The 72,089-nt window shown below is 33.9% G+C and overlaps 1 protein-coding gene across 1 annotated transcript; it reads left to right on the top strand.

Annotated features, from left to right (window-relative positions):
- The first annotated feature begins 15,854 nt into the window (after nucleotides 1–15,854).
- On the top strand, nucleotides 15,855–49,077 carry LOC131041501 (protein neprosin-like). Its single transcript, XM_059208239.1, has 9 exons — nucleotides 15,855–15,935; nucleotides 42,037–42,246; nucleotides 47,237–47,353; nucleotides 47,453–47,524; nucleotides 47,621–47,785; nucleotides 47,973–48,152; nucleotides 48,242–48,307; nucleotides 48,410–48,547; nucleotides 48,670–49,077. Exons 1-9 carry the CDS (start codon nucleotides 15,855–15,857, stop codon nucleotides 49,075–49,077), a joined length of 1,437 nt encoding a protein of 478 aa, XP_059064222.1.
- The last annotated feature ends 23,012 nt before the right edge of the window (nucleotides 49,078–72,089 follow it).

The raw sequence follows: 72,089 nt of genomic DNA, 5'->3' as shown, positions 1-72,089 counted from the left end.
GATTCAGAGACAACTCATCCATCAAAATAAAGGGAAAAGGTACTCTAAACATTGATGGAAAACTGAAAGCACATGATGTGTACTATATGGAATGCCTAAAGTATAACTTGCTAAGTGTGTGTCAGATGTGTGACAAAGGCTATAAATTTACCTTTGATTCTACCAGCTTTCAGATAAAGAAAGAGAGTATTGGTCAGACTATAGCTGAAGGAAAGAGGACAGATGGTAATTTATATATCCTAAGAGAATGTTTTGAATCCCAATGTATGTTGGGACAAGTGGATGAAAGTTGGTTCTAGCACAAAAGATTAGGCCACATAAACTTTGATAAATTAGTTGCAGTAAGAAAAAAGGGGTGTGTAAAAAATATTCCACCCATCATTAAACCGATAAGCACATTTTGTGATGAATTTGTGGAAGGGAAGCACACTAAAGTGAGCTTCAGAACAAAAGAATACAATACCTCGAGACCACTTGAAATTGTACATATAGATCTGTGTGGCCCCATTAGGACAAGAGATCTTGGTGATGAAAGATATTTTATGCTCTTTATTGATGATTGTTCAAGAATGACATGGGTCACTTTCCTGCAAGATAAATCACAAAAAATTGACAGATTCAAGATCTTTAGGAAGATGGTGGAGAAGGAAAGTGGGTGCAAGCTGAAATGTCTAAGATCAGAAAAGGGTGGAGAGTTCACATCAAATGAATTTCAAGATTATCATGAAAGACATGGAATTAGAAGGAAAAACTCATCCCCTAGGAATCCACAACAAAATTGTGTGGTAGAAAGGAAGAAAGGGACAATCAAGGAGATGGCTAGAACCATGCTAAATGAGGCCAGTCTTCTAGACACATATTGGAAGGAATCAGTTCATACTGTTGCATAAACCTTGAACCTGGTTCAACTAAGACAAACAATAGAATGAGACCTTATGAGTTGTGGTATGACTAGAAACCATCAGTCAAATACTTCAAGGTATTTGGAAGTAAGTGTTTTATCAAGAGAGATATGGATGGTCTAGGTAGTTTTGATTCCAGGAGTGATGAAGGAATCTTCCTTGGTTACTCATCTAATAGAAAGGCCTATTAATGTTACAACAAAAGACTAAGAAGAGTCATTGAGAGTGTGCATGTAAGTGTTTTTGAGGATATGCACAAAGGAAGTCAATCATAGGGAAACTGATATGATGATTCTGGTGATGAAGGTGAGGAATCTCAGTCAAGCAATCAATTGGAAGAAGCATCCAAGAAGGCTCCTAACTGGTATGTGTAGATGAACCACTTGGAAGAGAATATTCTAGGCAACAAGAGTGATGGTGTGGAAGCTAGGAGAAGACTTCCCTGAAATGATGAACAAGTCAACTTTTTCCTCATAACTAAAGTAGAACCTAAAACATTCAATGAGGCAAGCAAAAGCCAAGAATGGATGGATGCCACAAAACTTGGGAATTAGTCCCTATATCGGAAGACAAGAACATCATTGGCACTAAATGGGTCTACCAGAATAAGATGAATCAAGAATGTAAAATTGTTAGGCATAAAGCTAGATTTGTGTGAAAAGGCTAATCTCAAGTAGAGGGCATTGACTTTGAAGAAACATTTGCACTAGTAGCTAGATTAGAAGCAATTAGAAAGTTTCTAACCTTTTCTACCTACAAGGGTTATAAAGTATATCAAATCGATATAAAATATGCCCTCCTAAATGGAAATTTGGAAGAAGTGTACATGGACCAACCAGAAGGGTTTCAACTACATGATGATGAAACCTGTGTGTGTTTGTTGAAGAAAGCCCTATATGGTTTAAAGAAAGCTCCTAGAGCATGGTATTCAAGGCTAGATCATTACCTAAAGGAGCAAGGATTCAAAAAGGGGATTGGTGACAGTAATTTATACATAAAGAAATTATTGACAAATGCACACTCCAATGAGACATTGTAGGTGATTGAAGGTTTTGTCATTGATGGCAACCTTACAATCCTATGACACTAGCAAGGCAATCCACCGGCACTAGCAAGGTCAGACTTTACACTGGCACATAGACCACCAGCATCGAAAGTGAAAGGAAGCATACTGACACAGAAACCGACATGAATTTTGTTTGTAATATATTTTGTTAATTATTGTAAAATCATTGTAAGCCGACTTGGCAAGTTGTAAAATGACTCATATATATAAGAGATCATTGTAGAACACTTTTGTAATGATGGAGGAATGTAATTAGGCAAAATAAGGTAGACCTATTATGTGAATTATAGGTTAAGGGTCTATGTATGAAGCAGAGCTATAAACCGGTACTAGATCTGGCATAGTAGATGTTATTTTGAAGTAGTACAAGACATTGGATTTATATAATCCATTTTGTAATTGAGTAGTGATATCTAGGCACTTGGCCTTCCTGCATGTGCAGGCCCCTATTGTAGCAGTAATATTCTCTTATTGGCTAGTAAGTGAATATTGTGGGTCACAAATCCCACCGTCGTTTTTCCTACACTAGGTTTTCTTGTTAAACTATTGTGTTATGGTGTGTTTTTCATGTGGTTGTTGTTATCTCTATTTATTGCATTACTTTCTATTTACCGGTACAAAGTATTGATATACTTTACATGTTTTAAGTTAAGAAAATAATTTCACTAGTCAGATATTGATTAACTTGCCCCCCCTCTCAGTATCTGTGGGAATCCTAACAATTGGTATCAGAGCTTGGTCCTCTATTTTTAGAAGCCTAACATCTTGAGGAAGATCTTGACACTAGTAGAGATGGAAAACTTGATGAAGCAATTAGAAGCAGCTCTTTCAGACTATGATGCAGAAAAGTTGAAAAATATCAAACTTGAAGATGATCTAGAGGTTACATGGGATATTATTCAAGCACTTCAAGAAAATCTTACCATTGCAAGAAATAAGAGAAGAGAACTTTGTGAAAAGATGCAAAATGAGAATGATGAAAAGGAAACTCTTAGTGATCTGATAAACAAGTTGAAACAAGAAAACATGACAATGAGGAATGAGATGCAAGATATGACTATGAGATTTTGTAAGGAAATTGAAGATAGAAAGAAGAATGAAGAAGATTTGACTAGAAGGCTAAGTGATGCTGCAATTGAGAACACAAGACTTAGCTATGAAAATGATTTGTTGAAGATAGATCTATTGCATACACAGAATGACTCCAATGAACTTATGAGACAAAAAGAAATCTTAGAAAGAGAACTGGTTACTGCAAATAAGCACAAAGAAAAATTCAAGAAAAGCTTAGAAGAACTTGGTGACTTGTTGAAGAATCAGAAACCTAATGGTGACACTTGTGGACTTGGCTTTGAAGCTAGTGAAAGCTCCAATACTGCAAACACACAGGATCATAGCAAACTGGTAAGACAACCTACTGCTTATAAATTCAATGGAAAATGCTTTAACTATAATAAGTATGGTCATAGAGAAAATCAATGTAGATCTAGAAATAATCAAAATACCAATACACCCACCAGTCAATGTTCAAAATGCAACAAAGTTGGTCATAATTTTGAAAATTGCAGAATGAATGTAAGATGTTATGTTTGTGGAACATTTGGAAACTTATCTAATCAATGAAAAACAAAAATCGACATAGGATATGGGAAAGCTATTCAGAAAAATAATGTGACTTGTTATTGTTTGTATTTTGGTATGGTTTTGTCATTGATGTCAACACCTACTAAAACTCTAGCACTTTGGAGATCCAGCAACATTCACCGGTATATGGTACACCGGCACTTGGAATAGCATGGAAAACACTTGGAAATGTCAAAGACATTATTTGGACATCTTATCTTGGAGAATTGTTTATTGGCATATTCGTATTTGCATATTTGTTGTTACCGGTAAATAGGTCCAATTTATGCACCAACATGTTTATCTTTTCTAGATCAGCACGACACGCTATAGAGATAATTAATTATTGTTGTAAATGCATTAAGATGACATGTTGAATCACTTATTGCATCCGATATTGTATTGTTTGTAAAATGATTTTATTGTAATATCTTGTAGAGCCAACCTACTAAAATTGGTCTTAGGTTATGGTATAAATGTAAGATATTATTTGTAAAGATCAAGTGTCAATGCAAAATAGACTTGAGTGAAGGTATATATAAGATTAACTAGAGCTATACATGCAGACATCATTTGAAGGTGAAGCTAGGTTTTTATGAAAGCATATCAAAACTACACTGATACTGAATCCAACATATGAAGATGCTATTTTATGCAGTACATTCTTATTGGATTTAACCATCCAATTGTAGTTAGTGTGACTCCCATTTGTGATTGAGCAGTGAGCTCTAGGCACTTGGCCTTTCTGCATGTGCAGACCCCATTTATGTACACTTACTATCTGTAGTAGTATCATCTGATTGTGGGTAAGGTTTCCCACCATGGTTTTTCCCCTTACAGGGTTTCCACGTATAAATATTGGTTTTGTGTTGTGGATAACTTTGTCTTTTTTCATGCATTAATCTTTACCGGTATTGCAACCATTTGTTAAAACTGTCCACCGTTATAACAAATTGGTTCACCAGTATTAAGTGATAATTTGGTTAAGTTGTTTTTGTTTAAGTTATATTGGACAACCGATTCACACCCCCTCCCCCCAACCCTTCTTTGTTGCCTCAAGGACCTAACAATTGGTATCAAAGCTTAGTCCTCTTTTATAGAAGTTTAATAGCTTGAGGAGATCCAATGTCTACTAACTATTTCAAGAAGGACAGTCCTAAACTTGATGGAACCAACTATGGCATATGGAAGATCAAAATGGAGACACATCTGAATTGTATTGGAAAGGACATCTAGGAAGTTACAAAGAATGGTTATACTGTTGCTACTTCCAGTCAGCCTAATCCAACTAACTTGACTAAAGATGATGAAAATGATTGCAAAGCAAGGGAAGCACTTTTGAGCACATTAACAGATCAGAAAATCATGTGATTATCAGACAGATCAACTGCTAAAGCTATTTGGGATCATTTGGAAACACTGAATGAAGGAGATTCCATAGTCACAATTACAAAACTTGATAGCTTCTGGGTCAGGTATGAAAATCTAAAAATGGAAGAAGATGAAAGGATTTCTGCTTTTATGGAAAGAGTCAATGAAATTGTTTTGGGTATTAAATGTTGTGGAGGAACCTTAAGTGAAGATGAAATTGTCTCAAAAGTTTTAAGAGGATTGCCATCAGCATATAAAATGAAGGTTACAGCTATAAATGAGCTAAGAATAATGCCTAATACATCAGTAACTAGGGATACATTGATTGGAAAACTTTTAGCCTTTGAAATTGATGAATTTGGTCTTGTTGCTATTATAAAGATAGATTTAGCCTTTAAAGCATCAACATCATTTGCATCAACATTTGACAAATCTAATTGGAAAGCCTTTTATGCAAAAGAACATGAGGAAAGTAGGAAAGAAAATGAAGAACTTGAAGAGCTTGAAACACTATTTGCAAGAAAAATGCCTAAAGGTCTAGTTGGAAGTAAGTATGAAGGTAAAGCACCCTTTAAATGTTTTAAATGCAATAAGATTGGTCATATGGTGTCAAGATGCCCTGATAGACATGCTAGACTAAGAGAAGAAGCTAGAAGGACATACAAGCCTAACCCTGAATATCAGAGATACAGATTTAAGAAAAACAAAGACAAATCTTGCTATGTAGTTGATGAAGGAGTGACTGATGATTCTGATGATGATCTGACATACAATGGATGGGTTTTTGTTGCTATAATAGAAGATCAACCGACACCTGCAGTCCAACCGATAGAGCAAGCCTTGGTAGCTAAAATTGAAATAAAAGATGAATGGATCATTGATTTTGGATGCTCACATCATATGACAGGAGATAAAGGTAAATTCTTGAAATTTCAAGAATATAATGGAGGCTTAGTAATATTTGGAGATGACAAAGCTTGTCAAATCAGAGGTAAGGGTTCAATATCTCTTAATGGTAAGCATAACACTAATAATGTCTACTATGTTGAAGGTTTAAAGCATAATCTTTTGAGTATTGGTCAATTAGTTGAGAAAGGATTTCAGCTACAATTTAAAAATGGAAAATGCAAAATCATGAATAGAACTGGTTTAGAAATTGCAACCGGTAATCAGACTAGAGGTGATATCTTTCATTTGAATAACAATGAAAAGACATGCTTGATTGCACACATTGATGAAAGTTGGCTATGGCATAAGAGACTCTGTCATGTAAACTTTGATTGCATGGTAAAAATCAGTACTACTAAGGTAGTTAGAGATTTACCTAAAATTGTCAAACCTCACAATACAATATGTAAGGAATTTCAATTTGGAAAACAAGCTAGAGCTAGTTTCAAAAGTATTCCACAAAAATCCAATAATGCTCTTGATTTAATTCATACTAATTTATGTGGTCTTGCTAGAACTAAAAGCTTACAAGGTGATAGATATTTCATGCTAATCATTGATGACTATTCTAGAATGTGTTGGGTTACTTTTCTCAGAGAGAAATTAGAAGTACTTGGGAAATTTAAGTTGTTCAAAGCAATGGTTGAAAATGAAACTGGTAAGAAAATCAAATGTTTAAGATCAGATCAAGGAGGAGAATTTACATCTATGGAATTTAATGCATTATGTGAAGTGAATGGAATCAGAAGACAGCTATCAGCACCTCAGACACCACAGTAGAATGGGGTTGTTGAAAGGAAAAACATAACTATCCTTGATGTGGCCAAAAGTATGTTATCAGAAGCAAACTTGGCACATGTATATTGGAAAGAAGTAGTAAGTACAATGGTCTATACATTCAACAAAGTTCACATCGAAGGTGAAACCAGTAAGACCCCTCATGAACTATGGTTTGGTATTACTCCTACTCTTAAATATTTCAGAATATTTGGAAGTAAATGTTACATTAGAAGAGATGAGTACATTGGGAAATTTGATCCTAGAAGTGATGAAGGAATATTTTTAGGTTATTCATCTAAGAGTAAATCATATAGATGTTTTAACAAAAGATTGCAGAAAATTGTTGAGAGTACAAATGTAAAGATTGATGAACAATTCAAAAGAACTTCAAGGTACATAGATTCTAAACTAGCAACGAAAATTATAAATGAACCTACACTAAATACACCAGTACAGAGTGAAGATCCAGTTACACCGGTATCATCTAAAAATTCCACTGTGACTGAAGAGCTACATCAGACAAAGACACCCCAGTATGTAAGACTGAATCATTTTGAAAATTAGATAATTGGAAACAAGCATAAAGGAGTTATGACAAGAGGAAGATTTGCAAATGAAGAGTTATGTCTTATTTCTCAAATTGAACCATCGTCAGTTAATGAGGCATGTTAAGATAAATATTGGACTAAAGCTATGGAAGAAGAATTAGAACAAATTGAGAGAAATAACATTTGGACATTAGTTCCCTGACCCAAAGATAAAAATGTAATTGGAACCAAATAGGTATCTAGAAACAAACTGAATGAAGATGGTAAGGTTATCAGAAATAAAGCAATACTAGTGTGTAAGGGATATTCTTAGAAAGAAGGAGTTGACTATAATGAAACCTTTGCACCGGTAGCTAGAATTGACGCAGTTAGATTGTTTTTGGCTTTTGCAGCACATAAGAACTACAAAGTATATCAGATGGATATTAAATGTGCATTTCTAAATGGAGATCTTGAAGAGGAAGTCTATATTGAACAAGTTGATGGATTTTCTTTGACAGATAACAAAGATATGGTTTGCAGGTTAAGGAAAAGTTTGTATGGATTGAAGCAAGCTCCGAGAGCTTGGTATGCAAGATTGGATAAGTATATTTTGAAGATTGGTTTTTCTAAAGGTAATGTTGATAGTAACGTATACTATAAAGTGACTAATGATGGCATCTTGGCTATAGAATTTTTTGTTGATGATATAGTCTTTGGAGGAGAAGATGGATTGTGTAAAGACTTTTCTATCAAAATGCAGCAAGAATTTGAAATGTCTATGATTGGTGAAATAAGATTATTTTTAGGATTGTAGATATCTCAAATTGATAAAGGTATATTCTTAAGTCAATAAAAATACTTAAAAGAGTTACTAAAGAAATTTGGGATGGAGAACTCTAAACCGGTAAGCACGCCTAAGACTACAAATGACAAACTATCCTTAAGGGATGAATCTATACCTATTAATCCAACAAAGAGGTTTATTGTATTTGGCACAAACCAGACCTGATATCATGAATGTAGTATATATTGTTTCAAGATTCAGAGTAATCCTAGAGAAAATCATGAATCAACAGTAAAAAGGATTTTCTGATACTTACAAGGCACTACAAATCTTGGATTATGGTATCCTAGAGATGAAAACTTTGACCTATGTGCATACACAGATGCGAATTGGGTAGGAGATATTGATGATAGCAAAAGCACCAACGGTAGAGCATTTTTTCTTGGAAGCAGACTAGTTTCTTAGTTGAGTAAGAAATAGAGTTGTACATCTTTATCAACAACAGAATCAGAATATGTTGCAGCATCAACTAACTGTACACGAGTAATATGGCTTAAAAAAATGTTGAAAGATTTAAAGGTAAAATTCAAGGAACCTATAACTATCTATTGTGACAACACAACAGCAATTGATATATCTAAGAATCTGGTATTATATTCTAAAACAAAACATGTTTCAATCAAATTAAATTTTCTAAGGGAGAATGTTGAAGCAAAAAAAAAAAAACTAGTTTATGTGAATACTAAAGAGCAACTTGCAAATATTTTCACTAAACCTTTGCCTAAGGAGACCTTTGAATATCTTATAGAACATATTGGGGTCATACCCCCACCAGTAGATACTTAGAGAATTGATACTTGTCATCAACCGATAGAATTCACAGAGAAATATTTTTACTCTAGCTTTGATGAGGAAGCTACTTCTTAAGCGGAGTAGTTGGTATATTGGTACTGATTGGTATTTTGCATATGAACTTGGTTTTGTTGTAACTTTGGCATTTGATATCAAAGGGGGAGTTATATCTATGGAAAAACACATTATCTTTTGGGAAGAGATTGGAAAAACATAAGGAAACACATGTTACTCTTAGGGAGAGAGATTGTTACTTTAGGAAGATTGTTGGTTTTTGTATTTGGCATTTCTATTTTGGCACTTTGATGGTTTCTCCATCTTGTGTTGCCATCAATGCCAAAGGGAAAGATTGTTGGTATTTTCGTATGGTTTTGTCATTGATGTCAACACCTACTAAAACTCTAGCACTTTGGAGATCCAACAACATTCACCGAAAAGCAAGTGACTTTTGCATAGTCACCGATATATGGTACACCAGTAGGAAATAATGATCATTGGTACTTGGAATAGCATGGAAAATACTTGGAAATGTCGAAGACATTGTTTGGATATCTTATCTTGGAGAATTGTTTATTGGCATATTCATATTTGCATATTTGTTGTTATTGGCAAATAGGTCCAGGTTATGCACCGACAGGTTTATCTTTTCCAGATCAGCACGACATGCTATGGAGATGATTAATTGTTGTTGTAAATGAATTAAGACAACAAGTTGAATCAGTTATTGCATCGGATATTGTATTTTTTGTAAAATGATTTTATTGTAATATCTTGTAGAGCTGACCTACTAAAATTGGTCTTAGGTTATGGTATAAATGTAAGATCTTATTTGTAAAGATCAAGTGTGAATGCAAAATGAACTTGAGTGAAGGTATATGCAAGATTAAGTAGAGCTATACACGTAGACACCATTTGAAGGTGAAGCTAGGTTTTTATGAAAGCATATCAGAACTTCACCGATATTGAATCCAGCATATGAAGATGTTATTTTGTGTAGTACATTCTTATTGGATTTAACCATCCAATTGTAGTCAGTGTGACTCCCATTTGTGATTGAGAAATGAGCTCTAGGCACTTGGCCTTTCTACATTTGCAAACCCCATTTATGTACACTTACTATCTGTAGTAGTATCATCTGATTGTGGGTAAGGTTTCCCACCGTGGTTTTTCCCCTTATAGGGTTTCCATGTACAAATATTGGTGTTATGTGTTGTGGATAACTTTGTCTTTTTTCATGCATTAATATTTACCGGTATTGCAATTATCTGTTAAAACTGTCCATCGGTATAACAAACTAGTTCACCGGTCTTAAGTGATAATTTGGTTAAGTTATTTTTGTTTAAGTTATATTGGATAACTGATTCACCCCCCCTCTCTCAGTTACCTCAGGGACCTAACAGTTATGCATGTAACAAGATTGGACATATTGCAAAATTTTGTAGAAGTAAGTGCTCATCGATAAATAAAAAAGGTCCTAGTTTGAAAGGTAAAGAAAAAGTTGAATAAGTTAAGCAGGAATTCTCAAAACAATGGATTAGGAGATCAGAAGTAAATGTTGATAGGAATACTCCTCCACTGGTAGAAAAAAGTAGCACTCCACTGGCAAGAGACTCTTCATCTAACTGAAGAAATTTTCTTTGAGGGTTTGGCAATCAAATGAGTAACATGCTATTATCCCTTGGTTGATGGTGAGAAGTTGAAACTACTTCTATACTAGCTGATAAGTTAAGTTATTACTTAACTGGCAAGCATTAAATATGGTGGTTGGAAAATTAACATTATAAATCAGTGCTTTTGACTCCAATTTCATTTCACCAAGCATTCAGACATTCGAAGAGAGCAAAAATTCCTGAGCAAAGGCATTTCGAGCAAAGAAGCAAAGCAATTCAGTAATCAATCATTCCTAAGGCAGATAAAGGTATTTATAATCATGGATTTTTCATCTATTCCTGAATTCATAGAAAAACCCTACTGTAGTCGAAGTAATCAAACGCCCTAGACCTGTATTTTAGTTAGTTCCTGAAATAGCTAAGAAGGATGATAATGTTGGTGTATTTTCTCAAATTCCTAAAGGAGTAGTTTTTTTTGAAGAACCTATAATGTACATTCATTGTCACATAGAAGAATTAGGCGATGAGGAAATGAAGAGCATGTATAAGACTATAATTTGTGATGATTCCATTAATGTGAAACCTGAACACAAAATAGTTGAAACCCTAGCATTCACTGAAATTCTCAGGATTCTGGATTTTCCTAAGGAAGTTATAAGGATAGTTCCAAGTAGGGTACATGGTGCAATCTTCTGGTTAGACTTAGTTCACAAAATCACTAAAGAGGCAGTAAAAGTTGTGACAGGGTTACCCTCCACTAGTAATAGACCTGATAAGACAAAGAAGGTCTCAAATGACCTAGTGAAGAACCTAACTGGTACAATATCTGATAAGAGATCTTTAAGAGTAAATGATGTAACCGACATCAATGTTAGATTCATTAGCATGATTTTAGGCTACAAAACCACACATGCAAATAGGTTAAATTCAGTTTGTAGCTTATGCATAAAGATTGCCTATGATATGATCAAGGATAATACAAAAATAGATGTGTGTGAATGGTTTAAAGATGAACTTATTGACAATCTTGGAAAGATTAAGAAAGACAAAAAGGGGACATTTAGATTTGGAAACCTACTTGTCTGTTTAATGCTGCACATAACAAAATAGGTGCCCGGTATTGGTAACAAGAATCTTGGTTTTGATATACTGGTAGGAAAACAATTGTCTGATTTACTAAACAACATGGGTGAAAACAAAGAAAAGAATATAAATGAGTACTTTCAAGCATTAAAGACTCAGATGAATACTGGAGTCAGATTATCACAAGCAATTGTAACTAAGTATAAGGATGAAATATGTTTTGTTATTAAGAAGGATGAGATTTGGATGGAGGAAATTATCCCAAGAACCATTTGGGTTACTGAAATGGGTTATGAAACTGATGACCACATAATTGAAACATACGCAAAAGCCCTCCTAGAAGCACCCAAGGAACCTGAAGAAGAGGTATTTGGCAATGCTGAAACTATTGAAAATCAAATTCAATCGAAGAAAAGAGTAAAGAAGGTAGAAGCAATAGTTAGAAGAGAATCTAGGAAAGCAAAGGATATCAAAGAAGATGTACTTAAACAAACTGGTATCACTGAAGATGAGTTAGAAGCACTACAGCCAGAAACTCACCTTTCACCAGTAGCAATTTCTTCAGAAAGTGATATGCCACCTGCATTAAAAGAGTTGTGAGGAAAAGAAAACCTTCACCGGTATCTACACCTTCTCGTAGAAGAACCAAATAGAAACAACAGGCAGTAAGACCCCTGACTAAGAAGATAACTCCAAAGAAGAAGAAGTTAACACCTAAGAAGAAGACTCAACAAAATATTGCTCCAATTGACAAACTACTAGAAGAAATAACTGAGGATGGAAAGCTTAAGAACATCAACAAATTATATGATTCATTATCAGTTGATTACAAAGAAAAATTTGAAAACAGTGTAATTCTGCACTTGGACATTTACAAGAAATTTCTAATGCAAGTTGTGGATGAATTACCGACAGAACTTTTTAAAAGACTTGAAGCTAGAAGGCAAGCTATTGTAGAGATTGATAAGAAAATAAAAGTTGAAAAGCTACTTGTTGTTTATCCAGAAAACTCACCAAAGGAGATAGATGATCTAATCTCAGAGGCTAACCGATCAGTATTCTCAATTGTACACTGACATATAGCACTTATGGTTGGTAGAATAAATGAGGTTGCAAAGGAAATTGCTAATGCATGGGACATATTCCTTGTAGAGAAGAAAAAGAGGGAAGAATATAGAAACCCTAAACCCATCAAAGTTTATCAAAAAGATAAGGATAAGGGAAAAGGCAAGGTTGGTGGACCTCCTAGCATAAAAATAACAGATAATCTACCCCCACCACCTCTGGATACTCCACCGGTAGTTACCACTGATAATCAACCAGCTAATGAGAGTATGGACATACCACAAGAGGATACAAATCCCAATTCTGAGGTATTATACACAGTGGACATTAACATTCAGAAAGTTAATATTGTGGTAGATAAGGACACAACTAGAAAGACAAATATGGCTAGTGAGGCACCAGTAATAGATAACACAGAAGGTAAACCGATAGATGATAACACAAAGCAACAGGCAGAGCAACAAGCTCATATAGAGTCAGTGCCACCGGTAACAGCTAAGCAAGACAAACCTTTTCTTAAAGAAATTGAAACACAAAATGACCTACCAGAGGTCACCACAAGCAAGGATACTACTCCCATCGGTGGAATACAGAGTGTTGGCCCTTCAAATGCATAATTCAAACCAACTAATGTAACAAAAGTTCTTTTGAATTCCATAAAGAAAATAACAGATTTTAGCTCACAAAGCATACAAAGAAATAGATGATACCATTCCAATTTTGAAAATGATAGCACCTAAATGTAATGTAGATAATAAAGATTCTTTGAGTCAACTTGACACTTTGTCTAAGTATATTACTGACAACAATGTGACAGTTGAACAAATAAAAGAGGAAGCATTCAAGGAGAGATTAGAAAAGGAAAAACACAAACTCTTTGAGGAAGAAATAAAGAAGTGTACAAGATAGTTTGACACACTTCTACCAAAAATATGTAGTACATTAAAGGAATTCAAAACTTTGTACAGAGACACATGCAAAACTAACTTTTTGCCAATTGATATAGACAAGAATATTAGCAAGATATAGGAGGAAATAAATCAACCAGCTGACAATTTCATTAATTCATCTGATTCATTATCAGTTTTTGAGCAGAAAATAATAGGTTTTGAGGAAGAACTATTAAAGTTGGAAAGATAAAAGGAAAGAATAAAAAATAAGTCTAAATATCTTAAATGGAGACTAAGTCCAAAACTGGACTACCTTGCCTCCTTAAGGAAAGAAATATCTGATGCTTTGATTCAAGGACAGAAAAGACCGGTAGAGCAAAAGCAACAACTCATCGGTATAGTTCAGAGGACACAGGCCACAATAAATGATAGCAAAAAGTTTCTTGAGAGCCTGAATCTAGTTTTGGCAGATCTTTTTCAGATTGTAACCAACTGGTTACAAGGTTGAAATAGGAAACCACACTCTATTGATACTTTGACAACCTTTGTCATTGATGCCAAAGGGGGAGTAGTGGGATAAGAAAAATAATCAGCAAAAGACTCATCAACTTAAGGGGAGTACACATTCTTTTGGTACACAATTTTTGGTAAGACATTTCTGGCAGATTCTTTTTGGATGACAGTTTTTGGATTTTTTTCATGAGTGTTGCTATCAATGTCAAAGGGGGAGATTGTTGGCAAATGCACACTCCAATGAGACATTGTAGGTGATTGAAGGTTTTTTCATTGATGGCAACCTTACAATCCTATTACACTGGCAAGGCAATCCATCGACACTAACAAGGTCAGACTTTACACTGGCACACAGACCACCGGCATCGGTAGTGAAAGGAAGCATACCGGCACAGAAGTCGACAGGAATTTTGTTTGTAATATATTTTGTTAATTATTGTAAAATCATTGTAAGCTGACTTGGAAAGTTGTAAAATGACTCATATATATAAGAGATCATTGTAAAACACTTTTGTAATGATGGAGGAATGTAATTCGGTGAAATAAGGCAGACCTATTATGTGAATTATAGGTTAAGGGTTTACGTATGAAGCATAGCTATATACCGGTACTGGATCTGGCATAGTAGATGCTATTTTGAAGTAGGACAAGACATTGGATTTATATAATCCATTTTGTAAGTCAGTGAGACTTCCCATTTTGTAATTGAGCAGTGATCTCTAGGCACTTGACCTTCCTGCATGTGCAGGCCCCTATTGTAGCAGTAATATTCTCTTATTGGCTAGTAAGTGAATATTGTGGGTTACAAATCCCACTGAGGTTTTACCCACACTGGGTTTCCTCATTAAACTATTGTGTTATGGTGTGTTTTTCATGTGGTTGTTGTTATCTCTATTTATTGCATTACTTTCTATTTACCGGTACACAGTATTGATATGCTTTATGATGGTCGCGCCCACAAAAGGATATGAAAATCACAGTAAAACCTTTCATGGGAATTGGGCATTCCAATAGGTGACCAATATCTCTCTCTATAGACGTTCATTTACTTGTCAAACCAGGGGACATATACTTTAAATGGTGCAGCAAAATATATGCACTAGGAACTTATTTTGGTCAAATCTTAGCGGAAATACATACTGAAAAGAAATCCTACCTACGCTACAGGAAGGTAATGCAAAGCTCTTTAACTCAACTATGATTGATTACGACAGAAACCATAATAACCACAACTGAAACACAAACTATGAACTGGCCTTATGCTGTAGGAACAGACATAGTGATGGATTCCTTATGCTGCAGGAGCAATGTAAAGCTGAGTTTGTATAAAAATTTTAAAGATGAAAGCAAACTAAAGCTTAATAGGAAAGAACAAGTAACTAAATAGCTAAAGATACCTACTAAGTGGGCCCCCTTAGCAAGCATCTCCTGATTACGCAGATACTAAACTCAGAACTTCATTGAACTTTATTCATAAAAATAGAATGATATACATTGTTTTGTTGATATGGAAACTAACAACAAACTCTGCTTCTGGTTAAACAAATTCTGTCTTTCATTATCATGACATCTACTATTCTTATTCTATCCTTCTCTCTTCTTTTTTTTTTCACGCAGGAGGAGAAACTTTATTTAAAAACAGGTTAGCAACTAACTAACTAACCCTATCAAAGAAAGACGTGGAAGTAAAACATATCCTCGAATCAAGGAACAAAATTCATAAATGAATTTATGCGTTCAACCCGATCCAGAGAGAATCTAGCGCTCCACTCTTTGTCATTAAAATTCTTTCCCATGATTTCGGTCAAAGAGTCTTCACCTGAGCTTCCTCGAAGTCATGCAGGAAATGGACTTTACTGCAAGGCCGAGATTGGCTGTGCTTGACTTGATCGTTCTTCAACAACCTGCGAAACAAAAGGTAACAGGCAACAAAAAAGGTGTATGGCACATACATGATATCTATTCATTAATCACACATTTTAGATTTACTTCATCATTCAAAAACTGTATACGATATACCAGTCATTTTAGGGGGTCAACGGGGCAATAAATGCAATCAAGTCAATCACAAAGAGCTGCAGGAATATAAAAGTATCTTGCTACAGGATATCCCAAAAAGGTTTCACAAAGTCTGAGCATCCATGAAATAACAAAAGTAAAGGAATTTAAAAGTTTATCATAACATCCAAATTATGAGCATATTTTAAGCTCATCACTGCCCCCTACTTAGCCCAATGTTGGTCCTCCAGCATTAACTTTCCTGGTGGTTTCTCTGAAATCGGTGGTTGCTACATGACTCTGAAATAGATTTTTAAACTTGTAATAAAATCCTCTGAAATCTTGACATTTTTCATACCTTTGGTCTTCTAAGTCATTGTTAAGATTTGTAGCCTAGTGAGGATAAAGTGGCCACATTAGCATAGGGGGTCTGAATGTCAGCGGCAACCATAGTTCAAATCTTGTTTGAAGTCCCAACTGAATATATCTGCTGGTTTGTTTGAGAGCTGCTGTGAAATTTAAGGGACCATGCGGTTCTGACTTTCTTAACCCAACAGTTAACCTCTCCCATCTTTTCTCACTTCTGGAGAATGCCAATTTCCAAAATGAATATTGTTGTGCCTAGAATTCATCATATACTTGTTTTTTGATATCAAATATTTTCTCTCTTGCTGAAACATTATTAACAACATATGTCAGAGTAAACCAATCTTTCAACATTGCATAAGGGTTTGAACTGTGAGATCATAATAGAATAGGCTCTATTTTCTCAACTTCCTCATATATTTCCCACTGCCTGCCATAATTTGCCTCATTTGCCACCCATGACATAAATGCTCTCAAATGAATATCACCAATATATAGAAGAGAATTCCATTCTGTTTCAAATGGTATTAAAAAGCCATGCAAATAGAATTCACGGAGAGAATTCCTTAACCAGTTAGGGGCTGCCTGGTATGCTTCATAGAGTTCTTTGGCAATATGAATTATAGGGTCTTGGTTTTTGGAAATTCTCATCAATTGGAACCATAAAAACTGTTCTTTAAGGCACAGAGCATAAACTCTGGGTGGAGGTCTACATTCCATAATCTGACCAGTTACTTTCAACATTTCGTCCATTTTTGCTTTCAACTCAGCAATTTCCTGCTTCTGACTTTCAATTTTCTTTTTTAATTTCTTCTTTTCTATTTCCCATAGACTTTGCTGCATGATAGTCTGGGCTATGTATCGGAAAGTCAGGGTTTGCAATGTAACTGTTTTCCAATTAGTTTTAACATATTCCCAAAACTCCATTAAAGACATTCTCTTATACACAACAATGGCTTTACAAACTCTTTTGGGCAACAAATTGTTGCCAGGAGAGAGATGAGACATCCCTTAAAGAGCGCTCAATCAGCAATTTAATGACGCCATGATGAGTGACAGAATTATCTTTCCCCTGTTGAGTTCCGTGGGCATTGTATTCTAAAAATTTTAACAAGAAATTTGGAACATTTATAACTAACCCATGCCTCATATGGCTCAATAATTTAAAATGATGAGAATGCAGATAGGAAAAATGGCCTTCACAGGTCAAATACCTGATTATGTAAGTAGCATACTCTGAATAAGGAGGAGGCAATGATACGTTCTTGCATCCCTGCTTGGAGACTTCCAAAGATCCATCAGTAGGCATTGAAAACTCAGCCCTTGTAGCTGCAGCGTCTGAAAAAAAGTTTTCTCCAATGGCTAGAAGCCCAGTTACTTCTGCAATTCTGTTTTCGGTTGCAACAACCGTTAGACCCCATACGGTGGCTTCCCCTTCAGAAAGGGATCTCAGAAATTTTGCAGCAACCTCCTCATCAAAATCATTTAAGCTCAAAAAATAATTTAACCATCCACAGAGGCTGAATGCATGGACTGTTTGCGGATTTTGCAATAATGTTTCATAAGCTATAGGCTCATGTCGCACCAACTGACCACCCATGTTTGCATTTTTCCTTTAGCTGAACTCGATTCCTTGCTGAAGATTCAAATTCTCTGCTTCCCTTTCTGTTCTAGTTTTTTTCTCTTTCGTGCCGTCACATTACTTTCTTTCTTTTCCAAAAATGAACTTTTTTGAACAAGCAGTCTTAATCGTGATTATGCAATAAAGAAAAACATGCGATCATAGTTGGAAAGTACCAGAAAAGTATTAAAGAAGATTATTTTGCAGTTATGGCAGCGGCAAAAAGACAGGTTTTAAAAGATGGATTACCCCGCCCCCTACTTAAAGTATGACATGTGTCCTCACATGTCGTAAAGAATAGGTAGAAGTTCAGGTAATAATGATCAGTACATTCATATCAAAAAATAAATAGAATGAAATAAATCAAATATGAGATAAGAAAAGATATGGCGTACCTTTGATAATTGCACATACATGTGAAGAAATATGACGGCATCTGCATGGATTGACAAGTGGGAAAGATATCTTAATTAAGTCTAATGCGGATGGATGATGTGGATGGGTGAAATGGGTGGATGAAATGAACAGATGAAATGAATGGACAGAAGTTAAAGAAGTGAAATGGGGGCGATAAATGATAATGGAGAAAAGGGGTTTCCTTTTGTGAAAAAGAAACCTTTATTATGGGCATACTTTTTGAAAATTACGGTAACGCTACAAGAGAAAGGCAAAAGCCTTTGGCTACAGGAAGAGTAGCGGAAGGAACCTGAACGAACTGTTGCATGAATTCTTCCTTGGAGACTGGTTTGTGGTATAACTGGAGTTGGTGGCCATTCACTAGCAATTTGAAGCAGACTGGGTCTATTGTTACCAACTGTACAGCTCCATTGTCGAACACATTTTCAACTTCATAGGGGCCAAGCCAGTGTGTTGTGAGCTTACCTTGGTTTTCTTGATATCTAGAATCATATAACAGAGCCCAATCTCCAATAGAAAATTTCCTGGTTTTGATGTGCTGATCATGCCATTTTTTCCTTTGTTGTTGGATTGCTTCTGTATGCTGCAGGGCAGCTTTTCTCATTTTGTCTAAAGCATTTAGCTGTAGGAGACAGTCCTTCTATGCTTTAGATATGTCTATATTGAGTTAAAGAGCTGTCCTCAAAGTTTTGTGTTCAAATTCTATGGGCAACATGGCTGTTTTCCCATAAAGTATCTCAAAAGGTGTAAACCCAGTTGTTGTTTTCCATGTAGTTTTGTAAGCCCAAACTGCTTCAGGAAGTCTATTGCTCCAATCTTTTCTATGTATCTGTACTATGTTTGTGAGGATCGCCTCAATTTCTTTATTTGTTACCTCTGCCTGACCATTGGCTTGAGGGTGATAAGGGCTGGACTTCCTATGTTTGATTTTATAGTCATTCATTAATGCAGTGATAAGATTAGACGTAAACTGAGCTCCTTGATCGGTTACAAGCTCTCTGGGAACCCCAAATCTTGTAAAAATTTGTTCATACAGAAACTCAACAACTTTGTTATCTCGAGCATGAGTCATAGTTGTTACCTCGACCCATTTTGTTACATAGTCCGTGCAAACTAGAATGTATGACTTTCCATTTGATGGTGGATCAATTGGCCCTACAAAATCCATCCCCCATTTATCAAAAGGGGTGACTATTATCTGTGGATATAGTGGCATTTCATCGGACTTAGTTGGTCTTCCCATACGCTGGCATTTGTCACATTTTCTTGTATAGGCCACAGCATCCTTATGTAATGTTGGCCAGTAGTACCCTATTGTAAGAATTTTCATTGATGTTCTTTTTACTACAAAATGTCCTCCACATGGTTCATCATGGCAAACATGCAATATGTCATAAGTTTCATCTTCTCTTATACATCTTCAATTACCTGATCAGGTCCAGTATAAAACAAACTATTTGCAATCCAGAAAAAGTTAAAACTTTTCTCTATTAACAATTTCTTTTCCTTTAGAGAAAAGTAGTCTGGTATTCTGTTTGCTGCTAGATAATTGGCAATGTCTGCATACCAGGGTATATGTGCAGCGATGGAAAACAAGTGTTCATCTGGGAACCTATCATCAATGATCTCATGTTCAACAGGTGCAGCTGATTGGAGTCTTGATAAAAAGTCAGCTACAACATTAGCTCTTCCTAGTTTGTCAATTATGGAAATGTCAAATTCTTGTAACAACAGGAGCCAATGTGCCAACTTACCAAAAATGGCAGGTTTGTTCATCAGATATTTGATTGCTGCATGGTCAGTATGGACAAATATTTGATAACCTGTGACATAATGTTTAAATTTATTCAAAGTATATACTACTGCAAGCAACTCCTTTTCTGTGATAGTATAGTTGAGCTCAGGACCTTGAAGGTTATTGTTGATAAAGTAAATAGCATGTTCAACTGAATTGTCTTTTTGATTCAGAACTGCTCCTATGCCAAAGTCAGAAGCATCAGCATGTATGTGAAAAGGCAAATTCCATTTTGGACCTTGAAAAACAAGGGCTTTAGTAAGCAAGTCCTTTAATTGTAGGAAGGATTTTTCATAGGCCTCTGTCCACTCAAATTGGGAATCCTTTGTTAACAAAGCATAAAGTGGACTGTCAAATTTTACTGAAGTCTTTTATAAACCTTCTATAATACCCTGCATGACCAAGAAAACTTCTGACATCTTTCTATTTTGCAGGAGTTTGTAAATTCTGAATTACTTCAATTTTAGCAGGGTCAACCTGAATTCCATTTTTTGAAACATGATGACCTAGAACAATACCTTCTTCCATCATTAGAAAACACTTTTCATTGTTTAGAGACAAATTTTGCTCTCTACATCTTTTCAATACTTTTTCTAAATTTACCAGTGCTTCTTCAAATGTGACTCCATAGGCAGTGAAATCATCCATGTAAATCTCCATACATTCATGAGATATATCAACAAAGATACTAATTACTGCTCTTTGAAATGTTGTTGGTGCATTGCATAGGCCAAAAGGCAAGACCGAATAAGCAAATGTTCCCCATGGACAGGCAAAAGTGGTCTTATCTTGATCTTCAGGGGCTATTTTTATCTGATTGTATCCACTGTAACCATCCAAAAAGGAAAAATATCTTTTGCCAGATAGTGAGTCTAGTACTTGATCTACAAAAGGTAGTGGAAAGTGATCTTTTTTAGTGGCACTATTCAATTCTCTATAATCTACACATACTCTCCATTTTCCACCTTTCTTGGGAATAATGACTAAGGGAGAAACCCATTGACTATCAGAGATTGGATAAATAAAACCAGCATCAAGCAATTTTTGAAGCTCACTTTTAACTATTTCCCTAAGTCCTGGATTTATTCTTCTTTGAGGTTGTCTAATTGGTGAACAATCTTCTTTGATATATATCCTATGAGTAAAAACTCGAGGATCTATTCCTTGCATGTCCCCATATTCCCATTCAAAAGATTTATGCTGTTCTTGTAGCATTTTTAATAGATCAGCCTGTTGAGACTGTGACAACTTGTTATTGATATTCAAACAATGACCTTGAGACAATTCTATCTGCTTCGTGAGATTACTCATAGAGTCTACAGGTAATGTTTGTATCTCTTGTGGAAGCAAATTATGAAAAATCGCTAGAATTTTAGGTAGTGAACTTTCAGAATCTGGTTGCTGCAGGAAACATTGTAAATGAGTATCATTTGGACTAGATGAACCACCTTTATCAGAGTTGTTTTGTAGAATTTGAAATAGTAAGGCATCTTCACTCTGAAGTTGTGAGAATGGGTCATTTTGAATCATCATTAATTGAGCCAAAGAATTAGTTTCTTCAATTTCCTCCCCCACATCTGGCCAAAAAGGTTGGGACAAATTTGGTTGAGGTCTAGCAGGAGCATACAGAGCCAATTTCTTTGTGGACTGCCCATCAGAAATTGTCATATCTCCAGAATGACATCTTATAAAAGCATCAGCAGTTGCTAACCATGGTCTACCAAGAATGACTGGATACCCTCCTAAAGTTGCCTTTATTGATAATATTGTGAAATCAACAGGATACTCCCAGGATTCAAGAATGACAATTACATCTTCTACTATCCCATCAGGTTTAACTGTGGAGCTGTCTGCAAGCTGCAGGACTGTGAGTGTAGACCTAATGTTTGAAATGTTCAGGGAGTCCATAGTATGCTTTGTCATGACATTAATGGCAGCACCTAAATCAATCAAAACATTTTTTACAACTTGGCCATTTACATTTATCTGCACTATAGGACTTCTAGGGTCAATATACTTTAGAATAACTACATTTCCCAACATTATATCAGCCAATTTCCCTAAGACATGAATTGTTTGAGGATCCTTTTTCTTTCGTCCAGGCTTCTTTAAACAGGCTTCTTTAATAGCTTTTCCAAAAATAGGAATATCTTTAATAGCCTGAAATAAAGGAATTTGAATCTGCACATTTTTTAGCTGATCCATAATGTCAAAAGTGGGTTGTTCCATGGGTTTATATGTAGTACTTTGCAACCTCTGAGGAAAAGGTGAGTTATCTTGATTTTGCAGAATAGGCTCTTTAGGAATGGTATCTGTTATGGGCATGTGCTCAGTAGGAACAACAGGTGTAGTAGGTTCTTCATGGGGAGGATCTGATATTTCAGTAATCCGAGGCAGTTTTGGAGCAGGTAAAGTAGTGCCAGACCTCAAATGGATGTCATTAATGTTTAAGGCATAAGCTTGATATTGGTTGGCTTTGGTAAGATACGCAGGCTGCTGAGGCTTATTATTGGGGTTGGGCATTGGCTGGACAGGCATAGGTGTTTGTTTTGGAGGTCCAAGATTTGTGGCAGTTACTACAGGAGGCGGCATAAGGGCTTGTGGTTGCGGTTGTGGAAGCTGCAGGAATCCAGAGGATTGGTTTTGCCATTGTTGAGGGCCTCTCCATTAAGAATTTTGCTGCCAATTTCCTGAAGGTGGGGTCCATTGCCCCTATGGCTACTGCCATCCCCCTTGAGGGGATTGCCATTGCTAGTTTTGATAATTAGGCCAATTTGGTTGAGGTGGGTTCCAGGATGGTGGTGGTCCATATGCATGTTGCCATTGGTTATTATATCCAGAATAAGAATTACTAAAAGTCAAAGGGTCTTGAGGCATACCTTGTCTTTGGGCCCATGGTCTCCTTTGTGCAACAAAGAACACGTGATCATCATCTCCTTCTACTGGCTTAAAGTCATTAGGTAATTGTTTAGCTTCCAAATTAGCCACCATCTTGCATCTGCAGTCACACTTCTTTTGTCTGCAGTATGGACAGAACTCGGCCAAAACTGCGTTAGCCTCCTCATGTTTCTTTCGAGCTTGCATAGTGTCCAGTTGCGTAGCCATATTATTAATGATGTCCTGGTTGAAGTTAGATAGCAAATTTGTTATCTCTATTCGGGAAACTCTGCCAGAAGAAGACTTCCCTATTGTAGCATGATGACCTCTACCTTTCTTAACTATTGCTCGAGAGTAGTTAAGACATATTTTCTTTATATCATCCCAAGGCACCTAGGTTATATCGCCTCCTCCTATCAGGTCCAGGGCATCTATACAAGCATCACTGATTCCCTTTAGAAACAGCAGTTTCTGAGAGTCATCATTGAGAGTATGGTTTGAGTTCCTCTGTACTGCAAACAAGAATCTGGAAATGTAATCTTCCAGACTTTCATCGTCCTTCTGCTGAATTCGGAATATATCATCACCCTTACTGGAGCTCTTACAATATTCCTTATACTTTTCAAGGAATTTTGTTTGCATGACCTCCCAACTATCAACTACACCTCTTCCCAGACTCATGAACCATCTGAGAGCTCCTTCCTTCAAGGTGGAAGGGAATAACTTCAATTTATGAGCGTCTGTGTTGTAGTCATAACTACGACAGAGGACATCAAATTCAAATAGAAAGGTTTCTGGGTCCTCTGTGACCAGGCCATAAAACTTTGGAAGAAAAGAACAGGGAATGTTTTTAAGATTGTCAGTATCTCCCTGGGGAACAATAGGAAACTCAAATGCAGGAGGTGGATTATTAGGTGGATTATTTGCCATGTTTGGTTGCTGAAATAACAAAGTGAATGAATTTTCTTCAGGTTAATTGTTAGCTGGGTGGAACCTTCCTAGGGCATCTCTTCTTCTTCTATGCATGCAATATAATGAATAGTGGCTTGAAGAATATGGAAAATTTTACTAACAAGCTAAACTAATGCCAAAAATGACTTCTGATAACTCCTAGCTAGACGCCATCCTCAGCAACGGTGCCAAAAATGATGGTTGCGCCCACAAAAGGATATGAAAATCACAGTAAAACCTTTCCTAGGAATTGGGCATTCCAACAGGTGACCAATATCTCTCTCTGTAAACGTTCATTTACTTGTCAAACCAGGGGACGTATACTTTAAATGGCGCAGCAAAATATATGCACTAGGAACTTATTTTGGTCAAATCTTAGCGGAAATACATACTGAAAAGAAATCCTACCTACGCTACAGGAAGGTAATGCAAATCTCTTTAACTCAACTATGATTGATTACGACAGAAACTATAATAACTACAACTGAAACACAAACTATGAACTGGCCTTATGCTGTAGGAAAAGACACAGTGATGGATTCCTTGTGCTGCAGGAGCAATGTAAAGCTGAGTTTGTATAAAAATTTTAAAGATGAAAGCAAACTGAAGCTTAACAGGAAAGAACAACTAACTAAATAGCTAAAGATACCTACTAAGTGGGCCCCCTTAGCAAGCATCTCCTGATTACGCAGATACTAAACTCAGAACTTCATTGAACTTTATTCATAAAAATAGAATGATATACATTGTTTTGTTGATATGGAAACTAACAACAAACTCTGCTTCTGGTTAAACAAATTTTGTCTTTCATTATCATGACATCTACTATTCTTATTCTATCCTTCTCTCTTCTTCTTTTTTTCGCACAAGAGGAGAAGTTTTATTTAAAAATAGGAGAGCAACTAACTAACTAACCCTATCAAAGAAAGATGTGGAAGTAAAACATATCCTTGAATCAAGGAACAAACTTCATAAATGAATTTATGCGTTCAACCCGATCCAGAGAGAATCTAGTGCTCCACTCTTTGTCATTAAAATTCTTTCCTATGATTTCGGTCAAAGAGTCTTCGCTGGAGCTTCCTCAAAGTCGTGCAGGAAATGGACTTTACTGCAAGGCCAAGATTGGTTGTGCTTGACTGGATCATTCTTCAACAACTTGCGAAGCAAAAGGTAACAGGCAACAGAAAAGGCGTATGGCACATACACGATATCTATTCATTAATCACACATTTTTGATTTATTTCATCATTCAAAAACTGTATATGATATACCAGTCATTTTAGGGGGTCAACGGGGCAATAAATGCAATCAAGTCAATCACAAAGAGCTATAGGAATATAAAAGTATCTTGCTATAGGATATCCCAAAAAGGTTTCACAAAGTCTGAACATCCATGAAATAACAAAAGTAAAGGCATTTAAAAGTTTATCATAACATCCAAATTATGAGCATATTTTAAGCTCATCACTTTACATGTTTTAAGTTAAGAAAATCATTTGACCAATCAGATACTAATTCACCCCCCCCTCTCAGTATCTGTCTGAATCCTAACAAAAATATGGAAACCATGTGATCATTGTGGTTGTATATGTAGATGACTTTTTTTTGGAGGCAATAAGGATACCCTTTGCAAAGAATTTATTGATCAGATGCAGTCAAAATTTGAGATGTCAATGCTTGGAGAATTGACATACTTCCTTAGTTTGCAAATATCATAGTAAGATAATGGATTCTTTATCTCACAAACCAAGTATGAAAAGGATATGTTGAAGAAATTTCAAATGGAGGACTGCAAACTGGTAAGTACCCCCATGGTGACCGGAAGCAAATTAAGAAAGAAAGATGAATCACCAGTGGTGGATAAGACATTTTATAGATCTATGATAGGCATTCTATTGTATCTAACTACTTCTAGACCAGATATAGTGCAGGCAATGTCCATGGTGGCTAGATTTTAAGCTGCACGTAAATAGTCACATATGAATGTCGTAAGAAGAATTTTTAGGTACCTACAAGGAACACTCAGTTATGGATTGTGGTACCATAAACAAGGGGAATTCATATTGGAAGCATACACTGATGCCGATTGGGTAGGTTGCATTGATGACCAAAAGAGCACAAGTGGTGGTCCATTCTTCCTAGGTGATCAATTGGTCTCATGGCATAGCAAGAAGAAGGATTCAATTTCCCGTTCAACTATTGAAGCATAATACATTGCTACTGCTACATGTTTCTCTAAGGTACTTTGGATGAAGCATATCAAAGCCCCATCCACATATCAAACAATCCGATAATGCATTCCAGGACAAAGCATATAGCCATCAAGTATCATTTTATCCAACTCAACTCGCCAAAATAACTTTGAAACTCTTTATACAATATGCACATCTATCATAATCATTACTGCTCATCATCATATCATAAACTAATATAACCAATTCACCAAACTTAATTAGTTAGGGTTTATCAAAACAAAGAGTTTACCAGTTCAACTCTTTAATACTTAGCAATCATGGTTCACTCCAAAAACTAACCTACTAGTTACAGTTTCCTTTTACTATCTCTTCCTACCATTTACAAAACAACATGACAACAACATCATTATTGGTTAATTGACATCAATGACAATATAACAAATTATTAATGCAAACTTCATGCAAATGCCAACAATCTCCCCCTTTGGCATTGATGGAAATACAAATATCAATACCATTGATTGCTTTGATTATGAATAGGAATCCTAGTTTCCATTTTACCATGTACTCTCCTTGTCTTCAACTTGTCTTCAGTTTGTCTTCAGTTACTAGTTGGTTGTACATCTTGCCTTTGTCAATCATATAATTCTGGTCACAATGATCACATAGTTCTTCTCCCCATTGACAACAATGCTAAAATGAAAGTAAAACATGTAATATAAAAAATTCACTATACCGCATCAACAACCTGCAACTTGGTGCTCCCCCTGTGGAATAACTCCACTTTTACACCAATCCTGCTGTAAAATTTTGCAAGTAGCTCCAGGACTAATGTAATCTACATCATGATCAATTTACCTCACGAAGATGTACAACCCCTAGCTAACTTCTAAGATACTCAAAATTAGTCTTAGACAGAGGTTTAGTAAAGATATCTGCAAGTTGCTCCTTGGTAGAAACATGCTCTAAGATCACATCTTTACTCTACACTTTTTCCCTCAAGAAATGATACTTCAATTCAATGTGCTTGGTTCGTGCATGCAAGACAAGGTTCTTTTAAATATTTGTGGCACTAGTATTGTCACATAAGATCTTTATAGGTTTTGTAAACTTCATCTTAAAACCTTCCAAAATGTGCCTCATCCAGATAGACTAGGTACAATTCATATAACTTGCAACATACTCAGCTTCAGCAGTAGACTATGAAATACAACTTTGCTTCTTGCTACTCCATGAAACAAGTCTTCCTCCCAGAAAGAATGCTCCATCGGTTATGCTTTTCTGATCATCAACATTAACTGCCCAATTTGCATCCATGTACACCTTCAAATCAAAGTTTCCTTCACATGGATACCATAATCCATAATCAACAATAACTTTCAAATATCTGAAAATCCTCTTGGTTGCTATCAAATGTGTTTCCTTTGGATTCTTCTGAAAGCATGCAAATAGACCAATTGCATGAGCTATATCCGGTCTACTGTGAACAACATAGTACAATTTTTCACTCATTGAATTGTACTCTTTCTCATCAATATATGTGGCCTCATCTTCCTTAGATAACTTACAACCTATAACCATTGGTGTCCCAATTGGTTTACAGTCACTCATACCAAATGTCTTTAATACCTCCTTCACATACTTAGACTGTGTGATGAAAATACCACTCTTCATTTGTTGTATTTGCAAACCTATGAATATTTTTAATCTCTCCCACTAGATATATTTCAAACTCTCATTTCATTTCATTTGCAAAGTCATTGCTCATTTCATTATTTCCTCCAAATATGATATCATCTACAAAAACTTGACTAATTTAATTTTATCTCCTTCAGATTTGAGATATATGGTGTTGTCTTCACTGGTTCTCTGAAATCCTATCTTCATCAAGTGTGAATGAATCCTTTCATACCATTCTCTCGGTGCTTGATTTAATTGATATAGTGCCTCATGCAACTTACATACCAATTCCTTCTTATCAGTTAAAACATAACCATCTAATTGCTCAATGTATAGTTCTTCTTACAATATTCCATTCAAAAATACATATTTCACATCCAATCTGATATACTTTGAATCCTTTATGAGCTGCAAAAGCCAGTAAAGTTCTGACACCTTCCAGTCTGGCCACTGGTGCAAAATTTTCACCATAATCTTCTCCTTCTTCTTGTGCATAACCTTTGCAAACCAATCTTATTGCGAACTACAACACCATCTTCATTCAATTTGTTCCTAAAAACCCACTTAGTTCCTATCACATTTTTATTTACCAGTCAGGGTACTAAAGTCCATGTGTTCTTCTTCTCAATTTGTTCAAAATCCTCCTCCATAGCTTTAACCGAATGATCATCACCAAATACTTCCTTAACAGTTCTAGGCTCAATAGTGGAGATTATACAAGAATTCTCTCTAATTCTTCTTCTGGTTAGCACTCCACCATCCTTATCTCCAATAATTTGCTCAGGATTGTGATTTATTCTCACATACCTCGGAATAACATGATCATTATCTTCAAGTTCATCTTCATTATCGGAATAACATGATCATTATCTTCAAGTTCATCTTCATTATCATCATCCTCTTCAAAATCTACCTATTTCGGTTGAACTAGTACATTAGTATTCTCTTTACTGGTTTCATGTTTCACAGGTTATGGTTCCAAAAACAAAATGCAAGGATCTTCATCATTTTTCTCCACACTGGTTTCCCTTAAGACTTCAGGATACTCATCCACTCAAACATCTGCACTCTCAATGATTTTCTTTGTCTAGTTGTTAAAACACTTGTGAGCCTTACTCTTGGTGGAATAACCAAGAAATATACATTCATCACTTTTAGCCTCAAATTTGCTAATATAGTCACCTCTCTTAATAAAACATTTGCTACCAAATATCTTAAAATAACCAACATTAGGTGATTTACCATATGAGTATTCATAATGAGTCTTTTCCTTACCTTTTTTTACCAAAATCTCATTCATTGTCTAGATAGTTGTGTTGATAGCTTATCTCCAAAAGTTTTTTGCTACACCTCCTTGTATCAACATCGTCGTAGAAGCTTCAACAACTGACCGGTTGTTTCTCTCTATAATACCATTTTGTTGTGGTTTTCTTGGTGTAGCAAGTTGTCATTTGATACCATTCTCTTCACAATATCTAGTGAATTCCTCAGAAGTGAATTCTCTGCTTTGATTTGTCCTCAGACGATTTATCTTCTTTCCACTCTCCTTTTCAGCTAAGTCCCTTAATGCCTTGGACTTACCAAATTTTTATGCTTTATCCTTCAAGAATGTGACCCACATCATCCTTGAGCAATCATCATTGAAGATCATGAAGTATCTATCACCTTGAATACTTTTAGTCCTTATTGGTACACATAGGTTTGTCTGACCCAAATCTAATAGATTCTCTATTGAAAAAGACTTGTTCTTTATAGTTGAGGATTTCATCTTTCCCAACTAACATTCCTTACAAAGAGCATTAACTAGTTTGTCCAATTGAGGCAAACCTCTCACTGTCTTTGACTTACTCACTTTAACAATGTTATCAAAATTCAAATGACAAAATCTCCTATGCCAAAGCCAACTTTCATCTACTTTAGCAATTAAACAGTTGTTGACTTTAGGATTTAGGTGAAATGGGTTACCTTCAGTATACTTGTCGATTGCAATTAGTTCACCTTTAGTCTCATAGATTTTGCACATGCCATATTTAAACTCCAATGGATAACCGTTGTCATTGAGTTGGGAAACATTCAATAGATTGTGCTTTAAACCTTCAACCTAGTAGACATCATCTACACTTCTCTTTCCATTAAGACAAATAGTTCCCTTATCTTTAACCATGCAGGGTGAGTCATTACCAAATCTCACAACTCCGCCATCAAATTCCTTCAAAGAAAGAAATTTTCTCCAGTCACTGGTCATGTGATGTGAACAACCACTATCAATTATCCAATCATCAAAATTATCCATTCATGAAACTAAATCTTTCTGATCAAGTGTTTCTTCTTTAATGGCTACAAACACAATGTCTTTATTAGCATCACCATTAGATTCTGCATCAGTGATACCACCATCAACTGCAATAAGACAATCTCTCTTTCCTTTTCCCTTGTACTTCTTGAACTTATCTCGCTTGTTTTCATTATCACTATTAGGATAGTTAGCAGCTATGTGTCCAATCTTGTTGCATGCAAAACATTTCAAAGGTAATTTACCTCTATATCTGCTAGTACCTCTAGGAAACTGCTTGGCCAACAATGCTTCAGGCTCAACTTAACTATCTTCATCATCAACTTCTATGCTGGATCTAGATTCATAACTATGACTGATATCTCTACTTTTTCTCATAGATGGGTTAGAAACAAAAACTCTAAATGGTGATTCAAATTTCTAAATACTACCAACATAACCATTTAATTCAAAAGCAATAAGCTTACCAATGATGGATTCAAGGGTTACCTTGGTTTTGTCCATAGATTTAAACTCCTGAATGGCTGCAACTCGAATAGCGTAGACTGGTAGTAGGGTTCTCAATACCTTACTAACTACTATGGCATCATCCATTTTACCACCAACACTCTTAATCTCACCAACTATCTCTTTTATCTTCTAACCATATTGTTGGATATTCTCACCTTCAGCCATTTGCATGTGATCAAACTTCTCTCTTAAACTCTCTTCTTTGACAATCCTCATATGTTCATCATCTCTATAAATCTTTTCAAGTTTCTTCCATACCTCATGTGCAGTCTCTAGACCATGAACATTAAGATATTCAGCATCAGATAAAGAACTGATAATAGCCTCCAGTGCTTGATTGTTTTCTTGTTTCTCTTTCTTCTAATCATCAGCCATAATCCTAGTAGGTGCAACATATTGATTATTAACATGTTCCCAATATTGATTTCCAAGACTCTTGATATAAATTTTCATTATGACACTCCATATCCTATAGTTTTCTCTATTAAAATTTGAACCTTCCTTCTTCATCATGATCTACAAGATCTTTTCCTTAATTTGTTAGGCATAGACCTTAGAGGCCTGAGAAGCTTTGGTACCAATTGATGGTATGATGAAAGATAAAGTATCTGATCAACTATTGAGAGGGGGGTGAATCAGTAGATAGAAAAACTGATAAAACTTCACCAATCTCAAAATCAATCTCTCAAAGTAAACTTAGAACTATCAATGCAATATCTCTGTCAAGATAAAAGTTGTCAAGCTAAATCGGTTGACTGTTACAACAGATAACAGTTATCAACTTGTAACTTACAAACATCCAAATACTTTTACTGATATAAGTAAAACTTCATATTGTTGCCAATTATTATGACTTATCAAAGTGGATTAAGTAGTTGAGCAAATCAACCATAATAAAACATAACCACAAAAACATTCACCACTTGACACAATATTTTTTATGTGGAAACCCAAATGGGAAAAACCACAGTGAGATGAGACTCACAAGATAACTATCTGAACTCTTTTGAAGTTCGCCCTATTAGGAGCCTAGTTGCTAAAGATTTTACAAAAATTCTTGTTAAGAATTGATCCTGTTAGGAACCACCTGGTTAAGGGATTGACTATAATGCCTTGTTAGAAGCAATACCCTTTAAGGAGTAACCTTTGTAAAGGATTTATAATCCAAGGTAATGGTTCACCTTGTTAGAGGTTTTTAATAACACCAATCTTGTTAGAGCTTACCCGGCTAGGGGATTTAACAACTATAATTGTTAGAAAACAATAGGAGTTTGTTGATCTATTTGAATAGCACTTCACTTTCTTGTTCAGATCCTTTTCATGCTCCTGTCTTCCTTTACTCAAATTAGAGATACAACATTTTGTTTGGTAACCACACACTCAATTAAAATTTGCCAAAACACTCAAAGTAAAACAACTCATCGACCTTATAAAAAAATAAACTAGGTTGGTAACACTACAAAAACCTAATTCTCATAGAGATTAAAAACAAGTCGGTTCAAGTGTGACCATTGGATTACATAAAAATGTCTACACATCATTCAATAAATCCTTGACCACTCCTTGATCACCTCTTCATCGAACTTAGTAACTCATCACACACTTTGCATTACATGTAGTATACTTTCTCATTCCCAAGACAAAAACTGTTACTTCAACGCACTAAAATCACTTTTAAACTCTCTTCATACAATATGTATACATTTCATAATCATTACCGCTCATCATCAAATCATGAACCAATATAACCAATTCACTAGACTTAAACGATTAGGGTTTATCAAAACAACAAGTAGGGTTTACCGGTTCAACTCTCCAATACTTAACAATATTGGTTCAATCCACAAACTAACCTACCGGTTACAATTTCCTTTCACTAGCTCTTCCTACCGATTACAAAACAACATTACAACAACATCATTACTAGTTAATTGACATCAATGACAATATAACAAATCATTAATGCAAACTTCATGCAAATGCCAACACATCACTGATCTTATTCTCATCTAGTGTGATAATTCAAGTCTAATCCACATATCAAAGAATCCGATCATGCATTCCAAGACAAAGAATATAGTCATCAAGTATCATTTTCCCAGAGTGAAGGTTGAAGGTTAGGAAGTAAAGATGGACTATGTCCCTACCGAGGAACAAGTAGAAGACATTTTCACCAAATCATTGCCAGTAAGCACTTTTGAGTACTTAAGACAAAATTTGGGAGTTGTGTCACTTGCCTTATGCACTTAAGTTAGTAAGGAATTATATGGCTCAGGGGGAGTTTATAGCTGCATTTATAACTCTTGAACCACATGTTGTTCATAGGGAAAGTTAAAGGCTGTATGTCTCAGTACCAGTTGTAATCATAGGTATCATCTTTAAGGGGAGATAGGTATGCATCAAAAGGGGAGTGTTTAGTACCCTTTGTCATTGTGTCAAATGGGGAGAAATCTACTAGTATCTAAAGTCTTGTAGCAAGTTGACATCAATGCAAAAGGGGGGGGTTGTTGGCATTATTGGCATTAAGTTGTCATTGATGTCAACTAGTTTGGTAAGGTCACTAGTAAGAAGGAAGTGGTGATCAGTATACGAAAAGAAAGACATAAGATGTTAATCCACATGTGAGTAAGTAGACAAAAGGAAGGCTACCAGTGCACATGAATTGAGTCATCTACCAATAAAGCAAGTTATCGGTAAGGCATGAATGGGTATGAAGGTTGTTTGTTTGTTTGTGATGAAGAGGAGGAATGTTATTTGAGTCACAACAACACCCGGTGACCAGGATAGAAAGAATCACATGAAGACATACTGGAAGGCAAGATGGTTTGTAAGGAGGAAGTGATGTCGATAAAGAGGATGTTTTTTGGTTATACTGGTAAGGTGATTTGAACTGGTAGTTAGTTTTGGTCAATGCAGAATGTAAAACTGACATAGGAAAAAAAGAAGAGGTGGATGTTGATAAACATGAGAGTTGGATGCCAGGTGGTGATATTGAATAGGTCGGTGAAGTGTGCATCAACGTAACAAGTCAGAAAGAAGTTTGTCTTTATGAAGAACCCACAAGTCATGGAGGATGCCAGAGGATTGCGGCTCAAGGAAGACAAGTTGGCAAGTGACTACAGTGACCCTACAAGAAGATTTGATCTTCGTACCAATTTTCTAAAGGAAACAACTGAGCCATTTATGGAATATGACAAAGGAAAGCATGGTGCAAACCTCCAGAATTACAAAACACACATTGAAATGCAAATCTTGGGTAGTGTTGATCGATGACATGAATATCATATCCCTAGAAAAGAACATCAATTCAAATGAGATATTGATCAAGTTCGTGAAGGAAAAACCTAACATGACATTGTTTGAAGGTCATTTTCGGTGGGAACCTATGATTATAAATATGTGAGCTTAAGAGAGAGATTGATGATTCTTGATGTGAAGAAAAAGAGTGAAGAGAGATTGAGTAGAAAAAAGGATCATCTTCCTTAGAATTTATTCGAAGAAAGTTGCAAAGTGAGTTTGCAAGCGAACCAATGAAAGGTTTTAACTGACAAAGACAGAGTACCGATAAACTGTTGCAGGTCTAATAGTTAAGCTAATTGTTGAGGTGTTATTGATCAAGAAGGCATCCAAGTGTGACATAGTGTGTTGTGAGGTGGAGAGAGGAAGAAGAGAATGCTGTTAACCAGCAGAAATTTGTTTGATCAAGTGTTGCAGAACTCATTTGCCACCAGATGCTATAACTGTATCAAAATTGTATTTCACTATACATCACCAAGTTGGAGCTTGGTGCATGGGTTGGTGCCCTAAATCTTTGTAATTTAGTGTTTCACTTGTGAGGCTGGATTAAAGCAGTAGTCTCCAGCAACATTTCTCACCGAGGTTATTCCCATATTGGGTTTTTCTCGTACATTTGATGTTGTGGGTTGCTTTTGTGTGTTTGCCTCTTTTGATATCCACATTTTTCCTACTAGTTTGATTGTTTAGAGACTAGGGTGATAACCATTATTCAAAGGTTGTTTTAAAAAAGGAAAATAATTTAGGAACCACTGATTCACCCCCCTCTCAGTGGTACATTGTGTTCAACATAGCTTCCCTTCAAAAAAATTACTGTATTTATCTTCTTAAAATACATTGCATTTTGAATCCCATTCCTAGACCAAATGAAGGAGAACCTTATAGGAAATGGTGGACTTGATATGTACAAGGGTCAAGTGGCCAAAATCAAAGCTAGACTACATTGGCTTAAGGATGGTAAAAAAGGTTAAAAGTATTCCTTTAAATACTTAAAATATAAATATAAGAAAGAAATTTTTGATGCAATGAAAGATGAGAATGAACAATTTCATACTAATCTAGAAGATATTATAGATCTTTGTATAACAATTTCTATAAGATGTTATTTAAAGAGGACCAACATTGTTAGGATGCACATTTAATTTTGAAATATATGCTTAAAGATTTCATACCAAGAAAGGTGGATACAAAATATAGCAGATTTATGTTGAAAATAAGTTGTCATTGATGTCAAAAGTTGAATAAAATATTCTCATTATTAAATCCCTCTTTTATGACTTTGGAGTTATGCTAATTATGTTGTTATGATTATTTAATAAGTGATATTATATTTATTTTCTCATGTGATGAAAACTCATAATGATTGGAAATTAAATTCAAGAAAATTATTTTGATTTCGATATTTCATGTATTCAGTTAATATGGTTAATACTTGACTAGTTGACTTTTTATTTAACCAAGTTGATGATGATTGTTGACTTGCAAAACAACAATTACCATTAAACATTACTAAGGCGGTGAAATAGGTTGTGTTATTTGTTGATCACTGCCTTGGTTAATGATTGATCAACTCATCCTTGTTTGTGCATTGTTGGTTAGCTTATTCCTTGTTGTCTCTAAGTATTGATTGTGAGGGAATTGTACCATAGTTATACACACGCACACACAAAGCTATTATGGACAGTGGTAGCATTGATAAGCTAGTGTTTATTAAAATGGTGGGTAAACTACGTGTTAAGAGAATTAAACATCCTACACCTTACAAAGTGTATTGGTTGAAAAGGGGGAATTTCTTATTGGTAGATGAACAAGCTTTCCCTAAATTTCAAATAGGAAGCTATAGTGATAGTGTTGTGTGTGATATGATGCCTATGGATATGTGTCACATGTTTCTTGGTAGACCTTGGTAGTTTAACTAGAATGTCATGAATGATGGAACCACACATACCTTGTTGCCTATAATAATCGTTGACAAATATTTTAAATCATATTAACATTCTTTAAAACCCTTTGATTTAACTATGCCAAAAACTGAAATTACACCCCAAACCATCAAGGATTTTGCTTAGAAATAAACCCCCAAATTGGGTGAAAATCATCTAGAATTTATTATAATTCTAAATAAATAATTTTGCATAGTAATATAGGTTTATATGACTATTATAGACTGTTTTTTTTAGAGAATCACTTTTATAACAAATATTATAAAACTAAAATGTAAATGTAGCTCTAGAACCTAGCAAACCAAAAGCTTCACCCAACATATAAACTATTTACCATATGATAATATATCAATCGTGTACATGAAATAACAGAGATGAAAATCTAGTATGGTGTTATCAAATACAACCAAAATATGAAATATAACCTTATTACAAAATCTAACAAATCACCAAAACCCTTAAAAAATGCATAAAAATATATCCAACTTGCAAGTGAAACACCTCAAACTCCACACAAAGGTTTATTATAATGAAATAATAGAAAATAGAAAAATAAATACCAGCAAACCTATGTTCATAATTATTCCATAAACATATGCAATAATTATAGCATTCAAACCCCAAGTTGTCGCTTCAAACCCTTATAGGTAAGCCAAACTCCAAAACTGAATATGTAATTGTTGAATCTTCAAGCACAATGGTAAATTCTTGATGAGATTACTATCAAAAACCATCTACCTCCTAAATTTAGATCACATGAAAACCTTGAACCTTCCACTCAAAGGGTCTCCTTCTCCACTAGTTTATCAACCACTAAGGAAACAAGCCAAAGCTCTATCAAAATATGTGAACAAGAATTCCTAGAATGTAAAATAGCATCCAAATATATAGAGGTGAAACCACTCATGACCTCCTATTTGAAAATAAATGAAACATCATCAATTTCATTCCAATAGAGGCTCCCATTATGGCTATTGAGTTGCAAAATATTGAGTCGTCCCAAAAAACCCTTCTATTTGCAAGTATCATTTCTTATTTGAGACTCATTGTTGCATGAATCCAAAGGACACACATCCCAATGTCTCAAGTGGCTAGATTTAATATCAATTAATATATTAAAATATTCCTTTTCCACATAATCCACATAAGGAATTTCTATAGCCATCTTAATAATTTTAGCTAAAAACAAGTTGTATTTCCCACTGTGATAATCTATTACAAAGTTTGCCTTCTGAGTAAACTCCATAATAAGAAATTTAATATTTATTTTCCAAAATGATATAAATTGCATTGCAATATTATAAATATTAAATAAATAATCTTTCCAAAAGTAGCTCATAATATTTAATTTACTATTTTTGTCCAATGGGGAGTTACTATATTTAATAAGTGTTATTTTTAGAAAAGGAGACATGACAAGTCCTCCATTCCAAAAATTGATTATCCTCAAGAAATTGAAAACTAGTGGTTGTTAGAAATATGAGTTTGTATGGTTCTCATTAATGTCAAACTTGGTTGTCCATAATAGATTCTGGTCCAGATATGTTTATGTTTGTGTTACATTTTAATTTGAGCTTAAATCTTTTGCTGTTAGTTGTGTCAATATGCAACAAACAATTTTTAATGCCTTTTATGGCTTGCAAAAGTCAATTGATAGTATTTTTGAGAGGAAGGGTGTCTATTGGACGAGTCCAAAAAGTCTTCAGTGGAATTTGGACATGTTGAAGCTATTGGCAAATGTACACTCCAATGAGAAATTTTAGGTGATTGAAATGTACACAGACTCTACACTGGCACCAAAAAGATGATTATCAGCACCATGGCCGATAGGATTTTTGTTTATTTGTATTTTGTATTTAATTGTGAAATCTTTTGTAAGTCGACATGGCAAATTGTAGTAAGACTCATATAAGTATGATATCTTGTAGATCATTTAGAAGATGTGGATATGGTTAGATTATTGCAAAACTGATGTGCAAATATTAAGGTAGACTTTGGAAAAGGGTTTATGATTATTGCAAGAGCTTAAACCGATACTGAGCCTGACATAGAAGATGTTGATCTGAAGTAGTACATGACATTGGATTTATATAATCCATTTTTATAAGTTAGTGAGACTTCCTTTGTAACTGAGTAGTGAGCTCTAGGCACTTGGCCTTTCTGCATGTGCAAGCCCCTATTGTATAAGTAATATTCACTTATTGGCCAGTAAGCGAATATTGTGGGTCACAAATCCCACCGAGGTTTTTCCCACACCAGGTTTCCTCATTAAAATATTGTGTTATGGTGTTCTTATTGTTCTTATTTACTGCATTAATTCTGGTTTATTGGTACACTATTTTGGAATGCATTTTATTTAATAAGTTCAAATAATCCATATACTGGTTAGATACTGATTCACCCCCCCTCCCCCCCCTCTCAGTATCTTTGGGAATCCTAACAATTGGTATCAGAGCCTAGTCCTCTATTTTCAAAAGCCTAATAGCTTGAGGAAGATTGTGACATTGGTAGAGATGGAAAACTTGAGAAAGCAATTGGAAATAGCTCTTTCAGACTATGATGCAGAAAAGGTTCAAAGAATATCAAACTTGAAGATGATCTAAAGGCCATACAAGAAATCATTCAAGGACTTCAAAAAAATATCACTATCACAAGGAACAAAAGAATAGAACTTTCTGAGAATATGTAGAGTAATGATGATGAAAAGGAAATTCTTAATGACCTTGTGAACAAACTAAGACAAGAAAACAATACAATGAAGCATGAGATGCAATATATGACTATGAGGCTTTGTAAAGACATTGAAGATAGGGAGAAGAATGAAGATGACTTGGTTAGAAGACTAAATAATGCTAGAAATAAAAACACAAGACTCAATCATGAAAATGATATGTTGAAGACAGACTTGATGCATACACAAAATGACAAAACTGAACTCATCAGACAGAAAGGAATCTTGGAAAATGAGTTGGCTACTGCAACTAAACACAAAGAGAAATTCAACAAAAGCTAGGAGGAAATTGATAGCATGCTGAAGAATCGGAAACCTAATGGAGATACAAATGGCCTTGGCTTTGAAGTTGGTGAAAGCTCTGGTACTGCAAACAATCATGATCATAGTAAACTGGCAAGACAACCTAATGCTTAAAAATTCAATGGGAAAGGCTATAACTGTAACAAGTATGGTCATAGAGAAAGTTAGTGCAGATATAGAAACTATTAGAATAATAATGCACCCACCAGTCAATGTTCTAAATGCAGTAAGATTGGTCATAACTCAGAAAATTGTAGAATGAAAGTAAGATATTATGTTTCTGGAAGATTTAGACATTTATCTAATCAATGCAGAACACATACAGGCATAGGATATGGAAAAGCTATTCAAGAAAAACAATGTGACTTGTTATGCTTGTAATAAGATTGGACATATTGCAAAATTTTGTAGAAGTAAAGCATCATTGACAAATAACAAAGGACTCAATTTGAAAGGTAAAGAAAAGGTTGAAGAGGTAAAACAAGAATTCTCAAATAAATGGATTAGAAGGTCAAATCAAAGTTTTAGTGAAGCTATTCCTTCACCATTAGAACAAAGTATCATGCCACCGATAGGAGGTTCTTCATCTAATTGAGAAATAATCCCTTGGGGGTATGGCAACAAATTCAAAAACATGCTAATTTACCCTCAGTTGATGGTGAGAAGTTTAATCACCTCTTTACTGACAGATGTGTTAAGTTTAACTTAACCGACAGGTATTAAATGTGGTAGTTGAAGGAAATAACACTATAAAGAAAGTATTTTGGTTCTTTTTCATTCACCGAAGAATTCAAATTCCTAATAGCATGAAAATCTCGAGCGAAGGCATTCATAGCGAAAAGTAAAGCAAATCAATCAAGCACTCATACCTCAAGGCAAATTAAGGTATTTATATCAATGGCTTCGTCCTCTGCACCTGAATTTATTGCAAACCCTACTATGATTGAAGTTATTAAGTGCCCTAGGCCCGTATTTAAACTCATTCTTGAAATTGTGAAGAAACATGATACCCTAGGAGCATTTTCAAAAATACCTAAGGGGGTAGTTTATGTTGAGGATCCTAGAATCTATATACATTGTCATATTGAAGAACTAGGAGTTGAAGAAATAATGAACATGTACATAACTGTTATATGTGATGAAAATGGAAATGTTAAACCAGAACACAAGATAGTGGAAACCCTAGGCTTTGTGGACATTCTTAGTATCCCTGATTTTCCCAAAGATGTGATAAGGATTTTTTTGAGCATAGTACAAGGTGAGTTCCTTTGGTTGGATTTCATCCATAAGATTACCAAAGAGGCAGTTAGGGTAGTGATAGACTTACCTTCCATCAGTAGCAGGCCTAACAAAACTAAAAAGGTTTCAAATGACACTGTGATGACTCTAACCGGTGCAACTTTTGATAAAAGATCTCTGAGAGTAAACAATGTAAAAGATATCAATGTTAGATTTGTTAGCATGATTCTTGGATACAAGGCTACACATGCCAATAGACTAAACTCAGTTTCTAGCTTGTGTATCAAAAGTGCATATGACATGGTGAATAACAATGAAAAGATTGATGTATGTGAGCGGCTAAAAGATGAACTGATAGACAATTTAAAAAAAATTAAAGGTGATAAGAAAGGGACTTTCAGATTTGGCAATCTGCTTGTGTGTTTAATTTTGTACATTACCAAGGAAGTTCCCGGTATTGGCAAGAAAGACTTTGGTTTTGATATATTGGTAGAAAAACAACTTCTAGACATACTAAACAATATGGAAGATGATAAAGAGAAAAACATAAATGAACATTTTCAAGCATTAAAGGCTAGGATGAAGACTAGAATAAGGCTATCTCAATCTATTATTGACAAATATCAAAAGGAGGTATGCTTTGTGATCAAGAAGGATGAAATTTGGATGGAGGCAGTTATCCCAAGGACTATTTGGGTTATTGAAATGAGATATGAGACAGATGATAATATAATTGAAACTTATGCAAAAGCCCTCTTAGAAGCCCCTAAAGAACTGATAGAAAAAGTATTTGGCAATGCTGAAACAATTGAAAGTGGCATTCAATCTCAGAAAAGGATTAAGAAAACTGAGGAGATAGTTAGGAAAGGAACAAGGTAGGCTAAAGCAATCAAAGAGGATGTACTGAAGAAAACTGGTATTAAGGAGAGTGAATTGGAAGGATTACAACCGGAAGCACATCTTTCACTAGTCGCTACCTCCTCTGATAGTGAGATAGCAATTGAATTTAAAAGGGTAGAAAGAAAGAGAAAAACCTCATCGATACCCTCACCTACACCCAGAAGGACAAGACAAAAACAATAGATAGTTAGGCCTTCGGCTAAGAAATTGACCCCAAGGAAAAAAAAAGTGAAACAGGTTATTCCTCCTTTTGACAAACTTGTGGATGAGATAACTGAAGATGGCAAATTGACAAACATCAACAAGTTGTATAATACACTATCTAATGATGAAAAAGAAAGTATAGAGAATAGTGTTATACTACACCTTGATATCTATAAGAAATTTTTTATGGAAAATGTTGATGATATACCAAATGACTTGTACAGAAGGCTAGAAGCTAGAAGGGTAGTTATTGTGGAGTTAGATAAAAAGATCAAAATAGAAAAACTTCTTGCAGTTCACCCAGTGAACTCAACTCAAGAGATTTATGAGCTGATAAGTGAGGCCAATTGGACTGTATTCTAAACTGGTCACCAGCATGTAGCATTAATGGCAGGGAGAGTTAATGAAATATCAAAAGAAACTACAGATAAGTGGGATATATTTTTTGTTGAGAAAGAAAAACAAGATGATCTTAAGAGACCAAAGACTATCAAAGTCTACCAAAAGGATAAGGATAAGGGAAAAGACAAGGCAGGTGGACCTCTGATCCTAAAGATAACTAATAACTTACCCCCACCTTCCTTTGATACTCTACCGATACAAACTAATGATACTCCATTGGCAAGAGAGAGTATGGATACACCTCATGAAGATACAAACCCTGATTCAGAAGTGTTGTACACAATGAACATTGACACACAGGAAGTCAATATTGTGGTGAATAAAGAGATAACTAACAAGAGGGATGTGGCAACAGAGCCACCGATAGGAAATATTGTAGTTGGAAACACTGAAATTGGGAACGAGCAACAAACTGAAATATCAAATGATCCCCTGGATACAAGAAAGGTAGATACCATAGGTGCACAAACTAATGTATCTACTGAGTCACCAATAGTAGACAATACAGAGGTAAACCAAGAGAACTAGTAGATAACTCAGAGTTACAATCACAAAAACTAGCAGTGGATAACATAGTAAAATCATTAGAGGCACAAACAGAGACACCATCCGGAGAGAACACGGAGAAACCAACAGAGCAACAAGTTCTTACTAAGCAAAACATTGAGAAATAAGTAGAGCAACAGGCTTCTTCACAGGTACATACTCAGACAGTGCCACCGGCTACATCTGACAAGCCCAAACCTCTGGTAGTAGAAATGCAAACTCAAACAGATCCTCCAAAGAAAGATTGCAGATTGTGAAGACAGTTGGATAGTCATCTGGAATATCGATGACTGAATTTAGGCCAACTAATGTAACAGAGGTGTTATTAGACTCAATAAAGAAAATAACAGAGTGTAATGCATGGGCATATAACGCTATAGATGACACTTTACCAATTTTGAAGATGATAGCTCCAAAGTGTAACATAGAAAATAAAGATTCTTTGAGCCAATTAGACACATTGTCTAAATATATAACCAGCAACCTAATAACACTTGATTAGATAAATGAAGACACCTTCAGAGAGAAAATGAATAAAGAGAAATAAAAATTCTTTGAGGAGATAGTCAAGAAGAATAAGGAACAATTGGAAACCTTATTACCAGTATTAGGCAAGACAATTTTGGAATTCAAGAAACTATATAGAGATACCTACAAAACAAACATTTTGATAGAGGATATAGATAAAGAAATCAGCAAAGCCCAAAAGGAAATCAATAATATTGCTGACAACTTGATAGGTTCATCGAATTCATTATCAATAGTTGAGAAGGAAATAGCAATTTTTGAAGAGAAATTTGAAAAGCTTGAAAAAGACAAGGAAAAGATAAAGTTCAAAGAAAAAGAACTGAAGTGTAGACTAAGTCCTAAACTGGATATCCTCATCTCTTTGAGAAAAGAGATTTTTGAGGCTCTTGTTCTAGGACTTAAGACACTAGAAGAGGAAATGCACTTTCTCACCGGTACAATTCAAAGAACTTAAGCAGTAGTAAAGGATAGTGAAAGATTCAGCAACAGTCTAAATTTTGCATTGGCAGACATTTATCAGATTGTAACCCACCTGTTACAAAGATCTAGGTAGGAACCACACTCAATTGACATTGAATGAGAACTTTTGTCATTGATGCCAAAGGGGGAGTAGTGGAGATGAGAAAAATAATCATCTGAAGACATCATGCTCAAAGGGAGCACACATTTTGGTAACATAGTTTTGACAGTTTTGGCAGATCTTTTTTGGATGACACTTTTTGGCATTTTCTCATGAGTGTTGCCATCAATGCCAAAGGGGGAGATTGTTGGCAAATTCACACTCCAATGATAAATTATAGGTGATTGAAGGTATTGTAATTGATGGCAACATTACAATCATATGACACGAGCAGGCACCGACACTGGCAGACTCTACATCGGTATCGAAAAGATGATTACCGACACCATGGCTGATAGGATTTTTGTTTATTTGTATTTGGTATTTAATTGTAAAAAATTTTGTAAGATGACATGGTGAATTGTAATAAGACTCATATAAGTATGAGATCTTGTAGATCAGTTAGAAGATGTTGATATGGTTAGATTATTGCAGAACTAATGTGTGAATATTAAGGAAGACTTTGGAAAAGGGTTTATGATTATTGCAAGAGCTTAGACAGTTACTGAACGTGGCATAGCAAATTCTGATACGAAGCAGTACATGACATTGAATTTATATAATCCATTTTTGTAAGTTAGTGAGACTTCCTTTGTAACTGAGTAGTGAGATCTAGGCACTTGGCCTTCCTACATGTGCAGGCCCTATTGTATAAGTAATATTAACTTATTGGCCAGTAAGAGAATATTGTGGGTCACAAATCCCACCGAGGTTTTTCCCACACCAGGTTTCCTTGTTAAAATATTATGTTATGGTGTGTTTTTCATGTTGTGCTTATTGTTCTTATTTACTGCATTAATTCCGATTTATTGGTACATCGTTTTGGAATGCATTTTATTTAATAAGTTCAAAAAATCCATATACCGGTTAGATACCGATTCACCCCCCCGCCTCCCCCCTCTCAGTATCTTTGGGAATCCTAATAGAAGCTTATGTTGTGGATTTCTAGACATGGTTGTTGTTCTTACAATATTCTCAATATTATTTTCTTGGGGTGTTTCATTCACGAGTTATGCTCATTTGAGTATGATATATTCAGTTATGTTGTGGTTTGGTGTGTCCAACTGAATTATCTTATTTGGATCATATTCCCTTGGTCCAAATATGCATTGGAGAGTGTATCAAGAATTTGTTATGGGTCTTATTATGGCACGTCGAGATGCACATGAGGTATTTCACATTGAAAGATGTGCTTTGGCTGATTGATTGCAATGTCTACACGTTACATTAGGTTTTTGATGTTCTATCTCATATTTAAGGAGTAAAAATGCATGGGTTATATATGGAATTGTGTGTAAATTAATGAGAATTGTATGTGTGATGTGCAAGAAGATTTGAGATTGCAAAAGTGTAAAAGTTAGAGCTTTGAAGGTGATATATATTTAATGAGATAGTGTGTTGTAGCAGTGATGATTATCAAAGATGTTTGTAATGATGTTGGTCGCTTTATCTACTTGTTTAAGGACAATTTCATGTTCAGAAGATCCTTCTTAGTTTCAATTATACTATTTCTCTCAGTGTTTATTGATAATGAGTCCTTTGACAACAAATTTTATCTAGCCCGGAAGTTGTGAGCCTCGGTTGTGCAAGTTCTTGTATCTTGCCCTAAGGTAGTGTGCCTTAGTCTTGCAAGTCTATCAGGTGTTGTTGCTCCTTGGTAATAAGCCTATAATTTGTAATCATTCATATTTTCTAATCTGAGTTATATTCTCACCATGGCTTTTCCTTGTTTGGGTTTTTCATGTAAATTTGTTGCTCACGTGTTGATAGGTGATGTTCATGTGTTGATGATTGATATGTTGCTTGATGTTGTTTAAGATTAATATTTTTCCAGTCCTTCGATCCTATCATGTGTTCAACAATTGATATCAAACTGTTGGTTTCTCTTTGGAAAGCTTAATCACTTCAGCTAGACCTAGGATGGCAAAGAAGCAACATGTCTTAAAGGCACCAATATTTGATGGAACATTTTTTCTTTTTGGATAAAATGAAATCTTACTTGGAAACTTTGTAGAATGGAATTGGAATGTTATCCAGACTGGTTATAAAGAAGCTCACGATTAGATATGATGATAGACTGAAGGACATTGATTAGGTCAATGCCGAATCAGGTTTGAGAAAGAAACGATTGTTAAGCATGAAATATAAAAAATGGGTATCTCTCTAATCATCTAGGGGTCTAAGTTCGTGAATATAGAAAGAATGCCTAAAGTCAGTCTCGAGGTGAAGGTAGCTGGTAGGGAACTCACTAAAATAGATTTGCATAATAGTAAAAAATCAACTCTTTGAAATGGATTTACTAAAACATGATACTATTTTTTTGTGAGAATATATTTCACCATAATGCTATACTGTCAAATTCTATTGATTTTAAAAGACTTTTTATAGAAATTATCAATTGAAAATGAATTTTGAAAGGATCTCAAAACATTAAAAACAACATACAAAATATAAAACGACCATTAATATTAAAAGGGACCGGAAGAAACCTTACAAATAGACAATAAACAACAAAGACCAGGAAACAAAAGAGAGGGACTTCGAACATGGATTTTGAGATCCTCTGATTCATATCAAAGTTGTCAAACAGATTATTCTTCCTTGTCTTCTTATTTCAAAAAATACTTCAATGTGTTGTTGCATTCAATACAACATACTGCTTTTAGGTATTATATTTTAACAGAAATTACTTTCATTACTTTAAAAAAATAATATATATCCAGTACAACAAACTACAAAGACATACCACTTCTTGGATGGTGGATGGTAGAAATATGTTCAATGAGGACAATTTTAGTTTTGTCGTAGTACAGAGTTTCAGTACCCCTCTTATATTTCCACTGTACAAGTACTTTTCTGGCGGAGAAAATTGAAGCATAATTTTTTTGTTTCATCTTTTAATAGTTTATCTGTTTCTAATTTATATTATTGCTTTTTTGGTTGTCTATGGGTCATGATTTTTTTGGCATTTCAAAATTTTATGTGTGGAGAATTTGATAATGTTGATAATGCTATTTCAATTCTATGCGGTTCAACGACATTAATAATGGGAAGGGGAGTGTTTCAGGCAGCGATACAACATTACATAAATATAAATAAACCAAAAAAAACTGATATATAGTTAAAAATTAAGAAAAATATAATTTTGATAAAATCAATTTCTAAATTAAATTATAGTGTGATGTTGCTCCTATCCATTGGTCTGTGCAGGTGTAGTGTTGTTTGATTGATTTGTAAATAAAGATATTAAATTATATAAATAAAATAATTTGTATCTTTAAATCTTTTATTTAAGATTATTCAGGTGAATAGTAAAACTTTAAATGGTTGACAAGTAACATAAAAAAAAATCATAATTAGTCAATCAATTTTTAGTTCTGCTTTAAATGAAGCCACTCAAATCTACAAACTATAAAATAGGAGCTCCTAAAGAATCTCAAAATAGTTCCTGAACATTCTCTATAAAATCACATCCTAATCTCCTAAGTAACTAAAATCTAGAACTTCAATAAATGTATTTTAATCTTCATCTAAAAATAAAACTGGATTCGATATCCATAAACTACTGGCAACTCAATCTCCTGAGAAGGAACCTTTCCTTTCCGAAATTTAGAAAAAAGTCTCCTATTAATCTTGAAAGTCACTATAAAAAATATGAAGTAAAAAATTATATATATATATATATATATAAACTATTCTACATTAGTTTTTGGAAATATATATCTGTTTCTCTCCTCTCTTTTATATTCTTCAGTTATGAATTCTGATAATGTTTTTTCAATATTTATTTCTTTGATTTTTATACAGTTGATATTGGCAGCTGATTTGAACAATGATACCATCAATGAGATGTCTAAGCTGCAAACTATGGCCATTGATGAATATATAAATTACGTCAATCCCCCAGCGGTGCATAAATTTCAGGTTTCATTTTTATTCAAACGTTATTTTTCATTTGTGTTCATAAATTCGTAAAAGTCAATTTTATTTAAACTTTTTGTGTTTGTATTGTTCTGTTTTTAGAACGCCAATGGAGAGAAAGTACTTTGTGTAAAATATGACAACCAGATATCCCTTCAATCGGGAAAGAATAGCGTATGCTTTTGCAGCCTTCACCTTTTTTCTTTTAATTCAATTTGTAAGTATGAGATAGATCTATCTCACAGTGCATAGTTTGTTTGTGGATTGAAGAAAGGTTCAAGGGATAATTTTGTGTACAAAAATTCGTCGGTAGAAGAGTGCCCAGAGGGAAGTGTGCCCATCGTGGAGATCACACGTGAGCGTGTTGAAAGAGCAGGATCTCTGAGACAATACTTAAATACAGGATTGTACGATGACACAAAAGAAAATAAGGAGGTTTGCTCCTAATCTAATTTTTATATTAAATAAATTATTTTATTAAAAAAAATATAGATGGAATAATAGTCTTATATATTTATTTTTTAAATCATGTATTTGTTTACATCAACACTTTGAGTTAAGAGTGTGATTAATAAAAAGATTTTTCGGAAAAATCTGACCTACTTTTATCTATATTTTGTAGTACGCAGTAGTACAAATTATACCAAGGGGAAGCCAGGAGATCCATGAAATCAAAGCGGCTTTCAATGTATGGCAGCCTTCCGTGGACACCAGTAATTCAGTTTATAGTGCCGCTCAAATGCGTGTTGTCCATCGGAATCTTGATGGGTCAATAAACGAAAATATGGAAGCTGGATTGATGGTCTGAATAATTAGTTTGTTTGGTTATTTCTACTAGCTCTATACTTTCAATTAGTAGAAATGATACTAAGGTGTATATATCGCCTACAGGTTTACCCCAGTCACTATGGGAGTCCACGCGTTACATTTTATATTGTCCATAAGCTTTCCCGCGAGGTAATAATTGAATATATAAAATATATATTTTTGCAATTTTTATTTTGTCATAGTTTTGTAGTTGTTTAAGTTTGTTCTAAAATTGTATCTGTGCATTTGGAGGGTGAGGAACAAATTTGCTTCGACCTATGTTGTAATGATTTTATTCAAGAAGGAACAGAATTCTATCCAGGAATGCCAGTTCATCCTATTTCTGTATATGATGGTGCACAAACGGACAGCACCATAAGCATAAGAAGAGTAAGCACAAATATAATTTGTTTTTTTTATTTTCCTTATAGGTTTTACTAGACAAACTAGTTCAATTATTTTTATTAATATTTAGATGGTGGCCAACACTAATGGTAATATATAATTTTCAGGAAACCAGGGATAACAATACAGAAAATCTAGTGTGGGCAGTATATTTACAAGACAAGTTAGTGGGTCATTGGCCTGCAGGGATTTTCAAGGACTTGACATATTATGCGAATTGGGTCCAAATTGGAGGACATGTAGTGGTAAAATCTGCTGATAGATCGACTCCGTACCCCAAGACGCAGATGGGTAGTGGACACTTCCCTAAATATGGTTATAAGAAAGCAGCTTATATTAGGAACATACAATTGTTTACTATTAATGGTGTTCTTATAACTGAAAGTGACAGGAGTTATCGGGTAACTAGGGAAAGTTGTTATGGTGTACAAGGATATATGGAAAACGATAACTATTGGGGACATCATATAAATTATGGAGGTCCTGGAGGTGAAGATCTTCTTTGTACATATTGAAATACTTTTGATTAAAAGCATGAATGATATGAAATCGAGTGTGTGAGCTGCACGATAGCAGAGATATAAAACATATGTAGTTAAATGTACTTGTTCGTGTACTTGTGCGTTCTCTTAACTGCTTGCAAAAATTATTAGCCTTCGGTAGCACTGAAATTCCATAACCCACAATTTACTCTTTCATAGAGATGTATGCAATGAGTTTACAACTTGAGAATTGATAGTTATAAATTCCTACTTGAATACTGAATTCCTTGTAGGTCTTATAGTTATCAATTTGCAATTAGCCAAGGCATCTGCCAAAGTTTTTACCTTTCTATAGTAATGAACAATTTCATATTCTCAATTTTTTTCAAAAATCTATTTCATTTGTTCATCGTGGCATTTCAGGAGCTAGCTTGGTGAGCTCCTTTCTTCAAAGAACAACAAATTATCACCGTGGGATCTCAATTACTTCGAATATTCTTGATGCCTCCGCTAATTTCAAACTAGAGACCATGTTTGAGTCCGCTAATTTCCGCTATTTTGTTTGTGCCAACAATGAGTTTTTTTATGGTTGCTCCCATAATCAAAACTTTATCAAATCTCAAAATCACACCAGTCTCCAAGTTACCAAAAATTAGGATTAACGCATAATATCACATCTGGCTATGAAACATACTACAACATCTAGAGAACCAAAAAATCTCACATATTCATAATGATAAAACATAGCTAATGAAGATAACAACAACAAACGAAATCAGTAGCATTTTCCAAACCGGAACACTTCCGAAATAACAAATATAATAACTAAAACACCAAATAGACTTTCCGATCAACAGATAATCGAAACAAACAAGTTTTGGCATCAATGACAATCACAAAACATATATTTCCAACTTGTACAGTGTTTGCAAGAAACAATTTCTGACTTTTGAATAGGAATTATTTTTCTCATTTGAGAAATTACATCGTTTTATGTTATAAGTGTAATATCTTTGGACACATTTAGATATAAGCACCAAAATGTCCTCCATGATGTTTGTCAATCATGTCTTTATACAAGTGTATATGTTAGTAATCCACAAGCAACAAACAAAGAAAATGATCATAACCCATCATAGCTCCTCTAGTTTGGACATCCTTAAGTAACATAGAAAACACGATTAATGAAAATCAAAACACAACCGTTAAACCTTTTCTATCATAGATATATTTTCTTATCAAAATAGATATGATCATTTCATTTGATGTTTTCAATATGAAATGTTGCTTGTGTATGATTTTGTCACATGTCATTGTTCAATGATCTATGTCATGATTTTGCGTTGGACTCATTGTCATATCACCTATTTCTTATCTAGATTGTTATCCTCTGAAATGTGACATCAAGGTTCCCATTCTTTACCAAGTCAAGGATTTGCCCACAGTCTAGGAACGGACCATGTTATTATGGATGAAAGAAATTTGGATAAATGGATGACACTTTATTATGGAATGGATATGATAAGTGTAGAAAGGCACTAACTCATAAGCCATGGTAGGATTTCATTGTGGAATATATACAATGGTTATGGACAATATATAGATAGGATTATTAGGATTATGTATTGCAAATGAGATTATGCATATGATTAATTAATTGTGGGTAGAAGATCTTATTATGGATATATGTAATAGGTATGGATAACAATATAGAATCCAAATAGATGGAAAGGATAGTTTATCATAGGTAGCACCTTTTACCAGGTTTTCACCACTTGTTTTTATTGCACTTTTTCTTATTATTTGATTTGCTTCTTTTTTTTTTCATATTGTTGATTGGATCATCCAACAACTCACCTCTTGCTATAGATAGTTAATAGGCCCCTGATCCATAAGAAACCACAATAACATTAGGACCTAGCTAGTTGGGCTCAAATTTCCCCTCCTTTAATACAAGATCACTAGCTTGAAAGACACAAGACTTGAATTTAACACTACTCATTTAACAACTCAATTTCTTGTAGTCTGGAAACATAGTAGTTGTCATCTAGTATCAAACCTTTCAATGGAACTCAAAGAGAGGTAACTCAACCTCTATGTGAAAGATAGCTTCAAATATATAGACAAGAGAATAGAGTGTGGTACAAGTCGGTGTTTAGATTCTTGTACATTATGCCCATAAGGTGGGGTTAAATTGGACGTGCCAATCACAACCAGCATCATTGATTGTCTTCTTTTAGTATCTTCAAGATTATTTTGTTTGAAGCCTTAGCCTGGCCATTTTCTTATAGGTAATAGGGTGTGGAGAAATAGTGTTGGATGTGAAATCTGTCACAAAGCTCCTTGACAACATCATTCTTAAAAGGTTTTCCATTATCAGTAATAATGGTAAGAGGGATCCCATAGTAGCAAATGATACAATTTAGAATAAATGAGGAAATTTGTTTTCCTCTGATACTTGTAAGGGGTACAACTTGAATCCACTTTGTAAAGCACTCAGTGACAATTATGATAAACTTGTGGCCATTAGAGGAAGGTGGATGGATCTTACACACAAAATTGAGTCCATATTAACAAAAAGGCCAAGGAGATGCTAAAGGCAATAACTCTTAAGCTAGTACATGTATTAGACTACCATAAATTTGACACTTTTTGCACTTCTTGACAAAATGGTATGCATTTGTTTCCATCCTTGCCCGATAATATCCTAGGGGAATAATTTTCTTAGCCAATGTAGGACAACTAGAGTGAGTCCGACATATACCTTTCTGAACTTCCATTAAGGTGCTTTGATATTCATTATGTTCTAGACACCTAAGGAGAGTACCATCAAGACCTCGTCGATATAGGGTATCAAAAATTATGGTATAGTGAGAGGCTTTGCGGATGAATATTCTCTTTTGGTTATTAGATAGTCCATGGGATAAGGTATTATCTTTGAAAAAGGTATAAATGTCACCATGTAAGGGGAATACAGTCCAATCAAGTGGCATATTACATAGGATTCTGGATCTTCATATGTTTAAAGTAGAAAATTTGGGAGCTTAACAAATCCACCATAGGGAAAGGAGGATTCACTAAGCTCAATTTTCAGCTGGGGAGACTTTAAATTCAAAAGAGAATGATAAATCTACTAGATCTAGTTCTAAATAATGCAAAGAATGAATACTAAGTACATTGGTTGTATTTGGAATGTAATTAACTCTCTTTTTTAAGTTGATTAATTGAATTAAGACGAAGTGCTAGAAATAAAGACAAAATATGAGACCAATGAGCTATAGATTTGGGATTTTGTCATGCACCTAGATCTGCAAAGTTTGAGATGATTCAGAGCTGCTATGCAAAATCTGCCAAAAGTTGCAAGGATCATGTGTCTAGACCAGGTCTCCCTCTTATCAGTCCTTCTAACTTTCCATGTGTCGAGAAGGGTTATGTCTTTGCAAATAAAGCTTAATTCTAGAATTATAGTTGCGCACTTGATTCTTGCACATAGAAGGAAAGGGAAATGTGTTGGGAATAAGGGTTTGCCTTTAGGTCAAACCCTGATTTTGGAATTAACCAAGTGGTTGAAATAATGTAATTGAAATGACTAAAAGTAGAAATACTCCCTTTTGAGGGGATGTTAAATTGATTGAAATTAAAATTCTTATACCTCATTGTGAAGTTTTATTTGCCTTTACATGGAATTATATCTTCATGAATTAGAATGATGATATCCTCTTCAATACTTGAAATCTTGACTCTATTGCTACTCCAAATCTTGAAGAAAAACTGAAAAATGCTCAATTTCTCTTGAATGTTTGAATGCTTGATCTCTTGGATTCTAGAAGACATCTTGTGTTTCCATGATATGTCAAATGAGAGGGGAAGTCCCTCTTCTATAATTTCTAGTAGGATGAATTAGTTAATTTTTTAACTTGAGCTGACATAGAGGGGATTTTCTCACTTCAAATTTGAGATAGGTCAAGGGGAGGAGTCCAAGATAGGTCCCCAATAAGGGGGACCTAGGCACCATGCCCTCGTCCTGTCGTAATTTGGGGTAGGATCAAAGTGGCATCTATGTGCATTGTTGAGTTGAATGAAGATATTGATATGTGTGAGCATAATCAAGTATCTGATCAAGTCGAGGGGTGCAAACACTAAGGTGAAGACCCAAATGTAGTAAAAAATTGTAAGGGGTATAATTTTAGGATGTTACATTTAGCCCCCACTTTAGTGGGAGTATGAGCTTATGCAAATATTCTCGGTAAAGTACAGGCAATTAAGATTGAAATTTCTTTAAGGTAGGATTGATGTAGAAAAGACAAGAATGCTATTTCAATAATTTATCCCCCAAGACAGGATAATTATCACAAAACACAAAGAGCTAGGTGGTTTCACCTAACTTTGGAGTATGTATTCCTTTTATGATAACTCATGTATATCATGTATATATGTATGCATAGAATTTTCCTCATCCCCCAAAGAAAGGAAACCACCATGGAAGAAGGGAACACGTGTGTCTTTTGAGTCAACATGGAAGAGACCAAAAGAGATCTCAATGCTTTGCATCCTCCTCAAGTAGAGAACACTAGGGACAACAAATAGAAGAATAGGGAAAAAAATAGAAGAATGTCACAAACAAAAAAGAGGGAAGAGAGAGAATCTACAGTGCTAATGAAGCTAATCAAGCATGTCATCCTCCCCCGATCTTGCTAATCATTATTTCAAGAAGATGGACAACACACAAGAGGAGCCACATCTAGCACAATAGATGGAGCTATCACAAGTTACAAAAAATGACCCTGCTCTAATAGTGAGTCTTTTTGTTCATTAAAAGGAGCTAGGATTAATGCTTTTAAATGTTTAGCAAATAAATCATTGTCAACATCGACATATTCATATTCATCATCTGAATTATTAGGATTAATATTTTTATCATTAAGAACATTCTTACCTATTTCTTCATCAAGATCAATAAAAATAGGAGCTCTAATAGGAATAGAACTTGAACCATGATTTGTCTTAAGAATTTTTCATCCTGGAGAATTCAATTGAACATCTTGTTTAGGAGAAAATGGAATTATGTCAACAGATTGTGTTTTAGAAGAAGAAATGGTTTCGGAAAAAACTTCATGAGCTCTAGTAGGATGTCTTCATTAGTGTTCTCTCATACAACGATTTCGTCTAGTTTTGGTTGAAGGTTGAGGAGGTTTAGGTTCATCAAATATAGGTTTCATCTCTTATTTTAGGGAAGGATGAATTGGTTGAGGTCTTTTAGGTTGGACAATAGGAGATGTTCATCACTTCTCTCTATAAGATGAAGGAGGACGAAGCCCACGATATAAAGTTGGAATGGGAGGTGTAGGAAGGAGACTGGGTCCATCATGAGGAGGAGGTATATGTTTAGCCTTAGGAGGAACAAACTGATGTTTAGGAGGAAGTATTTTTCTACTTTTGGGAGGAAGTGTAGACTTATCCATAGGAAAAGGAATAGATTCTCCTTTAGGAAGAAGAATATCTCTCTTCTTAGGAGAAAGGATACTCTTCTCTTTAGGATAAGGGATAGGTACCTCTTTGGGAAGAAGACTATTTCTTTCCTTATGAGGAAGAATAATCTTATCCTCAAGAAGGGGTATATGATCATCAAGAGCAATGCTAAGTGTTGGATTTATACATTAATAACAAAATCATTTCATTTTTCTAATTTTGATATGATCTAAAGAGAGCATTACTTCTAGGTTGAAGAGGTTGGAATCGTTGAGACCAAAAATAATCACAACAAACATCTCCACACCTCATTGTAGGTTGATATATATGATATGATTAACAGTTATGATTTTATCATTATAGGAAAATTTCAAACACTTATGAATTATGGAAATGATCACTTTTATGGAAGAGAGCCAAGGATATCCTAGCTTCACTTAAAATTGATTAGATGTAGGAATGATAGAAAATTGAACATCTAAGCATTTAGTGCCAACATCAATAGGAAGTGCTATATAACCAATAGTAGGACAAGAGAAGACATCAAAAACTTTAACTACCACATCAGTATTATCATATATCACTTGATGTAATTATAAAGTATAAAGAAATTCTTCAGTTATCACATTAACCATGCAAGCAGGATCAATAAGCATTCCTCTAGCGGGTATACCTTTGATTTTTGCACTTATGTACAATGGGCCATCAGGTGCTTTAATGGGCTCACTAGGATCAAATATGATGCACAAATCCTTAGGAGGTTCTTGTTGATCTACAAGGTTCAACACCTTGTTTGATTCAATGGTAACATCATTGGGAGAGGAAGAAAGACAATTAGTCTCAATCACATTAGTGGAATGGAATGGTATAGGATCAGTGAAAACTTGAAGGTTTTGATTAGGAGAAGCTATGGATTTATTTTCTTTATCATTCACACCTACCATAGATATAGTATTATCAATCAATTCTTGAATCTTACTTCTAAATGAAAAACACTTTTCAATATCATGACCATGCTGATGATGGTATTGACAAAAAGATTTAGCATCAAAGTAAGGGGAAGTTATTTTAGATGGATCAATTGGTTTGATTTGCAGAAGTTTTAACACATTTCTTTGTATTAATAGAGACATAATGTTATGTACATTTCTTTGTATTAATAGAGACATAATGTTATGTATAGATTCATTCAAAGGAGTAAATTCCTTTTCTCTTTTAAAATATTTAGACAAAGGAGGCACACCTATAGTGGCTACTACTTGAATATTATTGTTGTTGTTGTCATTTAATTTGATGAATCTTTTGTTTGGTTTGAAATTCAAAAATAGTTGTTGAGCACTATCACCCTTATCACTTAGATCCGTGGAAGGAGATGATTGTTCCAATTGACTCATAGTCAGTTGATAATTGTGAAGTTGGACACAATTGTGGAAAGGAAGTAAACTCAGTTAAGAGAAGTTTATCCCTAATATATTTTTATAAATTAGCAATAAAAATATTTTGAATATCTTGATCACACGCAGGAAAAGAAATATGAGAATACAAATGCTTATAGCTACCAAAAAAATAGTCACTTTTCATTAACACCTTGTTTACAATGATTCAAATTAGTTGAAGTAACTTTAGGACCAATGATATTGTAAAATTATTGAATAAAAGCATTAGCCAGTTGTTGAAAAGAAGTAATAGAATAAGGGGGTAAACAACAATATCATTTTAAAACTCTATCCCTTAATGTTAGAGTAAACAATTTTGCTAACAACATTTGATCATGAGAAAAGTCACTACCCAAAGTTTGGAATATTTTAAAATGAGTTAAGTGATCACCTTTTCCATTATAAAGTTCCAATTGAGAGACTTCTACATGTTTACAAGGAATGACTCTAATAATGTCATTAGGTAATGGGCTCGCTACATCAAATATGGGCACATTATACTTGGATTGGTTCATAGAAGAAGATATTTGTTATTGTAAGAAAGACAATGTTTGGGCAAGACTATTGATTGTAGCTTCGGTAGAAGGATTAAAATTAGACACGTCGGATTCAGAGGGTGCAATAATATTGTTGAATGAAGGAAGAGATTGAGAATAAGGTGGGACACTATGATAAGTAGGTAATCGAGAACATTGGGTAACACATGGAAGACTCATAGGAGGAATGAAGGAAATGTCATTGAAGGAGTTGCCCCCTTGACTAATATTTATAGGTGGTGAGTTTGATTGGGTAAGAAGGGGAACACTCATGGTAGGATAAATGAAAGAAGAGGTATTTCCCCCATGACTAACATTTGTACGTATGACATTTTGTTTAGAGGTAGCCATGATGTTTGATGTTAAGGTAGGAACATTTTTCATACCAATTGTCAATGGAATGGAATAATTATCTTGACTAGGAGGTTGTGTATAATGTCTAGGTTTTTAGCATAACTCTTCATAGGCATAATATTAGAATCCAAATTATGAGAAATACCATGTAATATATCAACACCATATTTATCACTTTGAATCATTCTTTTTTATCCTTCAATCAATGGGAGAGCTTCTCGGGTATTCTTAACTCATTCATTGTTGAAGATTGTCAAATTGATTGTCCATCTTCACCAATTGATCCATGGATACCCTAGTTAGTCATTCCTCATTATGATAATTATCAAGACGATAAATGGGAATATTTATAGGATTGAAAGAACCACCAATATCCTCATTGAAAAAGATAGCCAAATTAGGCTCCATTTCCTCAGTAATTAAACCTTGGGCGGCCCTAATTCTACAACTTCTTCTTATGGGGATACTATAGGTAGGAATAATACTAGTAAAACTCATGCACTAAGGGAAGGAAATTTGAATTATAATAATAATGCAATCTCCTAGGAATTTGAAATTTAAAGTTAGGGATTTGTCAAAATAAGCTCTTAATTTAAATTTGAAATTATCCCAAATGAATGCACATGATATAACCTAGGCTCACTAAGTGAAGCCCCAGTGATTACCCCTTTCTAGTTTGAGCTAATGTGCATTTTCATGTGCATTGGTCTAGTGAGCAAATTACTTTTTTTTATCTCGACTGATGTTTGGGTGCTTCGACTTAGGGGGAGTAGGAGTGAGGTTCATAGGGGGAGTTATGCCCACCTTTTTCATTGTTGTCAAAGGGGGAGAGATCTTGAGAGTTTCAGTTATTTCAATTATAGAATTATGCAGTTTTGTGTTTATTGTTGATGGATGTTGCCTTCAATGACAAAAGGGGAATATTGTTGGAGATGTGATTGTTGCGAATGAGATGGTGTTGTTAAGTGGTTGTCATTGATGTCAACATATTGTTTTATATTGATGTCTTTGTTGTTCTTGGTATTGGTGATCTAGAATATGTTCTCTCAAAATCTTTGATGCTTCAGATGGTGTGTTGGTGATCTGGATATTTCACGTTATTGGATATGGTACTAATCAATGGTATTTCTGTCTATCTTGGTCCCACTCTTTTTGTTGTTGCTTTGGGTGATGGTGAACATTTAGGTCTAGATTAAGTCAAAAATTCAAGGATGTAAAGTGGCTTGTGGTATAGCGTGTGTATCATGGTAACATTTGATCTAACCATTGATGGGTTGTGATTTTGTCTACAACTCATTCTTTCCCACCACCAAGATGTTTAGTGTTGACCTATTTTAGAGCTATGTCTTGACTAACTTGGAAGATTATTCTTCCCAATAGATAGTATATATATGAGGTTGATCTAATTGTGTTAGATATAGAAAATGTGTGACATTGGTTTGAAGATATATGTAAGATTGGAAAGGAAAGATCTGACTATTGGTGAAATGTGAAAGTGTGTTGGTATTGAGACACTAGAAGCGAGTACATTTCATAGATTGTGTTGTAGTGGTGGATTCTTCTTTCTTTCACTCTTTCTTCGACCATGAGCTATTTTCTAGGTAGTGAGCCCACCCACAATGAGCATTCTGACAATGAGCCACCCTTTATAAAAATTACCTTAACAAATTTCACCTTGACCTATGTTTATATTTAGAACTAACATTCTCCATTGTTTTTCCCTTCTTGGGTTTTCCATGTCATATCTAGTGTTCATTGTGTGATCTAGTGTATATTTTTTCTTTCATGCTATATTGGTATTAATTAATTCTATTGGTTTGGATCTAGATGTTAAAAGGACAAAAGAAATTGTTTTAAGTAATCAACCGATCCACCCCACCTCTCAATTGCCCGAATATTCAACACAAAAGAGTTCTACAAGTTGGTGATTAGATCAAGTCATAGTAAAAAGGATATATAGAAGGTAGTTAGATACTTTAATGAGTTGAGCTTACTATCCCCTAGATCACTAGAAGAAGCCTATCAATTTTCCATTAAGGTAGAGGAGAATCTTATGAGGAAGCAAAATTGGCAAGAAAGAGTTAGTGGAAGAGGCTATAAAGAAAAAAGACAACAACACATTCAAGTGGAAGAGGTAGGTACTTCAATTGGACTAGCCAATTAAAAAAGAGGAGGCTATCAAAATAGAGGAGGTAGATCATTTGGAAGAGGTGGTTATTAAGGAAGAGGAAGAGGTTTCACTCATAAATGTTTTAAGTGTTACCAATATGTTGGCCACAAAATTTGGGAGTGTCTTGAGTTTTGACAAGAAGGATGTACAAGAATTGAAAGAAGCAATCAAATTGTGCAAGTTGATCAAGAAAGTGTGGGATTACCTTCTCAGCATAATGAAGAACCTGAGATAGGAAATTATTTGTTGTTAAAAAGAGTATTGTTAAGCATAAAATATCAAATATGGGTATTTCTCACAATTGAATGTTGAATCACCTAGGCGTCTAAGTTTGTGAATATAGAAAGAATTCTTAAAGTCACTCTTGAGGTGAAGGTAGCTTGTAGGGAACTCTTTGGAATGGATTTACATAATAGTAAAGAATCAACTCTTTGAAATGGATTTAGTGAAGCATGATAGTCTTTTTTTTGGAATATATATTTCACTATAATGTCATATTATCAAATTTTATCAATTTTTAAATACTCTTTGATGAAAATTATGAATTGAAAATGAATTTTTAACAGATCTCAAAACATAAAAAGAGACATTAAAAATATATAAAAATGACCATTGCTATTAAAAATGATTGAAAAAAACTTGAAAAATAGACAACAGACCACAAAGAATGCAAAACAAAGGAGAGGGACTTCGCACATGGATTTTGAGATCCTTTGATTCATATAAAAGTTTTCTAACAGATTATTCTTCCTTGTCTTCTCATGTCAGAAAATAACTCAATGTGTTGTTGCATTCAATTCTACAGGTCAAGTATACACATACAATACAACATAATACTTCTAGATATTGTATTTTAACAAAATCACTTACATTAATTTATATTCTATAGGTCAAGGATTGCATTTTTATATTAAACATTGCTTTTATAAAAATAATTTAAAATATATAGATGTGGTATTTTTTTAATAAGTATATATAAATCATAATTCTCTTTCAGCTACATACACAACATCCAATCTGTCAAAATTGTTCAATGATCAAACCTGACCATAATGTAGATAAATAATTTGTACATGACCTATTTTATCTTTATTTTATTTTTATTTTGCAATGGGCAATAGTGGAAATGACAGCGGAAGAAATCCATGAAATAAAAGCAGTCTTCAATATATGGCAGCCTTCTATCCAGTCCGGTGATGATATTAGTCAAGTTCATATATGGATTTACCATGGGAAGCCCATGGTTAAGTAAACGGATCAATTGCTGCTGGTTTGATGGTTTGAATAAATAATTTGTTTGTTTTTACTAGGTATTTACTTTCAATTTGAAGTAGTAGAAATGATACATAATAATTAAACTCAAGTGTATATATGTTATGCAGGTTTACTCTAATTACTTTGGGAATCCACTTGTTAGATTTTTTATTATGCCCACAGTAATCATTCAAATGAATTTTACATGATTTAATAATTCAAATATTGTTTTTTAAATAATTCTTTATTTTGTCATAGTTTTTGTAGTTGTTTAAGTTTATTCTAAAATTGTATAATGAACTTGCTATAATCTGGATTGTAAAGGATTTATTCAAGAAGGAAAATTCTACCCTAGAATTTCATTTAATCATGTTTTCTATACATATTGATAGACAAACGGAAGTTACAATAAGCATAAAAAGAGTAAACACAAATATTTTTATATTTAACATTTTTATGATTTTATTGATAAAAAAATTTAAGAAATCATGTCATTTATAGAATTTAATTCTATTCCATTAATTATTTTTTCTTATAATATTATTATATTCATATTTACAAGGTGGCTGACTCAAATGTTTGATATTTTTTCTTATAATTTAGTGTGGGTAGTATATTTACGAGACACTTTAGTGGGTCATTGGTCTGCAGAGATTTTTAAGGACTTGATAGTATCTGCCAATCTAGTTAACCAATCTAGTTAATATTGGAGGAGAAGTTGCTAGAGGAACTCCATATTCAAAGATAGAGATGGATAGTGGACGCTTTTCTAAAGGTGGGTTTAAGAAAGTTTCTTATATCAGGAATATACAATTGTTTACTAGTAATGATGTTCTTATATCAAAAAGTAAAAGGAATTATATTGCAACTAAACCAAACTCCATATTCAAAGATAGAGATGGATAGTGGACGTTTTTCTAAAGTGGGTTTAAGAAAGTTTCTTATATCAGGAATATACAATTGTTTACTAGTAATGATGTTCTTATATCGAAAAGTAAAAGGAATTATATTGCAACTAAACCAAACTCCATATTCAAAGATAGAGATGGGTAGTGGACGCTTTTCTAAAGGTGGGTTTAAGAAAGCTTCTTATATCAGGAATATACAATTGTTTACTAGTAATGGTGTTCTTATATCAAAAAGTAAAAGGAATTATATTGCAACTAAACCAAATTGTTATGAGATAAAGAGATATTTTAAAATATGGATGTCCTGGAGGTGATGTTCCTCAATCTATAAAATAGAATGCGTTAATAAAATAAATGGATTTTTATTTATATTAAAGTATTGAAGTAGTATATATCTTTTTTTTTAAATTCTAATGAATAATTTATATTATATATTTATTTAGATGTTCTTAAATTAGTAATTATATTGCATTGTAAAGTGTTTGGTAAATAATTTATCAACATTTATGTCTATTGGTCTTTACATAAGACTTTTTGATATTGTCAGTAGTTTCCAAAATGTTTATTTTTAGAATTGAATTGAATTGAATTAAATCATAAATTTGTTCTTTTTATACTTTTAGAATTTCATAAATTTGTATTTTTCATGTGATACATATGGCTAGGTGTATCATCCTTCTCTTATATTGTGGTATTCATCTCATTACATTATATAATTATCAAAGACTTATTTTCTCGTTTCAACCTTCATCAACTAAGAAAAAAACTTCTACAAAATTATATTTAAGTTTAACATTTATTTATATAAAATATTTGTAAATAAAGAGTTTTAGATATGGAGAAGTGCTTTGTTATAAAATTCTAATCTAGATATTTAAACAAATGGCTATAAAAGTTAGACCAGGTTACTATAATTTTGTAAGATGTCTCACTATAAATATGTTATCTTCTTTGCATAATAGTATAAAAGCCTCTCTACAAGGTGTTGAGTATCAAAGAGAAAATATTTATAGCTTTCTAAGATAAACACTATTTTATTTATATCTTTAGAACCATGATATGATTTTCTTAGTTAGAAGTTTCTAAATAATTGTCTATCAACCATATTTGATAGCTATGTTAAATGTTTTATATAAAAAAAATTCAAATTTTATGATATTTTAATTTACTAATATTAATTCCCATATCTAAATAAATTAGTAATATCACAATAAATATTAACATTTATATAATATTATTATTAATAGCATTAGATCATTTGTTAAGAGTATTCAAATATTCAATATAAACTTTTTATCCATTTCCCATTTATACAAATCATCACATTAAAGACTATAATAACACACCTGAGAAAATGAAATATTAATTTGTCCATAGTTATTGGGAGAATTTATGTATCTCTAAAAGTAGAGAATGTTTTTGGATCTTTTCTTTTTAAATAAATCACGTTGGCTCTTTGAATGTCAAAGAGAAATTGATTATTTAAGGTAATAAATTTATTTTCATTGTTTTTTTGGTTGTATGTTATAATATGTATGTATGTATGAACATATGGATATGTATGTGTATGTGTATGTATGTGTATGTGTATGTGTATGTGTATGTGTATGTGTATGTGTATGTGTATGTGTATGTGTATGTGTATGTGTATGTGTATGTGTATGTGTATGTGTATGTATGTATGTACGTATGTATGTATGTATGTATGTATGTATGTATGTATGTATGTATGTATGTATGTATGTATATGCATATGTATATATAGATGCATATGTTAGGTCCCAGGAAGGAGAACTAAGAGGGGGGGTGAATTAGTTGTGAATCAGTTGTGAATAAATTGTAATCCAAATGCAAGTTATTCCAATTTAAACTTAATGCCTGTAAACCAAACTTAAGTGTCGGTAAAACATATTAGCATACATAGCAATATCGGTATAACTTAATGCATGAAACATAAAGAGAAACAACATCCAGAACACATAACACCGAGATTTTTGACGTGGAAACCCAATAAGGGAAAAACCATGATGGGAAACCTTACCCACAATCAAATGATACTACTATAGATAGTATGTGTATACAAAATAGGGTCTGCACATGCAGAAAGGCCAACCACCTAGAGCTCACTGCTCAATCACAAATTAGGAGTCACACTGACTACACAATTGGATGGTTAAATCCAATGATAATGTACTACTCAAAATAGCATCTCCAATGTTGGATTCAATATCAATTAAGCTTTGAACATGAGTGTCAAAACACCTTCATAACCTTCCTTCAACCTTCGAATAGTATCTTCATGATTCACACAAGGATCTGCTTATTTTCACTCTTCAATATCCACTCTCAGTCATGATGATTATCTTCAATAAGATCTTACAATCATTTATACAAAACTTAAGACCAAATGAATAGGTTAGTCACTATAGATATTACAAGTAAATCAATTACAAATAAGTCTTGATGTGATACAACATGTCGTCTCAATACATTTACCAAGTTAATCAATCAATAAGCAATCTCCATAACATGTCATGCTGATCTGAAATAAATAATATGTACCGGTCCATAACCTAGAACTATTTGCTGGTAAAGGAAAATCTGTCAACCCAATTAGACCAATAAACAAAACACCAAAACCAAACTTCCAATCCATTTCTTCGACATAACCACATGATCTCCAGATAATAACAAGTCATCATTATTGTCGGTGGACAATATAACCTACTGGTGAACACATACTAGTGACTGTGCATGTCACTAACCATATACCGATGAACATAATGTAAACCTCCATGAAGACAAGTGTTGACATCAATGACAAAACCAATGTAACATATGACAAAGTCATCCATAATACTAAAAACATATGTGTGTATACATACATATATAAACAAGCACATCTACATAGACACATATACAAATATAATAAAAATAAAATATTTATATATTTACATAGACACAAATATGTATATAATAATGTGTGAGAAAATGAACTTACATTTAGGTGAAAACTTACAATATAATCTCACATTTCATTGGACCTTCATTATTTACGTGCCTAACTCCCTAGTATATTGTAATTTGAAGTAGGAATAAAACTTGTTTCAAGAATATTTTGTGTGTGTATGATGGTTTTGAACTATTAATATTTTTTGGTATGTTAAGTGGAGAAGGCCCCAACCCATAGAATTCAACACTTAATGTTAATATTAGTGAACTATTATTGTTAATATTAGTGACTTATTATTATTATTTGTAATGTAGGAAAATATGGTTCACTATTCTATGCATGCGAACTAGGAATCTTAGTTCTATTTTACTCTTACATTGGAAGGAGGATGGTCCACTTGGCTAGAGCTCTTTGGGAAAAAGATGAATCAGTGGTCCTTCGTGATGAGTTGAAAAGGACTATGCAACTAAAGAATGCAAGAAGTAGGTTCAAAATAGGTTGACATGAGAATTTTTAGCATATATAGAAAGACAAAGAATTGACAGACCAATCTCAAAAAGGGATCTAGAAGACTAGATAGAGACTAACTTGCAGTCCAAATTTTAGGTAGAAGTGGAGGGAGAATGGCAATCTGTTCAATATTCTCCTAAGATTGTGGTGATTAGCTCAGCATACTCCCAATAGTTTTAGCTCTCATGAATTGTAGACTATAGCTCTCTTCCTTCTTTCTTTGTACCTATATCCATAGGTTTATCACCTATTCCTCCAAATAGAAAAGAGATTTTTTTTTATAGAAAGGGTTTTTCCTATTGAAACCATAATTTTGGAATTAACAATGAAATCAAGTTGAAAAGGAAAGCATCTTGATATGAAGTAGAGGCTATATCTAAGAATTGAGATGTTTTATACCTTATTGATGAGATATTCTCTTTAAATGTGATCACAAATGTTGATGCAATAACATGACTTCGAATGACCTAAAAGGGAAATCATGAACGCATGCTTGCATGAAGGTTACTAAATCTTTCCATAATGCTAGAAGAATACCTTGGATGCTTGAATTCTTGAATCCTTTATGTAGGATGTCTCTTTAGTTAGATAGTATCCCAAAATGAGAGAGGATGACTTACTTTTATATCTCTCCCTAGCATTTTGGGGTGTAAAACTTAGAGTATGCCGACACGAGGAAATATTTCCCATTTAACCAAGATTATTGTTATGTGGTTCAAATTTGAGCCAAAACTTCAACAAGCATCTCAATTTGATCAGCCTGCTCTCGGGAGCGTCTCACCCAAGTGCGACTTTTTCTCCCTTCAATATTGGCTCAAATTTAAACCCAAGGTATAAAATGTAAAGGAAAGGTTAGGATTAAATGTAAATTGAGTTGTGATATTGGGGTGAAATAGGAAAGGACACGTGTTAAAATAGGGCCTAGATAGGTGAAAAAAGAAAGATGAAGTAACTAAAGGGCACACCTATGATATAAGGGTCTATGTAATATTTTGGTGATATTTAATTAAAATAGGACCCATAATATTAATTAAAATATTATTTAAATTAATAAAAGGTCCTATATTACATAGTGGAATGAGAGATACTAAAATGAGTACTTGGGGACTATGAAATTGGATGCCCTAAGTAAAGATGTATATTTTAAGATGCTACATTTAGCCACCACTTTACTGGAGTATGAACTTATTATAATCATCATAGTAAAGTAGAAGAAAGAGAGAGACAAATAGAGAGACATGGGAAAAAGTTCAAATAGATAAGACATAACTAAGTTTGAGGGAACAATCCCACAATTCTTAGGATCTTAACTCATATAGGGGTAAGTTCACAATAATGGTTCCCACTTTCACCCACGAAAGAAAAATGAGGTGGGAGGAAAAATAAACCGGAGGGGGTTGGAGTGAAGTGGGGGTGTTCGAACAGACTACCCTTTGGGGTTTGAGCGAAGCCCTCACTTCGCTCGAACCCCCTCTTTCAAGAGAAGCACCTTTAATGCTTGCTTATGTCATTTTTCAATTATATTGGGGGAGTTCAATTGAACACCCCTTCATTTGAACCCCGATAAAAATGGGGGGTTCGAGCGAACCCCCCTTCATTTGAACCCCTTTTTTAACACTTCTCTAAAGCTTTCTACATTTTTTTGTAGATTTTTGGCCTTCAAAACCTCCGGTTGAGGGCTCAAATGGAATGATCTTGACAACCTAAAATATCATATTGTAGTCCTCAAAGAAATCTTTCCAATGACAATAATTTTATTACATATTGAGTTTATTATGAACTTGTTTTTTTTAATTTTACCAAACATATGTTTTTCACCGAACAAGAATTTCTCTATTCAACACACTAGGAAAAATAGCAAACTAATTCAAAAAAATCTGAAAAATATCTATGGCCTAGGTATTGATGTCTTCTTTCTAACAAAAAAATAAAAATTGAATTTCAATATATACAGAACAAGTTATGTGTTCAAACGTACACCTATGTCTAAAATATAATTAGTCGAACTTCAAAACTTAATAAAATGGAAAACATTTAACATATCACTATGAAACCAACTGTAAGCCTTGGATATTGATTTTACAAACCAAAATTTGAAATAATTGAGTTTTTATCATTTATAAAAAAAAAGTTATGCATTTTGGGAGGCACATCACTTTTTTAAAATGTAGTTTACTGTAAAAAAATACTTTTTGAGGGAGATGAAATTTTTTTAAAAAAAAACCTTTAAAAAATTTGAAAAAAATATATATATAATCTATAGACAAAATTCTACAAATCACTAATTTACATCATCTTCAAATTCTTAATAGTTTAAAAGTTATAGTTGTCGGAAGTTGAAGATTATTTTAAAATTGTTCATCTCAGTGTCAAAAGTGGCAAAAAAGTAGGAACCATTATTGTGAGATGACCTATAGCCACATTCAAGGGGACACAAAACAAAACATAGACAAAAACTAAGGCTCTAAGTCAATTAGTTGAAGAGACCTTGATAATCAAAATGTCTCAACCACTAATATCATTCTCAAAATGTTATTGCAAGAGCATAAGTTGTCACATGGAAAGAGTAAGGGCATATAGAAAATATGAGACAAGATAAAATGATCCAACCAACTAGCATAATTTTTTATGTTATCAAATCATGGAGGAGAGATAAATAAAACCATCGATTCAATGGGTTAGCAAGTTGTTTTATGATAGATGATCCATGTGAAGAGAGGAGGAAGATATGAAAGCAAGTTTAATTATACTAGTCAACTCATCTTCAAAATTTGTACAAAGGAGAGGTCAAATTCTCTACTAAATTGTGTTATGCTAGTTAACTAATCCCAAGGATAACCAAGGAAACATTTTCTATTAGACATCCAACAGAAAGTATAGAAGGGGTGAATTAGTCTGGAACTTCAAAAGTAATTATTAATTATTTTATTTAACATTGGCACTTTAATCATCAGTACATTAAGCATAAACAAATGAACATAAGATAGACATGTAAAACTCGAACAAGAAAAAACCACAGTGATAATCTCTCTAACAATATGAATAACAATTTTTACAAAATTTTAGGCTTACAACCAAGGAGAACCATCACCTAAAGGACATGAAAAACTAAGGCATGCTACCTTAGGTGAGATACAAGGACTTGTAAAGACTACTTCTTCAGTACAAGATACAAACTATTGCTGAAGGAATCACTATTAATCAACAACAAATAAAATAGTTGAATTGATATTGAGAAGGATTCTCCTAATCATGAAATTGTTTGTGAACAATAATCAAGAGACCAATAACATGGAAAACATCTCTAATAATATTCACTTTCACAATACATTGCCTTATAGAATATATCAACTTCAAAGCAACTATAATAAACTATTAAATATTAAATCACATATCTAAACTTCATCAATCATATATTCTACAATAGACTATATAGACAATTAGGATAACCTATTGACTTCATGCTTCCCACTATGGCATTAATTAGTGATAGGAGTATGTTCATTAATCAGTGCAATCACTCTGTTACTAATGAGTCATTTTAAATAGGGACCTAGTCTTAGAAAACACAAACACATATTCATTGTTGCCACCTAAATGATGATGGAAATCAATAACCAAAGGATGGTTAAATGTTAATTAAAGAATGACAACAATAGATGTTAATAAAGAAGTGATAATAGAAAGAAGCAAATATGATTCCTACCATATCAGCAATTAGAAATAACATATCAAAAGGTGGCAATTATAACATATCGTATGAGCATAATGAACAACATTTAATACAAACTATCCATAGTTATAAAATGAAAATTATAAAAGGATAGCTATATGATTTATTTTGAGGCATGTTTATATTAACAAAGGTGTGATATGTTTATTAATCATCTAACCAATCAAAGGCAGCAATTAGACATATGTATAAAATTAGAATAAAAGAGAAAATAACAATTATTTATGGAAAGGTGTGATTTGGAGATATGTCTATTAACAGCCAATGGATGTAACTATCCAATAATCGTGAGATATATAATGAGATCAATCTCATTCTCAAGAATATCATCAAACCAATTCATAAATGTATTATTCTCATCCTTACTAGATTTCTCTAATTGAGCATTTGACCAAGTGTTAATAATTGGTTGTAGATAGAGCAATTTCTAAATCAAAGAGAAAATCATTGTTGTTGTTATTGCTAAATTAATTTCAACACCTTACATGAATTGTTGCATGAGGAGAACTACTTTTGTATTCTTGTATGGGGATAAAGGTAAGTGTTCTAAATATAGAGTCTGAATATTAATATCCTTCACTTGCATGGAAAGAAATGAAGTTAGAGATATGCTTTTCTACAAATATAATTTACATAATAAATATAATTGCATATTTGTTTTTCTATTTTTAGTTGGCATTCATGTGTCAAAGACCTCTATTTTTTGAGGTGTAAATTTAAAATTTTCTTATCTCTAGTCTCTACAATCAATTGATCCATGATCTTGTGATCAAGAATTTATGTAATCAATTCAATTAAATAAAAAATTTAATTTTTCTTTTAGAGCAATTTTTGTGTGCTTATTGTTATCTAGCAATTTGTATTTAATAAAATAATAAATAATAGAGACAAATTGCTACATAGAAATTGTTTTTTTTTAAAATAAAAATGGATATTCCACTAAACTTTTTTATTTATATATTTTTTTATTTTACACAGGATTCAAAGAGCATACCAGAGGAAAGAACCCTGGGAAGAAAACCTTCAGTCACGACCCATAGAATAAAACCCATAATACCCCACATATTAGTTTATACCAAAGTCCCAAACCCAAAATCCACTAGCAAGGTGCGGTCATAACAAAATTCATCAGTTACATAGAGCCCATATGGCTGATTTCATAAAGACTTATAACAACTTCTCATATATGAATGAAGACCCCATAGCCGATACCAATCGAAGGAAACAAAAAGAATTTCAAGTACCAGATTCCATATACCATCCTCCTTCCTGTAATGGAGCTGCAACAAGAGGAGGAGCAGATGTAACAATATAGTGATTTATCAAAGCATGTAATGCCTTTAGCACATCAAGAGCCATGTTCACAATCTAAGAAGGAAAAATAAAATCTAACAACCTTTCCAAAGCCTTCAAAGCATCATCTATGCTGTCACAAATTAAACCCATTCTAATTTCAAATAAAAACTCCCGACACCACCCATTATCCAATAAATCTTGACAAGAAAGAAAACCACCATAAGGGAAAGAACCCATATCAAACATGTAATTATCCAAAGTTGGCTCAATAATACCCAAATTATGAAATGAAGGAGCCAAGAATTTAGTTGCCAAAAGCCGGACCAACACTTTATCCAATAACACATCATAATATATAGTGAGAAATCTAGACACAACTTTAGAGAAAGAGATAAAAGCATGAGAACATAGCCAATGATTCCCCACTACCCTACGAATTTCAGACTCCAATTCTGCAAAATGCAAAACAAAAACTCTAGCAAGTTTTTCAGAGCTATGCTCATAATTATCCACTACTTCTGCCAATGGAGACTCAAAACAAATGCGATACCCAGATAATGGAGAAGAAATGAATAGTAATTACCTCTTTTGTAGACCAAAACTTTTTAAAAAACCCACTAATGTAGATGAGAAGCAGAAAAAAGAGACCAAATAAAACTACAGCCAACAAAACTATAGCCCCAAAAGCATTGTAATTGAAAATAAATAGCCATTTCATAATAATCATAATAAAACCACCCTTCGAGAGAACTAAATGACCAGCTTGTGTAAAAAATACTAAAAACTTTAAATGAAGGCACCCCAAACCAAGATGTAAACATAAAATGGCGGCTGATAAAAACCAATTAATGCCAAATATCCAATGCTATAGTGCCAGCAACATACCTAAGCCACTGATAAAAGTACAATAAAAGTAACCCAGCATCATAGAAATCAAAAAATAATCTTAAATACATACGAAAAGATCCTAGCACATAAAGGAATGATAGCTCCCACCACTTACCTCAAACCAAAGCAATGTTACCAATCATGCGAGCCAGAGATGACAAGACAAGCAACATAAAATACTACGACAAGCTGCCAACCCCAAATTATCACAAATACCCATCCATACTGCCTACGTCAGATGCAAACTGTACCTCATAAATGTTGGACTATGTCATCAGTTAAAACGTACATTGAACACCTCTACATAGGCCAGCAAACACGACTACCTCCAATGAAAGGGGAAGGCAGGAAAAAACTACAAATTTCAAATTTCCAAGACCACAGAAGGAATTTATTCAAAACTTACCTCCCGCGGATTAGCATTACTATCAATGGATAAATTAGCCAAGAAATCCATAATTTTATTCACTTCTCTATAACAGTGAGATATCAAAAAGGAATCAAAAAAGTCTAATTTTTGTAAAATGTGATCAAGTATATACTTTAATTGCCAACAATTTGACTTCTTCTTCATGACACATTGAATTATAACCATAGAATCACCTTCTATTACTAAATCCTTAATTCCCAGAGATATTCCCAAATCCAAACCAAAAGATAAAGCATGAAATTCTGTAGAATTGTTAGTCTTAAAACCAATTACATGACACCGAGTCTAAATAAATCTTGCCTTATGATCATAAATCACCATACCTACCCCAGCCTGACCAGGATTCCCATGAGAGGCTCCATAAAAATTCAATTTAAAATATTCTTGCAGAGGAGGTTTCCAACCAGCTGAATGTCTCTTACATATAGTATAATTCTTTTTAAAAACTGATCCATGAGCAGGTAAAACCAACAACATCTTCCAGACCCTAGTTACCCTACTATCCCAATGCGAAAAAGAAATAAGATTTTCCATATTCTTGTAAATATAAGACAATGCAACTTCAGAAATAGAAGATTCAATTCTTAATAAAACCTCATCCATAGAAGAGCTTGTTTTTTTGAAAATCCTGTTGTTTCGTTCTAACCAAATATTCTAAACCACAATAGATGGAGAAATAATCCAAAGACATGCATAAAAAGATGAAGCAAATAGGAGGAGCCAATATTTGAAATGGGAAATGAGTTCCTTACTAATAACAAAGGATAGATTTAACTTTTCAAACAGCCACTGCCAACACTCATAATCAAAATCACAAAGAAGAAACACTTGTGAAGAAGATTCTAAGTTTTTCTTACAGAGCACACAAGGGAATACTGTAGTAATACCAGGCTTGTCCAATCTCATACCCATAAGGACCCTATCCTAAACTAGCAACCAAGCAAAAGAACCAACTTTTGGAAGACAAGACACATGCCAGAACAACTTGTGTGGCTAGGAAGATAGATTTTTAGCAACCATGAGAGTTGTACCCATCTCTAATCGTATATTTACTAGAGATGTTCCTTGTCCAAATAAGTTCATCCTAAGAATCAGAAAGGATTACCAC

This window comes from Cryptomeria japonica, chromosome 7 (genome assembly GCF_030272615.1).
Source record: "Cryptomeria japonica chromosome 7, Sugi_1.0, whole genome shotgun sequence".
In the NCBI taxonomy this organism is placed as follows: domain Eukaryota; kingdom Viridiplantae; phylum Streptophyta; class Pinopsida; order Cupressales; family Cupressaceae; genus Cryptomeria; species Cryptomeria japonica.
This window is presented reverse-complemented; position numbering and strand designations above follow the sequence as displayed.

Coding starts and splice junctions, on each gene's coding strand:
- LOC131041501 (XM_059208239.1), top strand. CDS start 15,855: ATGCAGGAAATGGACTTTACTGCAAGGCCGAGATTGGCTGTGCTTGAC. Junction 48,308..48,409: donor TCCATAAGCTTTCCCGCGAG/GTAATAATTGAA, acceptor GTGCATTTGGAG/GGTGAGGAACAAATTTGCTT. Junction 48,548..48,669: donor GCACCATAAGCATAAGAAGA/GTAAGCACAAAT, acceptor TATAATTTTCAG/GAAACCAGGGATAACAATAC.